This window comes from Gadus chalcogrammus, chromosome 21 (assembly GCF_026213295.1).
Source record: "Gadus chalcogrammus isolate NIFS_2021 chromosome 21, NIFS_Gcha_1.0, whole genome shotgun sequence".
Taxonomy (NCBI): domain Eukaryota; kingdom Metazoa; phylum Chordata; class Actinopteri; order Gadiformes; family Gadidae; genus Gadus; species Gadus chalcogrammus.
The window spans coordinates 19825022-19882521 of record NC_079432.1 but is presented as its reverse complement, the minus strand read 5'-3'; the positions used below and the strand labels follow the sequence as shown (position 1 = coordinate 19882521).

The 57500-nt window shown below is 42.7% G+C and overlaps 2 protein-coding genes across 6 annotated transcripts; one reads left to right on the top strand and one right to left on the bottom strand.

The window, feature by feature from the left end:
• Positions 1 to 9631: 9631 nt before the first annotated feature.
• Positions 9632 to 25683, bottom strand: znf512 (zinc finger protein 512). Its single transcript, XM_056580909.1, has 16 exons — positions 25380 to 25683; positions 22602 to 22734; positions 21447 to 21511; positions 21205 to 21257; positions 19517 to 20097; positions 18825 to 18914; positions 18361 to 18483; positions 16253 to 16377; positions 15943 to 16029; positions 15732 to 15830; positions 15082 to 15249; positions 11792 to 11992; positions 11420 to 11521; positions 11245 to 11307; positions 10596 to 10694; positions 9632 to 10489 (listed from the first exon to the last, which is right to left on the bottom strand). The coding sequence occupies exons 2-16, from the start codon at positions 22699 to 22701 to the stop codon at positions 9632 to 9634; spliced, it is 2814 nt and encodes a 937-aa protein (XP_056436884.1). The 5' UTR covers positions 22702 to 22734; positions 25380 to 25683.
• Positions 25684 to 26539: 856 nt separating this feature from the next.
• Positions 26540 to 29013, top strand: LOC130374140 (uncharacterized). 5 transcript variants are annotated; one of them, XM_056580736.1, is made up of 5 exons: positions 26540 to 26645; positions 27001 to 27050; positions 27133 to 27333; positions 27477 to 27688; positions 27890 to 29013. In XM_056580736.1, exons 1-5 carry the CDS (start codon positions 26617 to 26619, stop codon positions 28001 to 28003), a joined length of 606 nt encoding a protein of 201 aa, XP_056436711.1. In that variant the 5' UTR covers positions 26540 to 26616; the 3' UTR covers positions 28004 to 29013. The 5 variants fall into 5 exon arrangements, 4 of the variants coding, with proteins under 4 accessions (XP_056436711.1, XP_056436713.1, XP_056436712.1 ...); XM_056580738.1 differs by having other exon boundaries at positions 26541 to 26645; positions 27001 to 27014; positions 27890 to 29009; XR_008893585.1 differs by having other exon boundaries at positions 26542 to 26645; positions 27001 to 27023; positions 27104 to 27333; positions 27890 to 29010.
• Positions 29014 to 57500: the final 28487 nt, after the last annotated feature.

The following is a 57500-nucleotide window of genomic DNA, read 5'->3' as shown; positions in this document are numbered from 1 at the left end:
ACAAGGCTGCTATAGCAGCCTTGTCGAGTGTTCTACATACAACGAAGGGAATCAGGTCGCAGACTGCCCCTATCGGCAGAGGGGAGCAATGCACACATGTGGATTGAGAGCAACATTGTGGCTACGGAATTGAAATTCTCATTCATATTCATAAGAGACATATTTAGTAAATTTCTAGTTTGCATATTTAGATGCAATTATTTTTATTGCATATGATTAATATTAAAATGGAAGATTATCATGGACCGATGAGGCTTCGGCAGAGCAATGACGTCCGAAGTACAGAAATCATGCACAGGGAAAATTATCTAGAAGCCTAGTAGGTAGCAGCTTTTACCCTTATTTCGATTTCATGACGTTGTTGGTATTGTTCCCTTTTTAAGTAAAAGATCAAACTTAGACTGGTGTAACAATACTATTTTCGAGCGGTTGTGAAGTTAGTTTTGAATCACTAGTCAAGTAAAAGATCAAACTAATTCAGGAGGAGACATGTCATTTTTGGAGTCAAGCTCATTGCTTAGGCTTACCGTGTGACATAGGCTAATTCACACATATACCAACAGGTCATATGTCCTTGGCGATTAGGGTGGGTTCCTGAGCCCAGGGAGGCGCCCAGGTATTCGAGAAACCAATTAGAGAGGCTTCTTTCTCAGCCTAAAGGCTGATTTATGCTCAGTTACGTAAGCGTAAGCGCAAGCGCAAGAGGCCCTTGCGCGCCCTTGCGCACCCCTTGCGCGACTTCTCACGTCTTGCGTGCGTCGGGCGATTTTTCTAGACTTGCGTCATTTTTTACGTAAGCTTTTACGCGAGCCGCCCAGCCTGCAAGGCTGTGATTGGTCTGCTGGTCTGGTTACTACTTCCTGTCTGGAGTATCACCCGGCAGGCTCATATACAAAATCATTAACGTGAAGTGAAGTTAACTTTGCTGCCAAGTGCCAACACATTATTTCGTTTTAAAATGTAGAGAGATATGCACATTTATACAACCCCAATGATCAACAACTTCTTCACCCCTGTTCCTCTGTTGCCATCATTCACTGTGTATGGGGAGAACACGATCTGGCACATAAACAAACCAACGACTCCCACAGACAAAGACGTCATTCTTGAGGTCGTCTTCAACGAAAAACTTTCCTCCACATATTACTCCACCGACTGTTCTGGCGGTAAATTGCTTGGCAACACGCGCAACACGCGCAACCTAAAAGGGAGCATGAATTGCTCCCTTTTAGGTTGCGCGTGTTGCCAAGCAATTTACCGCCAGAACAGTAGGTGGAGTAATATGTGGAGTAAAGTTTTTCGTTGAGAATGACGTCTTTGTCTGTGGGAGTCGTTGGTTTGTTTATGTGCCAGATCGTGTTCTCCCCATACACAGTGAATGATGGCAACAGACAGAGGAACAGGGGTGATGAAGTTGTTGATCATTGGGGTTGTATAAATGTGCATATCTCTCTAAATTTTTAAACGACATAATTGGTTGGCAGCAAAGTTAACTTCACTTCACGTTAATGCTTTTGTATATGAGCCTGCCGGGTCTTCCTTGCCTTCTGGCTTTTAAAAATGGCGGTATGAAAACAGGAAATGTGACACTCCAGACAGGAAGTAGTAACCAGACCAGCAGACCAATCACAGCCTTGCAGGCTGCGCGGCTCGCGTAAAAGCTTACGTAAAAAATGACGCAAGTCTAGAAAAATCGCCCGACGCACGCAAGACGTGAGAAGTCGCGCAAGGGGCGCGCAAGGGCCTCTTGCGCTTGCGCTTACGCTTACGTAACTGAGCATAAATCGGCCTTTAAGGAGGGATCCTGAGCCTATGGAGGCGTCCAGCTCATACAGAAAGCCATTCATCATGTGCCAATTCGAGCGGCCCAAGTATTCGAGAAACTCAGACGCTCAAGGCCACAAAAACAAGTGTAATTCTCGCACATATCCACAAGGGGTCAGCACCAAGCCACAAAGCAAGTTGCAATGCCAACACTATCCAGGAGGCGGGAGTTCAGCACCATGCTTAGCCAATCAGAGCACATAACTGAGTCCACGGCTGCCCAGGACTACATAGCCGAAGGGGCAGAACCATGGGGCAGAACGCTCCAGGTAACCCATCCATAAGATGCGGCCCCGTTTACACGAGGACGCTTGCGGGTAAAAATTACCAAATATTTGATCAGAAGTGCCTTTCGTTTAGACGGTGACGGCGTTTTTGGGGCTTGAAAACGCAAAAATCTGCGCGTTTACGTTACATACAGCGCCAGTACAGGGTAACAAACAAACATGTTGGATTATTTCCATGCGTCGGACCGTCAAGCTTCTCTGGCAGCTCTAATAAACTTACGGGAGTCTTTCCACGAAATGTACAGGATATGTACAGATATTATTACTGAACAGAGGAGGATCTTTTTGGTTTTCGCGGCGCGGATAAGAGAAGAAGGAAGATTACACGCATGCGCTCAGACATGGTGGTCATCATGTAAACGTAGTGTAGGCTATCTCCACGCGTGCATAATACAATTCCTCTCATTTTGCTTCATAGAGACAAGATTAAACCTTTACCAAATAAAGTGAGTTAAAAGCGATCCTGATTCGATTACCTTTTCTAAAGAACACGGCAACTGAGTGTTGTGAAGACATTTGGAAAGAGAACGCTACAATTTGCATAGAGGTTTTGATTAAAAGCCATTCTCCGTAACCATCCACGCGGTATTCTTAACACGAGCCAAGATACTGGGAAACGACGGTATATGCTGCTGTAGAAGCCAAAAGTTACAAGTTTTTAGAAAAACCCGTTTTATTCGCGGAGGCACTACACTACCCACAATCCTAAAGATGTCTTTGATTGGTGGAGCTCGCTGTTACCATGGAAACGTTTACCTGTCGCTAAGTCACGCCCCCCGTCGTTACCATGACGAACTCGGACAAACAAACCAGCCTTGCTAAGAAAAACATAAAAAAAATGACAGTCCATCAAAGCTGGTTTTGGAGACATTTGGTGCGAAAAAGGATTTAATTTCTTCAAGGATCAATCGAAAGGGACTACATTACGCTATGGAGGGGTATATTCAAAGACTTTTTCTTGTCCCTTTGTGGCGTGGAAAAAAGGGACAACATATTTTCATATTTAAAAGTTTCTCTATTTTCTAAGGAGGCTCCGCTCTTTTAACATCTGCCGGACTATGCTGAGGATGTTTTATGAGTCTGTGGTGGCCAGTGCTATTCTGTTTGCTGTTGTGTGCTGGGGCAGCAGACTGAGAGTAGCAGATGCCAACAGACTCAACAAGCTGATCAGGAAGGCCAGTGACGTTGTCAGACTGATGCTCAGCTAGAGGTCAGACTGATGTGGAGCTAGCGGCCCGACTGATGTGGAGCTAGCGGTCAGACTGATGTGGAGATAGCGGTCAGACTGATGCTCAGCTAGAGGTCAGACTGATGCTCAGTTAGAGGTCAGACTGATGCTCAGCTAGAGGTCAGACTGATGTGGAGCTAGAGGTCAGACTGATGCTCAGCTAGAGGTCAGACTGATACTCAGCTAGAGGTCAGACTGATGTGGAGCTAGCGGCCAGACTGATGTGGAGCTAGCGGTCAGACTGATGTGGAGCTAGCGGTCAGACTGATGCTCAGCTAGAGGTCAGACTGATGCTCAGCTAGAGGTCAGACTGATGTGGAGCTAGCGGTCAGACTGATGATGTGATTAGGATGTTCTCCAGGCATGCATTGTGTATGATTTGATCTTAAGGCAAACCCAGGATCTTCCAGCTAATGAGATCATCCATGATGAAACGGTATGAAAACAGGAACAGGAAAACAGTCGCCCTCTTGTTGTTGTGGCAACGACGCGGGGCGCTCCTCTGTTGAGCGACTCGTGATTGAAGGCTTTTTTAAACATTATATAGCGAATTTTTTTTCAAGTTTTTTCCAGTTAGACTGGTGCAATACGTGTGTGAAGTATGGATAGTGAGAGTTCTGCATCGTTTGATTTAAAACATCAATCCACGACGGAATATGAAGATAGTTTCTCAGCTGGGGTCACCGCGCATCAAATGGCATCGAGACGCACCTACACCAGAGCTGACCTTCTGGAGCTGCGATATGCTTGCAAAACAGTTGATTTGTCACCAGAACAGCTGGATCTCATACCAACACACCGGCTTATAAAGAAGAGAAGGAGGAAAAGAGGATCGAGAGGAGGGATCAGGAACAGGATCAGGAGACGGGGAAGTAAACTACCACTACCTGCTTTCACTCTGGCAAATGTGCGATCGCTACGTAATAAGATGGATGAACTTGCGGCACTTGTTAAACTTGATTCAGATTATCGGAGTACAAGTTTATTCTGTTTCACTGAAACGTGGTTAACTGAGGACATTACAGTGTGCTTGGATGGCTTTACATTCATACGCTTTGACCGGGACAAAGAAGTAACGGGGAAATCAGTCGGAGGTGGTCTTTGCATGGTTGTAAATGACAGATGGGCAACGAACTTCACAGTTCGTGAGATGCACTGCTCACGACACTACGAAATCTTGTCTGTGTCATTTCGTCCCCACTATCTTCCCCGTGAATTTCAATTAATAACAGTAATTCTTGTTTATGTCCCTGGCCCTGACAACGCGCTGGCAGCAGAGCGCATTTTAGAATGTTATGACAATGCCGTCTCCAGGTCATCTGACCAGCCCGTGTTTCTGATGGGAGATTTCAACACATGTGACGTCACCGCACTTCTCCCACAGTTAGAACAGTATGTAACAACGCCAACACGGCTGAATAGAACGCTAGATTTATGTTTTGGAAACATCCCGGATGCATATGTATCCAAACCCTGCCCTGCCCTTGGGTCCTCAGATCATAATGTAATACTACTACTGCCTAAGTACAGACAAAAATTGAAGACCCAAAAAGTACAGGCCCAAACCATCATGGCATGGGAGGTAGACTCCATTCAAAGACTGAAAGGATGTTTTGAGCTGACAGATTGGGAAGAATTCTTCAGGGAATGCAATGGTGACCTTAACCTGTTGTACGATACCATATGCTCTTACGTCACATTCTGTGCTGATAGTGTTATTCCTACCAAACAAATTAAGATCTTTGCAAACAATAAGCCATGGATAACCAAAGACCTTAAGAACTGTCTCAATTTAAAAAAGTTTGCATTCATCCAGGGTGACCAGCAGAGAGTTAAAGAGCTGAAAAAGGAGCTAAAGCAGAAGACCAAGCTGGCCAAGCTCAACTACAAAAACAAAATGGAGGAGAAGTTCATCAGTGGAGATATAAGGCATGCATGGAGGAGCCTAAACACCATGATGGGCAGGAATAAGAACACTGCTGCAGTACCATGCCCAGACCCTGCTGCCTTTGCTGAAGAACTCAACACCTTCTATGCCAGATTCAACAACACTGACTCTATGGAGGAAATGGTCACTCTCCTATACCCCCCAGAATCTATCTGCATAGAAGAGAAGCGGGTTATATCCATCTTTTCCCATCTCCATTCCTCCAAAGCTCCTGGACCAGATGGGCTGAAGGGCAGAATACTGAAGGAGTGTGCAAGTCAGCTGGGCGGTGTAATGACGGAAATGTTTCAGCTCTTCCTAGATGCCAGTTTTGTTCCCAGGGCGTGGAAGGAGACCACCATCATCCCTGTTCCCAAAAAGCCCCGGGCTAAAGCTCTGAACGACTTCAGACCAGTGGCACTCACCTCTATCCTGTGCAAATGCATGGAGAGAGTTGTTGCAGGAGAGCTCACCACCACCATCGGTGAGAATCTGGATCCACTGCAGTTTGCCTACAAGCCAAAACGAGGTGTGGAGGACGCTACATTACATCTACTGGATACCATCACAAAGCACCTGGACTTCCAGAACTCCTTGGTCAGGGTCTTATTCATGGACTTCTCGTCAGCATTTAATACAGTTAACATCAACACACTCCTGCATCGCCTTCAGCAGCTTCAGGTCAACCCAGCACTGACACTTTGGATCAAGGAGTTTTTAAAGGACAGACCCCAGCATGTAAAGGTCCAGGGTGTAACATCGTCCAACATCATCCTTAACACTGGAGTCCCACAGGGTTGTGTCTTGTCTCCCATCTTGTTCTCAATATACACCAATGAGATCACATGCAACATCAGTGGATTCAAGCTATTTAAATATGCAGATGATCTGGCCTTGGTGGCCAAACTGACAGATCAAAGCACCCTGTCCAAGTACACCCAATATATCACTGAAATGGCCCTGTGGTTCAAAGAAAGCTCACTGCAGTTGAACATCAGCAAAACCAAAGAACTGTGTTGCCATAGGAGGAGGGCATCCAACACCCCACATCCACTTTCCTCACCTTTGACCCTGGAAGGACAAGTGGTTGAACAGGTGGTGAAGTTCAAATACCTTGGCACAGAGATCGACCAACGTCTGTCCTTTAGCCAGCATGCAGATGGGGTTTACAAGAAGGGACAACAACGTATGTATCTCCTGAGGAAACTAGACACCTTCAATGTCAGCAAAGACATTTTGTCAACTGCCTACCAATCTCTGGTGGAATCCATCATCACTTGCAACATTACATCCTGGTACGGCTTCCTCACAAACGCAAGCAAAAGCAGACTTAATAGATTAACTAAGCAAGCAAGCAAGCTAATAGGAATACACCAGAAAGCGCTGGAGGATCTGTATATCCAAGCAGTGGGAAGGAAGACCAACTCCATCCTCTTAGATCCCTCCCACCCACTCCATCCTTGTTTTGATCTACTTCCTTCTGGCAGAAGATTCAGAATGCCTTTGGCCAGGAAAGCTATCTACAAAAAATCATTCATCCCCATAGCTATACACACACAGAACACTCATTCCTCAAAGAACTCACACACACACACACACACACACACACACACACACACACACACACACACACACACACACACACACACACACACACACACACACACACACACACACACCTCCAAGCCTTCAGTCAAAAGACAATTTTCTAGTATGGCAACATACTAGACAATAAAGCTTTTTGAATCTTGAATTTGAATCTTGAAAGTGTTATGCCATTTATATAAAATAAAAAAAATGGCCATTTAGCTATAACATTCCTCATCACTGCAATGATGCCTTTTTGTCACCCTCATAAGCAACCGTTCAACTCATGAATTGACTTATGCTAAAAACATTGAGGACAGTAAATGAAAAACCTATTCGATTAAATAAATAGACACTGACCGCAATTTGACCATGAATGGTAGTGCTTTATTTAGTATTAGCTGGTACTAAGAAATAGCAGCACATTACTTCTAGAAAAACAAGAAGGCCTAACAAGTAATGCGTTCAATATATAGGCTATTAACGCAGGCTGAGAGACGACGCCTTTTTCCACGGAATACAAACTATGCCCAACAAAATAGAGAACGTGGTGATACTAAAAATGTTAACTTTACAAATGTAGTTATTCACTTTACCTGGCCTAGACTTAACATGTACTTGAAGTCTAATCTTTTTTTAGACCTTAGAAATCAGAGGTATGGCTCTATTAGTGTGTGCTATGAGTTGGAATGGTACTACAGTACTTTTGAGACCTTAATATTTCAACACGTAACACCCTTTAGATAAGGGAGTAAAAGAGATACGAGATATCAGAGAATTACAGTAAGTAAAATATAGGACACACTTAAAATAATTTTCATATCGCCAATATATATTTAATTATCCTTCCCAGAATATTAGATTCCAACAAATGCCTTAAATATTTTTCATTTTTGCCTTGCAGTGGAAATAGAAAAAAAATCTGATTTTGAAGTTTGCCTCAAAGATGATCTCTTTTTGTCAAGAAGCAAGGGCTTTTCTTTGTGCCACTCAGTTGGAAGTGCATTTATGATGTTATCACTTTTGGTCTTAGCCTCAACAGATATTTTATCTTTTCAGTCAGTGGTTCTATGTATGGTAACTGGACAGTAGTCCAAGCTGAACTTGATACAGATGCCACATACGCCATCTGAGGGAAGGACTTTGAAATGCACTTGAACACAAACAGATTAGTACCTATTCTCTATATCATTAGAACTGATTTACAGGGATCATCATTTGATCAATGGGCTAATTAACATACAACTCAAAAAGTATATAAATGTCTCTAATATTTAGTCTAAAGATGATTACATGGAAGAGCACTAACAGGGATTATATCAACACGAGATAAAGAACAAAACATCAATAAATGAACTGAACAAACATGGTAACAAATTTAACAAAGGATAATTGCTTCTTCGTCCATCCGAACTGTACATAGAACACATTTTGAAAATAAAGCGGCACAAACATACAGCAGACAACCATCCAGGAGCGTACGCCACTATATCAAATATAGAAAATGCAGAGTACATAAAACATGACATGCTATTGGTTAAATACACGTGGAGTTTAGTCCAAGAGAGTCCTCCTGTCAGGACGGCACATATAGACAGGAGTCCCTTTCTCAACTGCTCCTTCTTTAATGCGTGTTGGCATGTCACTCATGTTTTCTTGAGGATAAACCTCAGTGCCAGGGTAGGAGACCTCTTCAAATCTTTGTGTGGGCAGAATAGAGTGAAGGTGCTGCATGCTGCCATGCATGGAACCCTTTTAACTCCTCCACAGGTCACCACTGGAGCAATGACAACATGAGGAGTAAGAAGTGATGACAACATAAGGAGTAAGAAGTGATGACAACATGAGGAGTAAGAAGTGATGACAACATGAGGAGTAAGAAGTGATGACAACATGAGGAGTAAGAAGTGATGACAACATGAGGAGTAAGAAATGATGACAACATGAGGAGTAAGAAGTGATGACAACATGAGGAGTAAGAAGTGATGACAACATGAGGAGTAAGAAGTGATGACAACATGAGGAGTAAGAAGTGATGACAACATGAGGAGTAAGAAGTGATGACAACATGAGGAGTAAGAAGTGATGATAACATGAGGAGTAAGAAGTGATGACAACATGAGGAGTAAGAAGTGATGACAACATGAGAGGAGTAAGAAGGAGGGGATTAGCTATAGAGGAGGACTATCGATATGTTTTACTCATTGTGATACTAGAGTATCTCAGGGTTAAATTATGATCTGGTATGAGTAAAAAAGTAAAAAGTCCAAGTTGTTTAGTTTCAAACGAAAGCTAAATATATAGCTGTTGGTGAAGTGCTCGGATCATACATGCATGACCGTGGCATTATTGGTCACTGTATCACCACAACAGGAAGGCAGTTGGCGCAGTCTGCTTTTTCGACCTACACAATTTCCGGTGGTGCGCGACGAATGGCCCATCTCTGAATGCCCTGTGCACAAGGCCATGATAACGGAATTTTTGGTTCATACCGACTTGTGCAATACACACACGGCGACATTCAATTAGGTTTAACCGTAAGCTACGGTACTTCCTGTAGATACTTTGCGGTGTCCAAAGCCCGGTCTCATGGCAAGCTACCCTCTTGTGTATGTCTCCTGTTGTTTTCAAATTAAAAAACAAAATTCCAAGATGAGAAACAGGTCATATATGAAATAGCTTGATCAGAGTTACAGTTGAAATAAGACAATGGCAAGACATTTCACAAATAAGTAAGACCATTATTTGACCTCTTGTTGTACAATAAGGTACAGTTCTTTAGGTGTTCCTCTGGCGTTTAGCAGCCTCGTGGTGGACCTCCATGTTCCCAGGCCTCTTCAGGTTCCACTGGTCGATCTGTCTCTGCCTCTCCTGCTGCTCCAGCTCTGATTCGCTGGACGAGCTGCCCGTATTGCTGCTGCTGCTGCTACTACTGCTGCTGCTCCCGCCCACAGCCACTCCACCCCCCCCCCCTCCTCCTCCTCCTCCGTAAGCGAAGCAATCCTTCCTCCTGCTCTCCGCCTTGCCCCGCTCCGCCTTCTCTCTCCGCTTGCACTCTGAGCCCCCGCTCCCCGCTCCTCCGTCCATCGGCCGGGTTTTGTCTACACTCACCATCTCCACCTGGGTCAGCTCTGCCCCCGGCCCGCCCCCGGCCACCACCTCCCTCCGCTCCACCTCCACCCACATGGAGCCCGCGGGCGGCTCCAGCGGGGTGTAGTGGAGGAGTGGTGGCGGTGGCTGCTGCTGCTGCTGCTGCTGCTGCTGCTGCTGCTGCTGCACCTCCTGGCTGAGCTGCGGCTCCATCTGGGGAACACTGTGGCTGTGGTGGTGGTGCTGCTGGTGCTCCAACGCGTGCAGGAGGTGGGCCTGGTGCTGCAGGTGATGCAGGGGCTGCAGAGGCTGCTGCAAGGGTTGGTGCTGGATCTGCTGGAGCTGCTGATCGTGCTGGTGGTGTTGATGGTGGTGCTGCTGCTGGTGGTGCTGCAGGTGGTGATGGTGGAGGTGGTGGTGGTTCATGTGATGCTGGTGGTACTGCTCGATGATGTGCTGGTCCACTCCATGCACCATCTCCTTGGGCCGACTCCGAAGGTACTTTTCAAACTTCTTTGATGCTTTCTTGTTCGTCACAAACCATTCCTGTTCGAGCAACAGCAGGGGAGTGACCAGTCAGACCAACGCAGTTAAGACCTAACCGTGTGTGCATGTTACATCTAGAGAAGAATAAGAGGACTGCCGTCTTTACCTGTGAATGAACAGAGTTGATGTGATACTTGACTCCACTCTCAGAATTGAACTCCTTGCCGCAGATCAAACAACGGTATTTCCCCGCCTCAAAGTCACCCTGTAGGAAGAGCAGAAGAGGAACCACTCAGCAGCCACTTGAGTAGAGACTCAGTTGCCCCCAGAGAAGAGACTCAGTTGTTTCAGAGTAGAGACTCTGTCAGTCGCCACCAGAGTAGACTCAGTAGCCCCAGAGTACAAACCTAGTAGCCACTAGAGTAGAGACTCTGTCACCCCAGTGTAGAGACTCAGTCTCCCCAGAGAAGAGAACAACTCAGTCGCCCCCAGAGTAGAAACTCAGTAGTCACCAGTAGACACAATAGTTGCCCCCTACTGAGTAGACTCAGTAGAGACTCAGTCGTCACCAGAGTAGAGACTCGATCGTCACCAGAGTAGGGACTCAGTACAAACACAGTAGTCTCTCTACAAAACCACAGCTTGCCTTTATTAAGGGCTGTTATAACTTGCCAGCTTAAATACATGTGAGAGGGAACATCTAACCATGGATTTTAAAACATATTATAGTTGTGTATATTCTATATATGCTGAGCAGAGAGAGTTTGTGCCCAGTTTTGTGTGGGCTCTTGTGTTGGAGATCAATGTGTTCCTACCTTAGTGCAGAGTCCCAGGTGGGCCTTCAGGCCAGAGACACTGGTGTAGGTGCAGCCACAGCCCTGCATGGGAAGAATCCAAGAGAATAACCTTTACAATATCATCTTCATAGAGCATCTGATCATGAACTGAAACATTTCCACATCATGTGACTGTGATATCAATAATGAGGACCTGGTTGGGGCACTGGACCTTCCTCTGCAGCTTCACCTCGTTCTTCCACTTCCTGAGGACCTCCTGGCTGAAGGCAGGCAGACCTGGACGGGCGTACTTCAGCTAGTCAGAGGAGAGACATAATGTAGAGATGATGTCATCAAGAGGTGTTCATCTTTTAGGTCTACTTGTAGAAAGAAGAAAAACTGATAGTGAGAGGGAATCTCTCTCTTTCTCAATGATCTATGATCAATAATGTCATCAACTTGCGTGTTATAGGGTTGGTTCTTGTCCTTGTCTGTTCTCTATGACCAAGTCTCTGTTACAGACCATGAAGAAAAGCTATGCTTCACCTACACTGAAGAAAATGTATAGAACAACAACATCTCTTGCCTTTTTGTCGTCTGGCACGAGGTCCGACTGGAACTTCCTCTTGGGCCAGTCTTTGGGCAGGTCGTTGTGGGCGATCTCGGCCAGGTGGAAGTTGGCCACCTGGGCCGAGGCCCGCTGCACCCGGCCGCTGGCCGTGAGCTCTGGGTCGGCCTCGCTCTGGGCTTTAAGGGCCTCCTCTTCCTCCTCCTGCTGCTGGGGCACCTAGGGAGGAGGACAGACCGTATTCATACTGCTGAGAGACCTGGTCCAGGGAGGGGGACAGACCGTATTCATACTGCTGAGAGACCTGGTCCAGGGAGGGGGACAGACCGTATTCATACTGCTGAGAGACCTGGTCCAGGGAGGGGGACAGACCGTATTTATACTAGTTCTGTTTGAGATCTAAAGGGGAATATCATTTTTTAACACTTCTGAGCAGATTTTCACACCTAACCAAATTTCTAGGTGCACCTGCAGTATTTAGATATTTAATCTGTATGACACACACATGACTGATATTGTTGTTCTAATCAACGTGTCGCCCTTTATTTTTCAATAAGCAATTGCATTATCTTAATATTTTTGTAGACCCATGCAGTTGAGTGAACTTGGGGATGCATATCAGCGCCTGACGTACCTGCAGACTATAACATTTTGATGGTTGTTAAGTGTCATATAACTAATAGCTAGCCAACCCTGTATGATCAATATTTATCCAGAATTGTTATTGATCATGGGATCGTTGTGCCCATAGCTTTGAGCTGGATTACAGAAGAGCTGGATCATTCAAAGGCTGATCATCGGGACCGTGTCGAGATGGGGGTATAATAACATTAGACGTTATTTCAAATTAAATAACTAATGTGAAAATGGAGGGCGACACATTAATGAGAAGGACAATATCATCACGAGAAGCAGGGATGTGTGTAAACATGAGTCTATCTATTGGGGGCATCTATTGGAGGGGGGGCGGTGCTCACACGGGTATCAAATATCTAACTGTTGAAGCAGGCCACCTAAAAACAGTTTGGGGTCCCCACAGACAGTGACCTTTAAGAGTGTGGCACTGTGGACGGACATGCATTTCATCCTCTTGGGGGAATGAACCACTGGATCAGTTTGACCTTAATAATAAAATATGGGCAGAATCACTGTCTTTGAGAGCGCAAGACTGCCAACCCCATATGGCAAAAACATAGCTTTGTAAACAGAAGCCGAAATCCAAAAACAGCCACTTTAGCGTTTTAAGTAATGCATTAGCTAAAATCAAGGTCTTCATTCATAAAGATGTCCTCATTGCTGTAAAATCACCTCTGCCAATAATCGGACTTGAACGGATAAGTCCTAAGGAGGCATCCATGTTATTCCGGACTATGAAAAACTATAAAGGTCGAGAGGGACATAAAGCACTAGGTGGTACTAACAGGCTAAACGCATTTTCGCTCAAAGAAAGTGTGACTGAAACGTAGAAGGAGCTCAGCAAGACACACTTGTCACTGCCACGGCAAACTTGAAAGCCTGCGCTGCACTTTCATTCATAATGCAAGATCATACTGATGCCACGCCACAGGAGAAGGAATCCTCGTTGCCAAAAAAGCGGAAAAGTTAAAAAGGTTTAAAGAGCTAATGAACTATTACGTTTTTCAAAGGGACGCTGAAGTTCTCGCGACAAGTAAATCAATGATACTGTCTGAATTACATGCATTTCTCATTGCTTGGTTGTGTAATTCATTATACAGGCAGCATAACGGTATAACATGTTAGAACAAGTTAAAGCCTAAACAGCCTCATTGGTGGATAGCAGCATAGGCTATGTTTGATTGAATAAGGGTTGCATTTCATACCTACTAGCTACTACCTCCAACCAATCCACTGCCTCTCTGTCCTCTTCCTCACCCTACCATTGAATCCCCTAATGGTGATGATCTCTGACAATGAATGTTTGACTACTAATTAATTACTATTAATCAATTAATTATTACACATAGTTCATGCGTTGAAGAACAATCTAAGCACTAGTAAAAAATGTGTGTTTGTTGTGTGTCAAGTTGTTAACTGATGCTATAGGTTAGACTACGACATAGTAAAGTTACCAATAAAGACAATATAAACATGGCAACACAATTCACTATCTTGCTCAAGGAGTAATAATTACTCATTACATGCTCACACTAATGATTCAATAGAGTTTGAAGTTTGTTTGAAATAACGTACCTCATCACCGAAAGAAAACTTGATGAGGTAGTATTGGATGCCATGTTGTCAAAGCTTCTTGGCATATACTGCCTACCGTAGTTGCAACCAGGTTGCGACTTCCATTTGTAAAAGCGAGCACTATTTGTTTGAATGCAATATATAATTTGACGACTAGATGGGAGTAATTCCTACACAGTGTCCCTTTAAGCGAGAAGACAAGTTACAATGTGATAGGGAAACATAAAAAAATATGTCTTTGTCACAAGGTAAATCTTTGATCAAGTATATCGTTAGTATTCTCTTTAGTTAATCATTTTCTCCACTTTCCTTTAACTATTAAATATCTGTTGTTAAAAAATGACGTATCAGTGCACTGTGTAAGGTGACAGGTCCTTTCAAAAAGCACATGTCCAACATAAGACGGGAACATGTCCATCATAAGACTGGTCCAACGTAAGACTTGTACATGTCCAAACTAAGGCTAGTACAACATAAGACTGGTACATGCCCAACATAAGACTGGTATATTTCCATCATAAGACTGTTTTGTGTCCATCATAAGACTGGTACAACATAAGACTGGTACATGTCCAACGTAAGACTGATGCAACAAAAGACTGGTAGTCAAACATCAGACTAGTACATGTCCAACATAAGACAGATATATGACCAAAATAAGACTGGTACATGTCCAACATTAGACTGGTCCAACATAAGACTTGTAAAACATATGACTGGTACATGTTAGGGCTGGGTGATTAATCGAATATTGATCGCGATTTTGATTTTAGCGTAAAACTATCACAAAATTATTTAAAAAAAAAAAAAATGTATGATGTTTCATACAAAGGGCAGAACAGCTGGATACATATCTCTATTATTTTAGATAGGAACATTTTCTATTTTACCATTTTGTGCATTTTTGTTAGGCGAAATTTCAAAGTTCTCTGTTCCAAAGTTTATTTTGGGAGAGACATGCTGAATTAATACAACATGTTTTCAAACTCAAAAATAATTGTTTGAATAATCGTGATTTCAATATTGACCAAAATAATCATGATTATGATTTTTCCCATTATCAAGCAGCCCTAGTACACGTCCAATGTGAGACTTACGGGGGCATGCTCTGACTTGAGGTGGTACTCCAGACCGGCCTTTGACTTGTAGGCCTTCCCACAGTGAGAGCAGTTGAGCAGCATCTTCTCCAGCTCAGACTCCTGCTTACCACACTTCTTCATGTGGTACACATAGCCCATGATGCTAGTGAAGCCTGAAGTGCAGCCCTATCAAAGAGAAGAGGAAAAGATACCAGACACCATTATACTCAAAAAATGGAACTGAAGAGTGATAACAAGGACTCAACAAAACAAATGTCACACGCGCTTATCTTAGTCACAGTCTGAAGTTACAGTTGGAAATTATCTTAGATTGCCATATCTTTTTTATCTTAATATTTAGATTTATACAAATGTGATCTCATAGACAAGTTGAAATACACAGAAATGCTTTTTTGTTGAAGTTAACTCTGAATGAATGTCTGCATCCTTAACGTATTAAATATTGTATTAAGTATTGAATATGGTTAAAAAAGTTGTATGCCATTGCATGTCTTGGTTGCGTTGATTTTGAACAGCCCTTTTCCCAGCCTATTTAACTGGTGGTGTGTGTGAGTTACCTGCAATACCAGTTAAACTTAATGCGGCATGACTTCATATTTTTCAAAAATCAAATGGCAAACTTGCTTGATGCACTGTCACAGCCTTACCTCGCGGGAACACTTTAACTTTCCAAGTCTCTTCAGAATTTTGCGCAGTTTCTCTTTGACAGCACGTTCGTCCAAGCCTTGGGAATCGTCCAGAGAGGGCTAAGAGAGGGAGAAAATGCAGCCCAAATTTTGCAACAAATAACTGACTTGACGAAATAAAACACAAATGAATAGTCTTACAAGTTGGTGAAACATGTGTGAATATTCTTACCAAGTTGCTATGGTCGGCCATGACGTGGTACTTCATCCCAGTTGAAGACTTGAGTTGTTTCCCACAGTGTGGACAGCTGAACGGTTGCTGCAGACGTCACACAAGAGTTTACTTCTTTACAACTAAATTGTCTTTATACCCAGTTGCTGAAAATCCCATAACCCGCCGATATGTTAATACTTAACTAGTAGAATGAGCAGTTAGGCTAACCTAAACTCCCACAGTCATTATACCTCCAAGGGACCCTCTCTTGGTGGTATACAAGCTTACATTCTATGGACAATATATTGGTGCTTTGACCAATACCCACCAGGCGGCAGTTCTCCATGTGTTTCTTCAAGCCCTCCACGGTCTTCCTGCTGACACTCTTGCACTTGGGACAGGTCACCCTTCCTTTGGCCACGATATGCAGCTGCCAGCGCTCCTCTTGGCTGCCTGTCCATCCAACAGACAATAGGATTCAGTAACTGGGATACTGTTAAGGGCCCTTATTCTACCACCAGGTGGGAGTGGGATACTGTTAAGGGCCCTTATTCTACCACCAGGTGGGAGTGGGATACTGTTAAGGGCCCTTATTCTACCACCAGGTGGGAGTGGGATACTGTTAAGGGCCCTTATTCTACCACCAGGTGGGAGTGGGATACTGTTAAGGGCCCTTATTCTACCACCAGGTGGGAGTGGGATACTGTTAAGGGCCCTTATTCTACCACCAGGTGGGAGTGGGATACTGTTAAGGGCCCTTATTCTACCACCAGGTGGGAGTGGGATACTGTTAAGGGCCCTTATTCTACCACCAGGTGTGAGGGGGATCCGTCATTGCAGCACGTTTCAAATCTGCCCTATCCTTAGACTTGGTGACATCGCAAGTGGGAGAGTCCGCCCAGTACCAAGCGATGGTCAACTACTCCCAGCGCTGAAGGCCCAGTCCCTGAACACAGACGGAACAGCTACCTCTGGGGCAGTGACTGTGCTACCGCTGGGAACAGCTACCTCTGGGGCAGGTGGCTGTGCTACCTCTGGGAACAGCTACCTCTGGGGCAGGTGGCTGTAATGGGCTGGGCTAAAATGTAGCAAATTACAGCAGTTTGATCTGAGAAATTGAATGAAACATAATCACTGTCAATGGTTGTCTAGTCCCAGCATTAGGGACGCTTTTGCTACCAACAGCAGTATTCTCACTGAATTCACCATTTCCTTCGTTTTCCAATTTTCTTCCATATTTGAGGGCTGTTCCAGAAATACCAATAGCAGACCGATGGATATTAAGACATTTTAGTTGATGGTATCACTAAGGTCAAGAAGAATGAGAATGTTAAGTGAACCAGAGTCAGCAGACACTAGGAGGTTGTTAACTACACGTAGAAGGGCAGTCTCTGTGCTGTGACAGGAGCAGAAGCCAGATTGAAAGGGCTCATGCAGATCGTGGTGGTTGTGAAAGGTGTACAGTTGTGAGGCCACCGCTCTTTCCAGTATCTTGGCCATGAAGGGGAGGTTGGAGATAGGGCGATAGTTTAGTAGAGATGTGGGGTCAGAACAATTTTCTTTGATAATGGGTGTAACTGCAGCAGTTTTATTGGCAGCAGGCACAACACTGAATTTGAGGCAGCTGTTTACAACCCATGTAATGGGTTGTAAACACATGGGTTTTACCATGAAAACATTTTACATGGTATGTAGTAATCTGATGTCCCAATAATTAAGTTTGTGCTTTCTTAGATAGTAAACTTTATATTTGCAGTCAGATCACTAATTAAACATGATTAATTCGAAATTGTTATCAGATAACTTATTGGTGTCTTACCCTGGTGCCATTGAAACGTATGGTGAGTTGCGAAACAAATATTTAGATCCTTCGTAACCAATCTGATAAATATTTCTCATTATGTGTATTAAACAATTGAAACGGGTCCATTCATACCACGGTGTAGGTCTGTCAGTGAATGCATGGCAGTGAGAGGACTGTTTTTGAAAAGCTTCAGTCAGGGAAGCCTTTATCAGGGAAGCTGACTGTCGAGCTATTCAAAGCAAAGCTGAAAACCTACCAACCTACCTAGTCTTTGGTTTGGAACACAGGGGTGCCAAACGATTGGTATGATATAATTCTGTAGCTATGAGAGGCAGTGCATCATAAGCAATCCATGAGGTTTTAGCTAGGTCCCATCAACAGCAGCATGTCCTCCTCCCCTGGCCTGTGTAAATGGACAGCATTTACACAGCGCTTTTCTAACCAGTGTCCACTCAAAGCAATTACAATATGCCTAACATTCACACAACGACGGAAGTGAAGTCAACAATATTAGGCGACAGCCAGTTAGGGTGAGGTGTCTTACTCAGAGACACCATGACACCGGGGATCGAACTAACAACCTAGCGGTTACCATGAGCCCGCTCTACCTCCTGAGCCACAGTGTCTTTCACCTGGAGGGTAGGAAGGGAGCTCCTTCCTGGAGGGGGGGAGCAGCGGTCTGGGCTCCTCGCTGGGCCGGGCCGCGTTGTGCTCTGCGTTGCTCTGGAGGTCTCTTACGTCCACCGAGTCTGAACCTACAGCACGTCACACAGGGAGACAAAAGGTTGACTTATAGTAGATTAGTGTTCCTGTTTTTACTAATACCCAGACCTGCACTACACTGAGCTATTCGGGTCCTGCTAGTGAAGAAGGATGCAGTCGATGCGTTGGTAAGGGGACCAGCGGTACTTTGGTTCATTTTAGAAGATATGTAAAACTCAATGCGCTCCATGTGGATGCATGCTGCAAACTGCGATACTTTGTGTACTTGTGTATGAATTTATTTATTCAGCTGCTTCCTTCAATGCAAGAGAACTTTGCATATTTTTAAGGAACTTGCTAGAAGTGTTTTTATACTATATAAAGTATTACTTACCAGAGGTTTTGTTTTCTGGGGCCTGTTGATAGGTGATTACCGGCTGATTCCTCTCAACTTCGACTCTCTGGCTCTTCTTTAAAGGCAAGTCTTGAAAAAGTACACAAAATGGTTGATTAATTGTATTTTTTCTGAGCGCACACTGCACACGTGTACTTGTGTATACAAGCACTAGTCAAGCAAATCATTAACAGTCGAAAAGCACTTTGAAGTAATTTTAACAACGTCTTAAAAATACTTTATGTTGATGTCGGCAAAGCTTTTGAGCAGGATATATCGTTAAATTGTCAAAAGCCTTCTCATTTACGCAGTCATGCATTGTTGAGAGGCTGTAACATGAACTAACATTAAAATCGTATCACAAAAAAACATTAAAAGCGTATCACATTAGCTCTACAACAGTAAAATAAGAAAGGAAAATAAACTGTTTCCAGCAGAGATGTGGGTGTAACACATGAACTGAATAAAATACTGGTTAAAGCTGACTTTCAATAAGTGTAAATTAGTGGAAACACACACACACACACACACACACACACACACACACACACACACACACACACACACACACACACACACACACACACACACACACACACACACACACACACACACACACACACACACACACACACACACACACACACACGTCTATATTTATTCAATTTCTAATAGACAATGTGTGTGCCTACCAGGTCTCCAGACTTGTGCTTCTCCTCGGTCCCTGGCGGCTGAGCCCCAGGCCTGGTCTTGGCTGCGCCCAGCACCCCAGCCCTGCCCGTTCCCAGAGAGGGGTCTGTCCCGTCCAGGCTCACGCCCCGGGTTCCAAGCCTGATCCTGGGCTCGGTCCCTCCCAGAGCTCCAGGCCTGTTCGGGGCCCCTCTCCCGCCCGCTGGCCCATGCCTGTTCGGTGTGGCCTCGCTCTCTTCCTGGGATCCAGCTCTGGTCTTGCCCCGGGTGTCCCGATCGGTCTCTGCTGGAACTCCAGAGCTGCTCCTGGGGCCGCTCTCGACCCGCAGCCCAGCTCTGGGCCTCAGAGAGCCTCTCCCGACTGGGGTTCCAGGGCTGGGCCTGAGGCTGGGGCCTCATCCTGCCCGACTCCGGGGCCGTAGGCCAGGCGTCCTTGGCTACCAGCCTTGGTGGCAGTCTGGCAGCGGGCTGGGCTACAGAGCCCATGTCCGAGCCGTTGGCCAGGGGGCCTGAAGACATCACAGAGCAGCTGGTGGTGGGGTACTCCAGCGGGCCCCCCGGGACGCCCTGGGGGTCCTCAAACCTGGACGGTGGAGAGAAACATGGAGGGGTGGCCCTTTACACTGTCCTTGGAACAGCTCCAGTCAGCGTGAAATAAGTAATGCAACAGCCTGTAACATAATGTACTCATCATGTAAGAACATTACAGAACAGCCTGTAACTATCCATGTAAAAAGCAACGTAACAACCGTTAACATCATGTACGTATGTAATGCCATCTGTAACAGCCTTTCACTACAGTGTGGTTAGTGAGCGAGCAAGGTTAAGGTAAGGTTAAGGACCGGTCATTAAAGTGGGGTTAGTGAGTTTAGGTAAGGTTAAGGACCTGCCTGTCACTCCAGTGGGGTTAGTGAGTTAAGGTAAGAGAGCATTGTTTGCCAAGTCTTCCAATAAATCAAGATAAGCCATTGCACTACATTTCAAACAATTATTTTATACGGTTTGACACCAATTTGTCTGTTTAAAATTAGACTAAGGAGTAATTGAATATTTATTTCTAATTAAAGGAAACACGGGACATATGTGTATTTTGATTGCATAATGCATATGTTGGCACTCTTAATATTTTTCTTTTTGCTTGTAATATCGGCAGAGCTGCTGCTGTGCTTATAGAGCTGTGCTTATATTTTAAATACCTATGTATAAGTACATTTAGGTAAATTCCATACTTTGCGTGGCAATGTTCGTAAGCACTCCTTACGCACAAATCTGTAAAAAGTACGGTTGATAAATGAGGCCCAAGAACTGGATTGTTCCAAATGCTTATTGATCTTGTCAAACTGAGTAAAAGTTTAGTGGTGTTAACGGAAACCCAAAAGCCCAATGAATGCAGTTGAAGAGGTGTTCCCCGGTCCAGCTGTTAACACCGCTAGACCCACGCTAAGAAACTAACACTAGACCAAAGGTAAGACTGCCGACACTAACACTAGACCAAAAGGTAAGGCCGCAGACTCAATACTCTGGTAACTATAGCTCAGAGTGGTGAATCAGGTTAACATAACTAATCAGGTTATCATAACTGATCATTAGCATTACCAAATAATGCCTTGGTTTAAAGTGTATAAATCTGTGACATGTCCAGGAAATTACAACGATTTCAGCGAATAATGTGGTTAAATAAGTCACTCACCTCTTCCTACCATAAGTCCTTTTCATTTTATGAGCGTCTTGGGCCTCGTCACTCTAAAATGTTCAAGTACATAACCGTAGAGTAAAACCCAGCCACGTGCATGATGGTCACAGATTGGCAGTATTAGAAAAGGGACACAAACACCATCAACAAATGAGGTGTTTCTCATATGCATCGATACCATTGTTGTGAACAACTTATGTTTGCTATTAACAGGTCTGTATAGATGGCTTGATTCTTACCTTTGAATGTCCAAGGACGCTCAACTCAAAGGCTCTGTCTGGCAGTCGGTGAACCACTGTTACAACTAAATGAAAGGGTTTTGTTACACACAGTCTTGTACTTAAATAAATGAATGAACACACAACTACAACAAGGAGGGCAGAAGGTGTTGTCTGGTCGCATGTACATACGCTGGATGTACAGACACTGGATGTACAGACACTGGATGGACAGACACTTGATGTATAGACGCTGGATGGATAGAAACTAGATGGACAGACACTGGATGGACAGACACTGGATTGACAAACAATGGATGGACAGACATGGGATACAAGTAAAGATATGTTTCTTGGAGGTTGATGGTGTGTCCAAGAATGTTGGTGTAGGATACTATGCTATCTAGTAACAGGGATCATAATTCATAACCAACATCCAGAAAAGTGTGTCATAACAGGAACTCAAGTGGTTCGTGTTTCCAATGAGAGCGTTCCCGCCAGCGCTGCAAACAGCCGCTCAGCACTGCTCTAAACCTTCATGACCAACCGTTGTATTCACCTTAAAACAACGCCTACAGTCATTGGTTCATTGCATCCTAAGCGCAGGACTTGGAGGTAATTTACTTGAAAACTAAAACCACTCACCCTGGCGAAATCTGACGACAGCTGTCCGTTAGTTCTTTTGATCCCAATTTGTGAACCCAGCCTCAAACTAAAAACGTATGTGCCTCCAGGCAAACAATTTCAGTTTATCTCCATTATAGTACAAGGTTTGCAGTACAAGGAAACTTCCATCGTCTACTGACTATAGTGTGTAAATCGTTAATATCATTTGAACATTTATTATTTTTTAAACGATATGGATCGGTTCCAATATATTTATATATTTCCTTCTGGTATCTTTCTTGATTATTTGAACACTGTTTACCTAAAAAGAGTACTGCTGCTTGACGTTCTTCACTTCCTGCCTGCCATCTTAAGTTTGCCAACATGCCCGTCACGTGAATGCAAAGAACAGATTGACCCCCAGAAAAATAATAACTAATTTGCATTAAAACATTTAAGCCATATTTTAACAGATGTTTGAAAGATTTGTCAGAAGCACCAAAATGATATTTTGTACCATTTAGAATCAATAAATAGAACTAAGTTATGATCACATGCAGGGCTGTTTACCTGGACATGGCACACCGCCCTTGGGCTGAGCCTGGCCCGACTTCCTCTTCCTTGGCGCATACGGAGGGGACATGTCCCCACCGATGTGTGAGTGGTCCATTGTTGGAGCTTCGGTTCACCTCACAGATAAATGCTGGGAACACACACAAACACTCTGACAACTGACCACAGTAATATAACCATCCTTCCAGCCAACCACCAACTCATTATAATAACTCTGCTGGTATTTTGCCATATTCACAAATCTAAAACGTTTGTGGAGGTCTCCTTAATTTACATACATAAATACACAAGGTACACGTGAGACTTCTGTTGGGTTGGATCATCAGATTGGTTCTCACAATCAAATGATAACAGCATTAAACTCTATGACTCAATATTGCTCCATATAACTTTCTGACTATCAAATTCATCATCACAGTACCTCATAATATACCCACACTCCTACATCAGACAACCTGATAGTATACCCACTCCTACATCTGACCACCTCATAGTATACCCACTCCTACATCTGACCACCTCATAGTATACCCACTCCGACATCAGACCACCTCATAGTATACCCACTCCTACATCTGACCACCTCATAGTATACCCACTCCTACATCTGACCACCTCATAGTATACCCACTCCTACATCTGACCACCTCATAGTATACCCACTCCTACATCTGACCACCTCATAGTATACCCACTCCTACATCAGACCACCTCATAGTATACCCACTCCTACATCAGACCACCTCATAGTATACCCACTCCTACATCTGACCACCTCATAGTATACCCACTCCTACATCTGACCACCTCATAGTATACCCACTCCTACATCAGACCACCTCATAGTATACCCACTCCTACATCTGACCACCTCATAGTATACCCACTCCTACATCTGACCACCTCATAGTATACCCACTCCTACATCTGACCACCTCATAGTATACCCACTCCTACATCAGACCACCTGATAGTATAGACACACTCCTACATCAGACCACCTCATAGTATAGCCACACATGTTAGTTCATTCACCACAGCTGTGACTGATTGTTGAATGTTTAACAAGTTAATTTGGTTCTTCTTTACCAACAGTTACAAATTGTATACATGCGTTTTACGTTTTTTTGCAAAGATATAAACACAATATATCAATCGAGTTCTACCTGTTTTCCATGAATGTCAAATAAGAAATAATTGTCAGGGCATCTGAAACGTATTTGTGATTCAAATTGATATTGCGAATAATTTGTGGATCTTGCTCTGTCTCTTTAAGATATAATCAATAGTATGCTTCATGATCTTCTCATCATAGCAGGAAAAGTACCTTACATTATCAATTTATGACAGTACCAACCGTATCTTTCATGATAGTACTTATGGTGCTCTTTGTGATCAATTCATAGTACTCATTATGATAGTACTAAGAGTACTCAGTATGATAGTACTAATAGTACCCTTTCATGATAGTACTGGTACTCTTTGTGATCCATTCATGATAGTGTTAATAGTGCTAACATGATACATTCATGACGGTACTAATAGTACTCTTCATGATCCACTCAGTACAGTACTTATAGTACTCTTCATCATGCATTCATGATAGTGGACTACTAATAGTACTCTTCAATATACATACATAACAGTACTAATAGTACTCTTCATGATACATACATGGCAGTAGTAATAGTACACTTCATGATGCATGCTAGTGGACTACTAAAAGTACTCTTACATTCATGACAGTAGTAATAGTACTATTCATCTAACATTCATGATAGTAGTAATAGTACTCTTCATGATACATACATGACAGCCCTAATAGTACCCTTCATGATACATTCATGACAGTACTAAAGTACTCTTCATGATAGTACTAATAAGTAATCTTCGTGAACCATTTCTTGAACTTGATGCCATGCTCCCTGAAATGATGGCACAATCACAACCCGACGTTCCCTGATTTATTCAGGGAATCATTTCAGAGTGAGACGTTTAAGGATAATTGTTTGTTTGCCTTCCTAATATTTACCCTAATTAACAGCCTACTTAACTAATATAGCATTTCAGAAAAATACTATGGGATCTCGCTTTTAAAAAGAGGAGTCGCATTGTTTATTTTACAACATGCAAATAACAGTGCTTCGTAGTTTGTGTTTGAAATCGTTTAAATGCTAAGAAATAATATTTTATAATCTATCTGAGGACACATGATCATAGTCCTTGGTTCCCTCTCACCTCCCAGTAGGCCTGCAAAAGTCCTGCAAAAACTGAAATGGTCACACAAAGTTGCAACTGCACAAAACGCTATAAATAACAATATTATATAACGTACAAAATAACATTAGATATTCATAAGAGTAAAATGTGAATAATAATAATATACTATTATTAATAAATGCATAATAAATGTGTTTGTTTTATGAAGCGAAGATGGATTATAGATCCATGGGATTGAACCCCACCTGGTTGGTTACAGCCAGGGTTTAACATTATAGATATGGATAATAAGATAATAGATTTTAAAAGTAGAAAATAGCGGTGATCATGGATCAACAAATGAAATCCATAAGGCTGTGCATATCGCTTAAAAAGCAACCACCATCGTATCACTCTGCATAGCCGCACAAAAAAAAGAGTTGCTTTCCCCTTTCGACCGAGAACAGAGCACGGTGCTCTGCGGAGCCGAGCCCTGCAACCTGCAGCCTTCTCAGTCCTCTTTGTATTTGCGGACTGTTGATCTCAGATCTTTCTCCCAGACTGTAGCATACGTACCCTCCCTCTGCAGGGTTGGCCTCCATGTCTCCCCGAGCTAGTCCTCCTCCTCGGCCTGCACCCCGGCTCTGATCCGAGGCACGGTGGGGGAACGCGGGCCTACTCGAGGAAAACCCGCCGCAGAAAGAGTAATCTTGGTCAGAATCTGTAAATGACGAAACGCAGACAAACGCCACAATAAGTCCTCTACAGATCACTCAGAACGGCCATTCGCGACATCCCTCGGTTGGTTGAAACGCCCTCCGTGTGCGGAGCGCAAATAAGGATGTGGGACCCGCGGCTCCGGGGGCGGGGCCTGGTATGGACCGGGAGGGCGGGGCCTTGTCTCGACCGGGTGGGCGGGTCCTGGTGGTCTGGACCATGGGGCGGGGCCTGTGCTGCTCTGGACCGGGTCAGGTCTCGCCGGGGCCTGTGCTGCTCTGGACCAGGGCTCCAGGGGATGGGGCCTGCTCTGGACTGGGACTCCAGGGGGCGGGGCCTGTGCGGGTCGTGACCGGATCTGGACTTGGTCTGGACCGGTGCCTGTGCTGGTCTGGACCGGGTCTGGACCGGGTCTGGATCGGGTCTGGACCGGCTCTGTGCTTGACTGGGTCTGGACCAGGTCTGATCTTGGATCCTGCATCAGAGGCCGTTTCTGGACCGCACTTCTCGGACCGCAGTTTCAGTGACAGGGTTGAATCTCCCTGTAGGATCCTCTCCCTGGGAGAGGGGGGCGGTATGGGGGCAGTGTGGTACTCTCCGTAGGGGGCGCTGTGGTACTGACCGTAGGGGGGCGCTGTGGTACTGTCCTTAGGGGGGCGCTGTGGTACTGACCATAGGGGGCGCTGTGGTATTGACCGTAGGGGGCTCTGTGGTTCTGACCGTAGGGGGCGCTGTGGAACTGACCATAGGTCACACACACACACGCACACACACACACACACACACACACACACACACACACACACACACACACACACACACACACACACACACGCACACACGCACGCACGCACGCACGCACGCACGCACGCACGCACGCACGCACACGCACGCACGCACGCACGCACGCACGCACGCACACACACACACACACACACACACACACACACACACACACACACACACACACACACACACACACACACACACACACACACACACACACACACACACACACACACACACACACGCGATCAAAAGCGAAACCTAAAGCATATTAAGCTAAAGCAAAGCGAAAGTTTGACAGAGCAGTATCATGGCAGAGAGATGGTATGAAACTATCGGGTAAGTGGCTCAATGTTTAGGACTGTTTTGTCCGTATTAATGTTTTCATTAATGTAGGCCTGCTTAAAACATTTTAAAGGGAGTGCCAAGGACCGCAAACGATTTCCTCCGCCTTTGTCTGGTTGTTATCACAAACACACTGAAACGCAGATTAATGCTTCGTGTGCTAAAAAAGAAGGCGAGGTTTTTATTGTTATATTTAATTATATATTGTAGGCCTAATAGCCTTATGTAGAAGGGAGATAAACTCATGTATCCATAATAACGTGCGTCCATATCCCTACATGTCACAACATTGTTGCCACGTAGAATTATGTTCTCTTCCATTAATACTTCTCTTTTCTCTTCGTTTAAGAACGGCTCCACGAGGTATGACTGGTAAGGAAGTGACCAGTAAAACTGCAGGTAGTAATTTGTGTGATAGTGAAACCAATATTGAAGATATGTATGCCTCCTAGTCTTTCTTTGCTGTCATTTCTGACCATAGATAACATCTCTAGCGGCGGAACCATGAGAAAGTTTTACACTGTCAATGGGGACACTGCTGTGACCAATGAATTTACAACCAAACTCAAGAAGGAAGGCAAGACTGAAGTGTCAAAGGAGAAACGTGAGTTCACCCTGGCCTTCTGTCGGATCAGCACCAGGCCTGGCATCGACATCCAAGAGACTCAAGACAAATGTCCAGGTTTGAACACATCCATCAAACCGAAACAGGATCTATCCATGCTTAAATCAAACAAATCAAGCTCCATTATGTTAACATCTTTCAACATTGTACAACAATTGGCAGTAATTCCTTGGCCTTCAACAAATGACCTTTTGATTTAGAACCTGCAGATGGTAAGCCAGTTATCCTGGTGCTGCTGCATCACACCTTTGATCCTAAATATTGTGACTACCGTGGCCCGGGAATAAAGAACGATGCCTCCACCATTCTCTCTGTGGACCTCCTGTACTACGAAGACCGCCTGCTCAAATGTCCTCACAATAAAAGAGGACTCAAACAGGTCCTGGATGTGGTTGGACGACCGTCCTGGAAGGTAAACGATTATGATACATTAGTCATACACTTCAATCATGCTGATTGGCACCCTTGTAAATCATTCCAACCATTAGAAACTTTTGCAAATTAATTTATGAATTAATTTACTTATTTAACAGTAATGTGTACATTAAGATATCAAACATTGAATTCATGGATTTCATTATTCAACATTAACGATGTCTTTTTTATTTCCCAGGAGAAAAGCTGTAAGTACACAATACTTCCAAGATATATCTGGTCTTACAGCAATTACATTACCGATGAAAATATTATGTTATTGTATGTTATTTCATCTAAATGTGATTCGTAGGATGTATGAATAGATCCATGAATAATACATATTGAACTGTGGGTAATGGTTGATTCAGAATGATAAAATGTTAGCAATGCTTTGAAGTTTAGGAAGCAGTCGAAACACAAGATGTTATACTTAATTTCAGTATAAATGCTGAATGGCGTACATCCTGTCTTCTACTCCACAGGGATCCGTCCCTTCTGTTGTTGCTCGTCATGCAACAACCCTGAATAACCGTCGTAACAATGGAATCACTAATCTATATAAATATTTAAAAAAAATTCTGTATCATTGTAATAATTGTCCACTACATATAAGAAAATAATGATATACAATAAGTTAAACAAGCTCATATATATATATATTCATGTGTGTGTGTTTGTGTGCATGTGTTATACGTCATATATCATAACCGGGATGCATTTCGTGTTGCTCTGTATTCCAATGATTAAAGCTGTTTAAATGAAACTTGTTGTTAATGGCTTGCTTTGTTTCCCTAGACTAGAGGCCTAACTGAGTATTGTCTGACCAGCAACATGTTTTAGTGTTGTAAACAAAGCTAAATGCCACAGGAGTTGTGTTTTGGTGGTACGGTCCGCATGTGAAGCCGAGGCTCTGAACTGGAAAGAGACCAGCCGGCTCCAAGAGGGCCATGTGGTGTTCCTCTGCACCATGGCCCACGCTGCTGGAGGTCCTGCAGCCAACACCAGTCGGCCGCCCACATCTGGCTAAAGGGCCTGCCTTTTTTTTTAAACTTGCCATAATCTGCTCCTCCCTTGCGGATGTCTTGACCAGTGCGGCCAGATAACCTTGGAGATTAGAGGGAAGTTGGGGGTGTGCACGCAGCACCTTTTTCCGGGGCCTATTCAGGGTCACATATTCATCTCTGCAATTGAAGGAAAGAAACAGACTATTTACAGCCATTTTCCAAGTTTCAAACTTGTAATGCTATCCCAAACCACAAAATAATAACACAGAAAACAAAAAATGGCCACCATTTGATGGTCGGTCATTGACCTGATCAATGATAACGACTGACCAACAGGTCTTGGACTTTTGACCTCGACCTGGTGCCTAAACAGACCGTGGTCCGTCTCCCACATCAAATAACCTTTTAATCACTGCACGACATCCAAACAAAGCTTCAGTCATGCATTTGATGATTGTCAAAAACAAGGCCAAATATTGTTCATTGATTTATAATTTGTATCCTAGAGCCCTAACAGATATCCCAGAGTCAAGGGCCCCGTCCACAGGAGCGAAGATGATCTTTTCCCCTCCGTTTTCCTTGGCAGTGTTTCATGAATTTCTCTGTAAAGATGGACTCATTGCAAAAAAAGATCTAGATGTAGAAACGCTGTAGTACATTCAAGGCAACTCTGGCACTGGTTGACCACCAAAAAAAAGGAGATGAGGTGGAGAATGCCGCATCGAGCCTAGCATAGGTATACCAGGGACATATTATAAAATGGACAACGGATTCCAAAATGGCGCCCGTTCATTCCTATGTACTAGTGTTGACTCGTTCGCGAACAAACCGGTTCGAATGAACGAGTCTTTAGGACGAACGAACCTAACCGGTTCGAAACTAACCGAACCGGTTCCTTTCTCTCGTTCGTCTTGTTCACCATTCGATTCACCAGAAACTCGACTGAACGAACGAACAAGTCTCCGGTAGCACTGACTCCACTGAGTCTGACAAACTCAGCTGAGAACCGCGCAATGGCGTGCATTCCATGATGCAGCGATTTACCGCTACCGGAAACCAGGCTGAACTAACAAACGATTTGCAAACGACTCCTCCTAGTTCAGTCGAGTTTCCGGCAGCACTGAGTCTGACTGACTCAGCTGAGAACCGTGCAATGGCGTGCTGTCCATGAAGCGATACCGGAAACTGGACTGAACGAACGAACAAACAAACAAACAAACGATTCGCGAACGACTCCTCTTGGCGAACTGACTCACGCGAACTGGGTCACGGAAACAAATCATTAAATCCACCAAACTGCTCAATGGAGCAGGGCAACATCAAGGAGAGATATGCTTCCGCTTCATGGGTCCCTAGCCACGCCCTACTTCATGACGTACCGGATGCAGAAATATTCTTGTTTTTTAGCATTGTTAGCATTGTAGCATCATAATCGAGAGGTCTGAGCGATCGCAGTCGCATTGTTTACCGACCATGGAAGTACAGGTTACTAATCCCCTGATGATTCTCTATATGTCTAACAATTATTATTTTAGATAAGTTTGCCCCTTTTTGACTTTATAAGAAAAGCACCTTGTATATACCGTTTTGAATGTTAAAACAGAAATCATAATTACCACTCGTTTTTCAATATATTTGTTTCTGAAACGAGAATCAAATGCCCAATATATACACAGGCCCATCAGCTGGTGTACCCAGGGAACTCACAAGGTGTTAGGAAGCAAAGGAGTCTGAAATGACCTCATATGGTATCATTGACCTATTATGTGTGGGTGCAATAAATAAGACAGATATGATCACGTCAGGTTTCAAAAACAAGTAATACTGAAACGGAATCTCAAACTTGATCCTGAAATGTATTTAACATGAAATATTGTACAGGGAGAGGGCTGTGGCCGCAAACGATGGAGGAGGCAGTCAGGTGTGCAGGAAAACAACAACAGGAGTATGATGGACAGGGATCTGACATGGACAGGGACTTTTTTTAATTAAACATTCAGAGGAAATCAGGCCTACTGTAGGCCTATGTAAATACGATTAAAGGGACTCTTACCTTTGTTGCATTTTTACACTTTTTTTGGATAATGTTAAATTGGTATTAATAAGGTAATAACACTCTAATATGCAAGACAGACCCACCAGGAGTAAAAACAAACAATTATTTTACTCTCATAATATTTAGTGAAAACTTCAACCAATAAAATTCTTCGGACCGAATGACCTTATTGGCCGACAGACCTGTCTGTTTGCTGCATGGATATATAAGGTTTTCCGTCTGCTTCTTGTGGCGCATTCGGGCCCGCGTCATCAAGGCGCGTCCTCAACTAGAGGGTTTGTTTTGATTCCACGGCAGACAGTAGCGAGTAGCGACCGTAGCGACTGACGATGGCAGACCAAAGTGGTCCACGGCGTACTGAAACTGCACCATTCAGTCCGATTAGGGGACTCATCTCGGACTCAGACTCACAGAGTTACCCTCCTCTGGAGCCTCAGGAAGACCTCCAGACTGTTGGCCACCAACTGCACCATTCAGTCCGACAAGGGGACCCGATTCAGCCTCAGAAGCCAAGTGGTCCCGCTCCCCTGGATGATTCTCAGGACCTCCAGACCGTTGGCAACCAACCGCACCACTCAGTCCGATTAGGGGACCCGTTTCGGACTCAGACGCGACGTTGTCCCGCTACTCTGGAGCTACAGGAAGACCTCCAGACCGTTGGCACCCAACCGCACCACTCAGTCCGATTACGGGACCCATTTCGGACTCAGACGCGACGTTGTCCCGCTACTCTGGAGCTACAGGAAGACCACCAGAACGTGGGCACCCAACCGCACCACTCAGTCCGATTACGGGACCCATTTCGGACTCAGACGCGACGTTGTCCCGCTACTCTGGAGCTACAGGAAGACCTCCAGAACGTTGGCACCCAACCGCACCACTCAGTCCGATTACGGGACCCATTTCGGACTCAGACGCGACGTTGTCCCGCTACTCTGTTTGTAATGCTCATACACCTTTCTTATACTCAGTGGGACCACTGTCCTTCAACATGGGGCCTCAAAACGGTATCGCACGAAGCCCATAAAATTACAGTGAGCCACCTGCTAAATTTCTTGTTTACTAGACCCCTGGTAGATATTATGACCCCTGGGAGTCTAAACATAACCCATGGGAGTCTAAACGTAACCCATGGGAGTCTAGAACTTTTGTACTGTAGCGACCCTGGGACAGTTAAATAGTTTGTGTTATGTGTTACATTATATTTCGTTGTCCGCTATGCCAGTTGTTCTATGTGTATGTATTGTAATGTTCTTCTTGTCAATCAGCGTGGGGGCGAATCATTAGGTCAGCTGGGGGAGGGCCTTGGAAGAACAGGAGGGTGGGGGCCTGCACGCGAGTGAGACCGTGTTGGGGGTTGCCGGGGTAACCGGGGTTTGTTTTGTGTCGGTTTTCTGCCGTTGGTTACAATGTTACGGGTTTCAGTGACCTGGTTTTGGTTCATTAAAACTACCTTCAACTACTAATGACTCGACATCATTATGTCACCGGCGAGGTCGTTACAGTACTCTAAAAAATAACGCTTCGTTTTGTACGCTTAGGGGGTGGGGCATTGGAGGAAGGCGGGATGATTTGAATGTGCTGTAATTCTCAAATGCAACAAAGGTCAGAGTCCCTTTAAAGATGTCTAGGATAGTATAAATGATAACTGTAAATGGCCGGTGTACTTTGCTTTTGATGGAGCCATAATGTTATGTTAATAAAAATCATTTATTGATGGGCACCTTTCAGGCCACTTAAGCACACCTTACATGCATAATTAATAAAATATTAAAAACATTTGGGTGGAGCGTGTTTGTCACTTTTGTGAAAGAGCTGGAAAGAGCTGGAGTAACGGAATAAGATGCAGCTGGGCAGGGCGCTGAGAGGTGATGCATGAGGCATGATGGTGGCACGGCAGACAAGTATGGGGAGCATGATGGACTGGGATCTGATGAGGAAACAAAGATTTTCTAACTTAAGATAAAATATACTTTGAAGTTTCCAGTTTCTGCAAACAGAAGAGAAGGGGTTTAGTTAAGGCAATGTATCATTAATAAGATAGAATGTCACAATCAATAACTAACAAAAAAATAAAACTAAGTCTTAGTTTAAAGCCCACTCACCACGTCAAGGTGCAGGCCAAGAGTGGGAACATAGAACAAAGACTCACATCACAAACTCAGACAGTCACAACATGAAAAAAACACATAAATACATGAAACATGTAGGCCTACATAACTACGAGGCCATAAACCCAAATCACAAACTCAGTCAGTCACAACATGTAAAAAACATATAAATACATGAAACATTTACATAAATACAAGACCATAAGATATGTTTGGGTTTCTCTTGTTTTATCTTAAAAACGAAATACACATATCATTAAGAAAAGGGAAGAAAATAAAATTAATAATAGATAAAGCTAAACTCAGTTAGTGATGGGCATACATTTAAATTAGAGCTGTCAGTTAAACGCGTTATTAACGGCCTTAAAAAATTATCGCGCGATTAACGCAATTGTTTTATTTAAAAAATTAATATATATATTTTTTTTTTCTTTGGCTCAAAACATAGAAGCAGTAGCCTTACTGCTATGTTCAAATGACATTTGTTCAAAGCAGTCGTTTAATTGCACTATAGGCTCTTTTTTTGTATCGTCCTGTTTTGATCAGTATATGCCAATGTTGTTATCAATAAAAAATCATTTGCACAAGGCAAGCCGATGCACTTCACCATGCTGATAAGATAATTAAAATGAGAAGAATTCTGGGACAAAAAAATCAAGGGATATTTGGCATAGAAAAATAATTTGCGATTAAACGCGATTAATCGTGAGTTAACTATGACATTAATGCGATTAATCACGATTAAATATTTTAATCGCTTGACAGCTCTAATTTAAATGTACAAAAATTACAGAAAAAGAAATGCACTATTAAACTATGCCTTGTGCTCCGTTATGCAAGCTCCAAGTCTACAATTGAACAATGTGTTTTTGCAGTTTTGAGTGCCTTGTGACAACTTGTGCTCCGTCATGCAAGCTCCAAGTGTCACAAGAAACAGATTCCTTCCAACTAACTATTTACGAAAAATGCAATCAATAACTTGTGTACAAATAAATGGTTACATTTCAACCAGAAACGAAGTTGGAGTGGCCTACACACATAAATAATTGTAATACACCAACATTGTTAACTGTCATACATAGGTAGCTAGTACTACACAAGCTAATGAAAAATGTAATACCAACGCTGAAATGTTAGACTATTAACAATAATATAAAATGATACCGCAATGCACCCGTTCTTTGTCTTTGGATCTTTTGAATAAATGGATCAATATATGGTGATCACAATGATCTGTCACGGTTAGCAGGTGGCAGGCAGGCATGTAGGACAGTTCGGGTAAAATGATAATTTATTAAAGTTACCCACGGATGTGTTATGATGCCGCCTTCAAAACAGCTCGGAGGTTCGGAAGCTCTTACGTCTCGAACGTAATTTCCCTTCTTCCGAAATAATAGCGTTCAGGAAACGCACCTCAATTTGGCGTAGGTTATGACATAAAACCAGAAAAGCAGATCATTCGTGAGACTAGACTTCATAACAACTACAAGTATGGATGCCCGCAAGTATGGAAGCAGTTATTAGAACTGCTTCCGATGGTTGAACATGAATGGTAATTTATCAGGTGAAAACTCCGACCCAATAGAGCGTTCAAAGCACTTTACTCCGAGTTTAATGTCCGAACCTCCCGGAAACTCCAACCGTTTTGAAAGCGTCATAAGCGGTACCCGCCACGGAATCTACGTAAAGGATTCCGTGACGTCAAATTGAAAGTGAAAGTATGGTCATGGCCGGGCAAGTCTTTGGAGCAGAACGCAAGACAGCAGTAAATACGGTAAGAACACAACTATTCTTTAAGAATAGATCTACTTTCTTCGTATACAACACACCACTATGTATCAATGAGCTAAAGCTTCCTTAGTTTGGAGGAGTTGGGGGCTGTAGCTGGAGTTAGACTACTTGATGAGCAGGGCCGCACAATGGCTCAGCTGAGGAAGAGGGAAACCACATCATCCAAAAGAGGCTCAATTCAGCTTTTACACCTCAAACCATCTAAAGAGCCGCTGGACCCTGGTTCAGCTGGATTCACTGGACCACTGTGAGATTAAATAAAGCCCTTGGGCTGAGAGTTATAGGATAGAGGCGGGGTTATCACCATCGGGACGGACCACGGCAACCTTATGATACTTTGTTGGTACCGTCGTTGTTTCACTGTTATCACTTTCATAATGAGCGATACATACCTCCGAATCCGGACGAAATTCGTCCGTCCGTTCCAAACGTTGTCTCCGGGACGCGAGTTTATTTTTTGCAGGGTGGTAGCGGGAAGCTCGTGAATATTCATGAGGGAACTCATCCCTCATTGGCTGGGACTTGGCTCGCAGGGACTTAGTCAGAGGGCTTGTGAAAACAGAGGGCTTGTGAAAATCACGAACGCAAATAAATGAAACGTTGTTATAAATCAACACAAATCATTGTATCAATAGTGTGACACATGTTGTACAGTAGCCTAGTTGTTTTTAGACGAGTTAGCATTAAGAGCTAACGTTTGTTTTGGCACTTACAGAAAGGTAGCTATAGAGTTGCCGTGTAGCCTAGTAGGTGGATTGATAGGTGAAAATCAATATTAAAATTAATTTAGCCCTACGCGAAAATATTCTATGGATAGGCCTACAGATTTTATGGCCCTTCTTTCTATAATGTAATTGGCTGTGGGGTGTGGCAGAACCACTATCAGAAATCATACGGTTTATTCTTATGGGTCTGGCAAATGTTGCAAGCTTTAATAAATCCTGCCATTATGCTCACTACTTCTAGAAACAGAACAGAATGGAATCTTAATGGAAATATCAAGACGGATGGATGGACAACAATTAGAATAAAAAACTTGGAAACAATCACCAGCTGCCGAAAGCACTGCGATGCGCTATACATAACGTTATAATTCAATTCAATTTTAATTCAATTCAATTTTATTTGTATAGCCCTTAATCACCATTACAGTCTCAAAGGGCTTAACAGGCCAAATATTTGTGACACCCCCCTTTACCCATGCCCCCTCACGGGCAAGAGAACTCCCTTGAATCAGCAAGGAAGAAATCTTGAGAAGAAACGCAGTGTAGGGGATCCCTTCTTCCAGGGATGGTCAGGAGTGCAATGGGTGCCACAATTGACATACAGGTAAATACATGCACATCATATTAAAATGGTGATGGGGTTCTGGCCGGTTATCCATGAGGAGAGTCCAGGCATCCAGTCCAGTACCCGCAACACGCTAGAACAGACAGAATAGTGAATTAGAAAGGAATAGTACATAGTGGGAATGTATAATGTAATAAGAAAAGCACAAGCAAACAGAGTAGTCTTCACTCTCGCATCAGTTGTTTTCACACTCCAAATGCAAGATTGTAGAGGTGCGTTTTGAGCTTCCCTTTGAATAGCTCCACAGAGTCAGCTTCCCTGATCACTGATGGCAGCCTATTCCATAAAAAAGGGGCTCGATAGGCAAACGCTCTCTGTCCAGCCGATTTCTTTTTAACCTTCTGCAGTGAAAGAAGGCCAGCTCCCGAAGACCGGAGAGACCGAGAAGGACTATAAGGAATGATCAGGTCCTTCAGGTACGATGGAGATAATCCATGCAAGGCTTTATAGGTTAACAATAGCACCTTAAAGTCTGATCTGAAAGTTATTGGTAGCCAGTGTAGAGAGGCGAGAATAGGTGTAATATGATCAAACTTTCTCGTTCTGGTCAGCAGTCAAGCTGCCGCATTGTGTACCAGCTGTAGACTTTTTGTGGTAGAGTTCGGTAATCCCGAGAACAATGCATTGCAATAGTCCAGTCTTGACGAAACAAATGCATGAATCAGTGTCTCCGCATCCACTGCGGATAACATTGGTCTGATTCTTGCAATGTTTCTCAGATGGAAAAAGGCAATTCTAGTTATACTTCTTATATGTTGGTCAAAGCATAGGGTCAAACAGGACACCAAGATTTTTGACGGATGCACTCTGTGGGATGGCAAAGCCATCCAACCACATGAGACATCCTCAAACTTTTCCCGGTCCCGCTTCGAGCCGATAATCATCAGCTCTGTCTTCCCAGTATTAAGCTGTAGGAAGTTTTGTGACATCCAGCCCTTCACAGCAGCTAGACAGGACTCAACCCTTTGAATCTGGCCCAAGTCCCCGGAATCTACAGGAATGTAGAGCTGGGTGTCATCCGCATAGCAATGGAAACTAATTCCGAAGCCGCGGATAACGTCACCCAGGGGAAGCATATAAATTGCAAAAAGTAATGGACCAAGAACCGACCCTTGTGGTACGCCAAAGCGCAATTTACCGCGCTTTGATTCTGCACCCTCATGAAGCACAAATTGGGTTCTATCGGTGAGGTACGATTCAAGCCAACCAAGAGCCGTACCCCCAAAACCAACATAGAGTCCAAGCGCTCAGGTCCAACAGCACAAGCATTGTGCTTGTATTTTTATCCAAAGCTAAAAGGATGTCATTTACAACTCTTGTAATAGCATATAAAATATAATAAATAAAAAAATGATTTACTACAGTAGCCCAGGCTGTGACACATAACAGTTTCACAGGGGCTTTTAGACGAGTGAGCTAACGTTTGTACTTACAGAAAGGTAGCTATAGAGTTGCCGTATAGTAGGTGGGTATCATGTGTCACATTATTGCTAAAATGATTCGTGTTAATTTCTAACAACGTTTAATTCATTTGCCGATGCGCTATACATAACGTTATAAAATATAATAAATACAAAATGGATTTACTACAGTAGCCCCCGTGACACATAACAGTTTCACAGGGGCTTTTAGACGAGTGAGCTAACGTTTGTACTTACAGAAAGGTAGCTATAGAGTTGCCGTGTATTTGGTGGGTATCATGTGTCACATTATTCGTGTTGATTTCTAACAACGTTTACTTCATTTGCGTTCGTGATTTTCACACAAGCCCTCTGACAAAGTCCCAGCGAGCCAAGTCCCAGCCAACAAGTCCCAGCCAATCAGGGATGAGCTTCCCGCTACCACCCTGCAAAAAAAAAAAAAAAAAAAATTCGCCTCCGGGACTACCCTTCATACCTCCGTCCGGTTTCAGCGTTGTTATGGATGTTACGCAATACGTCCTCTAGAGGGCAGTGACTGTCCTGTCAAAAATTAACAGCATCGACGATCGCAAACATGGCATCTGTAGAGGAGATGTTTTTGCTTTGTGTCATCCGAAATCTGCAAAAAGAAATGTGCAAAAGGTGTAGGCCTAGGCGGCGGTGGAATGTGACACCCCTCACCAACCCGCAGATTATCTCCTCAAAATGTTGCGCCATTTTTAAATGACTAGTTACAATTCATTGCCACAGCAGGGGAACAATAAAATAAAAAGGTCAGGTATAATAATATAAGTATAAAACGTTTAATACAATATACATATCAGATATTATACTACTCTTATCTATTTTCACGAATGGTCTGACTTCTGACTCTATACTGCTGCCTTGATTTCCGGTGGTATTGCTCCGTTTCTCCCGGAGCCCTCCGGATAAGCTCAGAGGCGACTGACCCATTGACGGATGAAACACCTCCGGGACCGGACGAAACGGTCCGTATCCGTATTTACCGTAGGGTGTGAATGGGCCGGTGTGACACCGTAAAGTCTGGCCCCAGGGGGCGCTGCTGCACATTTCCTGCAACATGCACGATCTTAAAACGTCACCGTCGGGATCACTCGGGACAGTTGGTTGGTTTGGGGAAGTGTGTGGCTGAAGCTGAGCGGGTGATCTGATGATGATGATGAGGATGATGATGAATATGATGATGATGATGTGATGATGATGATGCTGATGGCTCTCCCTCACCTGATACAAACTGAGTGAATATAGAAAAGGTGTTGGTCGATTCTAATTCATCAAATACTGATTGTTGCTTCTTATTGAGGAAGAGGTGGTGGACCAAATATAACAAATATATTCATAATGCACATTTAATAACAAGGGGAGGTGGGGAGATCTTTCTTCGTTACGAGCCCCTCTCTAATTGCTCAAACTGTGGTTATGTTTTTGTTATAGCCTAATGCCCTCAGTTTTTGGATTATTGCAGTTTATGAATCAAATATGAACTCTCTGTTCCAAAGTCTGAGGGCCGTTAGCTTAGTTTGGCGTGGTGCTGGGAAGATCTGAAGCCCAGTGTCCCCTTGGGAACGAGAGCAACCGCTTAAAGGGATACTTCGCCCATTCGGAACCGGCGTTCTATCATTTGAAATCGCTATTGTAATATAAAACAAAAGTAACCCAGTCTTCCCTTGGCCCAGCTTTCTTGATCAAATTTTCTCCCGAGATAACGTCAAATGACGCGTTTGACGTCATCTTGTGTAACGGTGGACAAGAATTTACAGACAATGACATGCTTTTTATCTTCTTTATTTTTAAGGAAGGCCTGGAATCAGAAAACAACAGACAAAATGTCTTCATAAAGCGTGGTGGTCTTGATCTTTACAGGCTCTCTGTCTCATGGCAATACCGCTCTCTCTTATTATATCAAAATATTAATATTATTATAACAAATACAGACAGTAATCATAGTAAATAATAAACAACAGCATTAATATAAACTGAAATACAAGATTGCTATTTATATACTACACTTTGGAGCATACCTGGAAACAGAAGATAACAGACATAATGACTTCATAAAGCGTGGTGGTGTTGATCTTTACAGGCTCTGCATGTATGAAAACAAAATTAAATGCATTTACCTTCCTATGCAGTAACATTACTGTGATAGCATAACAAACGTTTAAGCTAGTTAGCATGCACATGGATGGTGAAAATAATAATAACAAAAATTTCATTAGTAACAATTTTTTTCCAAAATCATCAAAATGCATGCTAAAACAAATAATACACACACTGTATTAAGATATATAGCCTAAATTATCTCTTTCTCCTTAAACAAAATACAATACAGGGAGAACTGTTACTATGCATGGCATCACCTCTCTAAAGAGGTATGGCAACACGCAACAGAAAAAACACACCAGGGCCCAGTTTCCCGAAAGCATCCTTAGCCTAAGTGGATCGTGAAGTGCGTCGTGCGAGCATCGTACAGTTTTCACACCGTTTCCCGAAAGCATTGTTGGTAACGAACGTCGTGAAAACGCTCGTAGCTAACGAGGACTTCAGGAGTACTCGTAGGATGCTATGAGCATCGTTAGCCTACTATAGCCTCAGTGGCGTCACCAGCGGACATTCCTAGTATTGGATGCGTTTCATTAAAACACATCCAATACCATGGAATGCCCAGCTTGAGCAATTTCGCAAACAAAAACAGTGGTTTCATCCGATATATTACTCATAGACTACTGTTAGATTTATTTATTGCAGCAATTAAAAATTCCAAAAATACATGCGCAGCCGAAATGTACCGATCAAACGCCACGTCACAAGGCATATAATAAAATCAAATGTTTCCATTGCTCTTGTGTGGGAGGTCGCTTTCGAGCTGCACTTGCTGTCTCAACCATCGTGGTTAAAATGTTCTCATATTGATCAATGACAGAAGATATAGGCTACTGTAGACATAAATCCTTCTGAGACCAGCAGGTGTCGGAGAATTTCTGCAGGCGTTTTTGTTGCGATTGTTTGCATTAAGCACTGCAGGCGTTTAGATGAGGCTGTGATGAAGTTCACTATTTATTGGACGGTGTCTAGACAGTAACGAACATCCCTGACCATAGTTAATCGCGTTTGTAGTCTACACTCAGACGTGAACTCATTATTGCATTCAGGTGTCTTCATTCATAAAAAAATTAAAACATTTGGGGAGTATGCAATGATAAAAAATATTCTAAAGAGGTCTAGACTCCATGCGCAGCCCCACCTTTTCCAGTGAACCAAGAAAGCCTGTGCTGTGACGACCGGGGGTTGACCGCCTCAGTTTTACACAGGAAACTTGAGATAAGAAGGTGAAATCGCTGGGCGTGCAAAGCTGCGACCGAAGAACCGGCTTGGCAGCGTAAAAAGACCTATAGCCTACATCATCCTGCCCATTGCCCAACAATATGGGTAGGATCTAGACCAAGCCGTCCTAATCGGGTCAGCAATAGCCGTGTGTCAATGCCTAGCATCTGCGTTTGAATGATAATGAATGAATGTAACGTTGCATTTTTAATGTCTACAAATATTGTAGACTAGAGAATGCTTGCCAATCAATTAAACCTTATGCAGAATCAGATAAAGTCGGCCCTCTTTGTTGCGCAAAGCATGTTTCAGAAATCAGCACCTAATTCTCACACAAGCCAGTTTTGATTTGTAATATGGAAGGGGGGATAATGCCGTGAAAAATGTACGCAAAGTGCATTCAGGATTAGGACCGATACATATGTCGGCCTAGGCCTAATCAATTGTGTTTTAATATCGTTAGCATTCAAATTATTGCAATCTATTCTTTTCGTAGACTACTCGGCCTTGATGGGGAAATATTTTAACGCTTTTTAACCCCATTTTCCTGCGACATTCCTGCGTCTCCCTCAGTACGGAGCCCATTTCAGCACTGTGTCAGTAGACAGTTACAATCCTGGTCGTGAGTGCAGTGAACGCTCGTTCATGTTAGGAGGAGTTTCGAGAAACGCTCCAAAGAAATTCACTATGGTTTGCAGGATCCATCGTGAGAATGATCGTACGAATGAAGATCCTTCGTTATCCATCGCTAAATGTTCTTATCTATCGAAACGAGGCCCAGCACAAGATGGGCAGTATACCGTGGCTACCAGGAGACAGTAGATGCTCAAGATGAGCTGTGACAAACGCACACTACACGTTTTATTTTTGTAAATAGTTCATATATTTTCATGAATAAAACTTCAAATTCATGTTGTTCACCAGACAGAGCGCCCCACGGCCACATGCACACAGACACACGCACACACTCCAGGCAGAGCTCCTCACGGCCACACAAACTGTACCCGGTACCTCTTGGTCATGACGTTAGACTACCTTGGAAAAAGTAGTCTGACGTCACGAAAGAATGCCACCTTCGTTTTGATGGGTTGAAACTCCAGAGAAGCCGATTCATTCCTAATGACTGGTTCAATCTTCAGATTAAAGCAGTTAAATCTCCAGAATAAAGAACCACTTGACCAAACAACAAGCTCCTCAGAGCCGTATTCAAGTCACACCCACCCTGACCTTCCATCAAAAAGAACTAGAATTATACACAGTTTTGGTGATTTATAATTCATAATTATAATTCTTAATTTTTATTATGGGTTAGGATATTAACTAACCCTAACCCATAACAAAAAACAAGGCAGGGTATAAAGAGGAGAAAACAGACCTAATTCATGGACCTGAGGTTCGCTCCGTGGTGAACAAACAACCATCTCTGACCTAGACTGCCTCAACTTCACCATCTAATAGCCAAACTACAACATTTCTAACCTAATATGCTAACCTTCATTTGAAGTATCTTTCGATTATTTTTTTCAGATGGCCACTACCGCCAAGGGGAATTGGTTTAAAACACAAACGGAACGGTTCCTGTCTAGTAAGTCATCTAAGAAATGTTTTCTGATTCAGGGTTGTCTTTCCCCATGGCAGCCTTGATAATGGAATTCCTATATTTAGTGATACGAGGTGGAGTGAACATCATCATGTTGTCCCAATTCTAAAAACCTAACTGTTTCTATGTGTTGTCAGAGATTGAATCCTCCAAAGTTGAAAGACGACAAGGTGAGTGCATATTGGCTACTAAAAGTTGTTCCAAGCAATCATTTGTAGCACTTTTTACTGAAAGGAGCTTAAATAGACAGGACAATAATAATGTCCTCTTAATCATGACATTCAATGCTAACCTCATTGACCATGGTAAAGTAATTGTATGCTTCAGTATGTTGAAAGAGGGTTTAAATGTGGGGTGATTTCAAACTTTACACAGAGTACCTCACTCAAGGCACCTATAACACCTGTGATGTCATACATTTTGTCTTCATACTATAACCAGGTGGTAAATTGAGGCCTGGTTAAATAGACAATGCTACCTTGGGCCCCTCACCTAAGAATATATGTTTAACATTCCAGCACAGGGTCTCTACTAACAATAAAACACTTAAACAGAGAGCCACGTTGGGTTCGTTTTATAACAAAACAGATGGTTGCTTTTGCTCTTTAGCAGTTTATTTATCCAAGAATCACAGGGGATTTAGGTTGATGTGGATGTGCAAAGCAACAAAAGAACGCAAGCGAACATTCAAGCAAAGACCACACTGACGGTTATCGCTAGCTGCTCTTGCTAGAGGAGTTGGCTCAAGGAAGCAATAAAAAACGGTACTGTATTGCTAGAGACTGATGTTGAAGACGACATATGAATGGCTGTAGTTAGTGGTTAATTTCTAACCAGTAGTATGTTTGGACTCAAGAAAGTCTCAAATGTTTTGTAAACGGGTAACCAGATGTCGTGAAACCTGGCTAAATGCTCCCTCAATAGTGATGGGATTGATTATTATTGCCCAGACGTATGGCAAAAAGTGTATAAGTTATAACACTGGGGTCAAGCTAGCCGTCACTCGCAACTCCGTGCTCAGGCCAGCCGCCCCTAAACGTTGGGTGTAGGCGTATTCTATCCTTAGCAAATGCTTTGAAACGTCCAAGTGTGAGCTTACAGGGAGAGGTAGCGACCTTACAGATATGCAGAGATACCCGTTACTACGTCTGGTTATCAAAATAAGCTGTCATGACGGGATATACCAAAACTGCATTGCTTACAAACAAGTCCCACATTTTTACATTAAAATCACTGTCTGAAACTTTCTGTAAAAACATATTGCTCCGTTTTGACAATGGCTGATGTATTCGAGATCAGGACAACTCTGACTATAAACCTGCATTTCTATTTTCACAGACTACCATAAATGTAGGTTCACCACGGTGAATGGATTATATCTGAATGCTGACAATGAATTGTTTAAAAAACTGAAGAGCAAGGGTCATACTCAGGGGGAGTCGTCGGACCCACGTGACTACATCCTGGCCTTCTGTCCTATTAGCACACGGCCTGGGATTAATATCCAGGAGACTATGGAGATGTGTAAAGGTGAGGAACATTTTAAACTCCAATCAAACATGTCATTTTCCATGTGAGAACAATCAAACTGCTGTCAATGTTTTTTAAATAGAAAATAGAAAATCTTTGGAGCAAAGATAGATTAATCCATCCATTCACTTCCTAAACATTAAAGTCAAAAGACAAAATTCGATTTTAATTTGTCATTCATTTTAAGAAATTACTATTTGTTGTCCAAGCATGCAAATGAGTAGTACAATCGTCTACAATTTGGACAATTACCCATTGTAAATATCTTGCCCATCGAAACCGATGTTATTTCTCAGTTGAGTAGTTGTACTCAAAACATGTATGAATTATTTAATTGTGTAAGTTCATTAAATTGGCAATACGATGAATATCACCCAGCGAGATGGAGTCTGTAGGGTAGCACTTTACTTTGTTAAACTGTTACGCTATACATTAGTTTCCTTTTTTTGTATTGATAATTTTTTATTATATTGGCCTGTGTCACTTTACTGTTGTTGAAGACCGTAACTTTCTGTAGCTCTCCAATGCTCTTTTATTTTACATTTATCCAAACCTTATATTTGAATGATGGGGTGTTTGGGTTCGGTTTTTCTAAGGTAGCTACGAAGGTTGACCTATTTTGGGTGAAACTTATTGCAGTGGCTAATCTCGATGTTTTCGACTGTGTCCCATTGACACAGCTTTTGAGTTATTTCCACTTCGGATGTGTACCGGTATCTTGTTATCCGGCTCGAACACCAAGAGATGTTGATTGAATAGGGTTGATGATTTATTATGTTTAACAAATGAAATGGTAAAAAGTATGATAAACTGTGGTTCTATTGTATTGTTAGTGAGTTTTCGTTGGCGTCAATGATGGTATGCGCAAGCACCGGCACCCCTCCTTCTCCAGGTTTGGCATACCTTTATGCTGCTCTTGACCTATAGGGGGGCATACACACTCACGTGACCATATATTGTTCTAATTCAAAATAATTAATATTAATTAAATATCTAATACTTATATTGCTTCTAATATGTGAAACTAAACAATAGGAAATTTTAACCAAAATATATATGGCTCCTACACACCGGCCGCTAATAGTGTGCACAGGCATCTATTGCAAAATTCAAAACATAAAGGAGCCTAAATCTACTCTTAAGTTAGTGTAAATATGTATTCAACTTATAAACATCACATGTATGATTGGTACTCACCGTTTGCCGGCACCACTGGGCTTCACTTAATTCAGCTCTTCTGCCCGCTCCAGTAGCAGGCAGAGCTTGTTGACTGGCCTTTCAAAGACACCAGTCTTGGTCTTTATTTTCACTGTCAAGGCCTTTGGAATCTGGGAGGACAGGACATCTTTAATTCTTCCAAGAATCCAGGACCCTCGAGGGGCTGTATTGTCCAGAATGTTGAAATGTTGAGCTTGATGTCTAATTCGTTTCTGAGCATTTTATGTACTCTTAACAGCCAAGACAGCCGCCCCAAGTTCAAGGCGTGGTATTGTCGTCTGCTTTAATGGTGCTACTCTGGCCTTGCCCAGCATAAAGGCTACATGCACAGTGTGTTTTCCTGCTGTCAATTTCGGATAGCTCACTGTGCCATATGCATGTTCACTAGCGTCTGAGAAGTGCTGCAGTTCAGCCTGTGTGGATGCTCCTATTCCATCTGGTTTCACACAGCGCTCCACTGTGAACTTTTCCAGTGTGTCTAGGCTGGCCATCCATTTCCTCCACTTCGCTGATGCAGCCGGTGATACCACATGGTCCCAGCTGCACTAGTTTCTACAAAGATCCTGAAGAAGCAACTTAGCAGGCAGAGTTAGAGGTGACAGGAACCCAAGCGGGTCATAGATAGAACTGACCATTGACAGAATGTTCTGGTGTTTGGCTTATCTTTGATAGAGATGTTAAATCTGAATGTGTCACTCTCTACACACCATCATAGTCCTAGGGCCCTTTCTGTGGGGAGTTTATCCCTGTCTAAATCCAGTACTTTCATTTCAGTGGCTCTATCTTCATTTGGGATATGTGACAGTACAGCAAGACTGTTACTCACCCACTTAGTAAGGTGGAATCCACCCTTGTGGCGAACACAGGTATGGTCCTTCCACAGCGTTCTGTTCTGTTTCAAAAGACTTCAAACAGTTGTCAACATAAAAATTGTTTTCAATAGTGCTCATCACTTCTGGATTGAAACAGATGTTATTGTCTTTGGCAGTTTGTCTCAATGCAAAGTTTGCACAGCTCGGAGAAGAAGCCAATCCAAAGAGATGCACAGTCATGCGATGTTCAACAGGGGGTAGAGATACATAACCTGGCCACCACATGAAGCGTAAAAAGTCAACATCAGACTTTGTGACTCTGACTTGGTGAAACATTGACTTTATGTCGGCTATCAGAACTACTGGATGTTGTCTGTATCTAATGAGCACACCAAGGAGGGTGCTCATCAGGTCTGGACCTTGGAGTAGGTCAGCATTTAGGGATGTTCCTTTGAATGTTGCGCCACAATCAAAAACCACCCTAATGGTGCCTTTCTTTGGATGAAAAACGCTATGGTGTGGAATGTACCATACCCTGCCGTCTGTTCTTTGGAGTTCAGCTTGTGGCACTACTTCCGCATGCTTTTGCTTATGACTTCCTCGAGAAACTCTGTGTAATCACTCTTGAATTTCTCATTCCTTTTGAACTTCTTCTCAGGCCTATCAGGCATTGTTCTGCAACCTGATAGTTGTTGGGCATGACTGGGCTTTCAGTCCTGAAAGGTAAGTCTATGTTAAAATGTCCACCTTGCAGCTTGATGGACTGCTGACTAATGGGTTTTCTATCTTCCACTGACATTTCTTTGCCATCCAATGTTTCACTAAAATCATGATTGTACTGTTGTACTATCAAATCTTCTAGTTTTCCAACTGATATTCTATTAACAGAAACACTACATAGCCCATTGCTGTCTGTAATGACACTGCTTTCTAAAGGACTATTGATAACCCATCCAGATAGGGTTTTCCCAGCATACAGCCCATCTCCATGACTATTAATGACTCTCCACGGTTCTATTGCTTTAGGTACATTGTTTCCATTCAATAGCTCAACTTCAGCATTACGTTTCGGAATCTGAACCTCACTCAGGTAAGACCACTTAGAGAACTCTTCTGTCCTTGGGATGCTGTCAATATCCACAGGCATACTCTTTTAAGTGTAAAATTCAGGAAGTGCAATAAGTTGTGTTCATTCAATGCACCAACCTCCAATCCATTCACTGTGTAGGCATGCACATATTCCTCCAGCTTAATGGTTCTCTACAAGATGTTGGTCATCTTTCCTCTGATGTCAAGTTTGTTCAGGAGATTCAAAAAGTAGCAGAGCTGCCGGGATCTAAGAAGGCATAGGTGTTAATGATCTTACTACATTTTGTGCTTTTCAACTGAACAGGTACAATGGCTAATGTATCCTTATATCTCTGTGCGTTACCGGCCCCAGTATGTCTATCAGTTTTTACAGAAACCTGTATGCTACGCACTGATGCCTCTTTTGCTTTGATGTGAAAAACAAAAAAAAACTTCCTGTTTATTACATAAGGAACACTGGAGACGTTTGGCACAGTCCTTGCTGAGGTGTCCAGCCTTTCTCCAGGCATCCAAAGCAAACTCTTTTCTGCTTGAGGAATGTTCTCTTTTCATTATGTGGCTTCGACTGAAACAGAGAACATGCTATTAATTCATGCTTGCCAGTACAAAAAATACATACACTATCTGTTTTACCAGGGCTTATGGATTGTTCTGTTGTTTGTAGAGTCGGCCTCACATCAACATGTGTAGCAAAACTATCCTTAGAAATAGGCTTCATTGGTGCTTTGGATTTGCTGCTGCTTGGTGGATGATGAATGTCTTCATAAACCGGGTAATCTTAAGGGAATGGTGATTTCAATGAGAACTTGTAACCGAATAAACACACCTTTGATTAAGTGTAATTTAATCAAGAATTTACTATTGAACATGAGCAATACTGAAAATATGATGTGGCTCAAATGCTAAACACCTAGATAATTTAGTTCATATCAAAAGGATAGCAATATTGGGTTCGATAGATCAATCTATAATATTTTGTTTAGTTATGAGTACTCTAAATCAAGCATTAATACATGTCCTAATATTCTTCAACAAAGACAGATTTCAGGGTATAAAGAGCACTATCCAAAACATTTTATTTTTACCCAAGTAGGCCTACATCTTCTTTAAAAGTTGGGTATGGTATTTGCGAAATGCCAGCAAATTTTGAAAGTACACAACTCAAATGGTCCTACCCCCTCTCCTTCAACGCTGACTCTGACTCCACCCATTCCAAGTACATGGACACGCAATCATGCACGAGCGAACACAGATGCGCGAGAGCGAGTCATTTGCTAGTTAGCTAGCTCCAGTAGCTACCGCAGGATAACAACAAACAGAAGCTTGCTCTGGGTCACGAGGTTTGAGTACGTGCACGAAGGGGTCGCGCGCGGGGGAGGGGGAGTGCAGTACGACCGTTTGATTGACGTACTTACTGTCCAATGCAACTCGGTGGCTCTGGAAATCATTGGCTGGAGTTTTTCGAGCCCTGCCCGTTCCACAGATGATTGACTTGTTTACTTTTCATGTCAGTACTTCTAACTCAGTGGCTGTAAGTGGGTTATGATAAGGATTTCAAGTAATTTTGCAAAAATGGCCAAAAAAGCGAATTCCATACCCAACCTTTAACTAGATGTGAAAGAATAACGTAAATAACTCTTTTCCTGGGTCCTACATGATAAGACACACACACACACACACACACACACACACACACACACACACACACACACACACACACACACACACACACACACACACACACACACACACACACACACACACACTTGATTGTAACACTTACTTGATTTAACCATATAGTGATGACGTTACCCACTCAAGTCCGAAGTGGCTATCACAAAAGCTTTATATAAAAAAATATAAAATATTTTTCATGTCATTCTATCTACACAAACAATATACCATGTGAATGCTGAGACTCCACAGAGTCCAAAGGTACAAGCCATTTTGTGAGCTTATCTCGATTAACTAGATATAAGGAATAAGGTCAATAAGATAATCTTACAGGTTACTACCACGCACGCACGCACACACACACAAACTTTATCAGAACAGCTCAGCAACATTGTTTACACCATTTAGAATTTTTAACTCTGTTCAAATCTTTTCACTTGATTTAAGCCATTCAACCTTTCTTTACTTCCTAAGCTGCAAAAATATATTCAACCTCACACTACAGCATTTTCTGCAGGAAATGCATTTTGTAGTTACTTTTGTTGGGTGAATTCATACATGAGCTTGACATAAAGTTACAGTAAATAAAACATGTCCTATGCTACTCACTCGCCAGACACTTGGATATTGCATCATTCCTAATCAACAGTTTCAACAGTTGTTAATGGGAAAATGATCAAATCTATTTCTCAATCAGTTTAAAAATTGTTACTAACTGGCTACTCACTAGCCAAGGTACTGAGCCACCGACTTTCCCACCCTTTATTGCTATATAATATATCTAAAAACAATACATTGTCTTACAATCAGTGTTGGGTATCGTTACTTTTGAAAGTAATCAGTTAGGTTACTTTGTTACTATCAATTCAAAGTAATCCGTTACGTTACTACGTTACCTATAAATAAAAGAAACGCGTTAGAGTACTCGTGCGTTACCAACAATTAAAATGCGTTTGGGGTGCGTGCGTGTCCGCCTAGCGCAACAACAACACACATCCTCCTTTAGATGCACCAACAGTGCTGACTGTTTATGAATCAATCATGAACCTATAGCATAATGACAGGAAAGACAGTCATCATATTGCACGTTTTATTTAACAGGCATTCATCCTTTGATCATTTGAACAGCTTCCATGAATAACATACTCCGGTAACAGGCAGTTATTTTAACAGAATGTAGCTTACCGTATTGGCTGCGCACAAAAGAACAGTGCGTCACACATAGCTTATCCACTTTACAAGTGCAGGCGCCTAACAAAGTGCTTAACAGGTAGGCACGCAACCTTTTAGAATTGGAAATTTAACTCAATTTAACCGTATGCGTTGCACAAAAGAACAGTGCATGGCACTAAAAAAACATTGAAGAACTGAAAATGTTCGTGTGACCCTATAGCCCTACATTCATAACAATCACGTAGGCTACCTTTAGCCTATTTATCACCAAAGGGTTATGATAAAATAATGAGCGTACCTCCAGGAATCTAAGGCTATCTTCTCGTCCATCTTGCCGCGGTAACACACGTAGCTTATACACACAGGTGCGCGCGCACACACACACAGAGAGCGAGAGAGAGAGATGCAAGGAGCAGCATCTGACTAAATGCAGAAAACCCGGGACTTTACTTTCCTTATCGAGGGAAAATCTTAAAGTAACGGAGTAACGAGTGGTTATTTTGGAAATTAACGAGTTACTGATTACTGAATTCGCAAAACTAACGCGTTAGGTTACTCGTTACTGAAAAAAACGAATAAGAGTACTCTAACACGTTAGTTCTAACGCGTTACCCCCAACACTGCTTACAATGAACAACGTTAAACTATTTCTTATGTATTCTTCTCCTAATCCTCCCAGGTGATAAGCCAGTTATTCTGGTAGTGCTGCACCACACCCATGACCGTGAGAAGAACATCAGCCCTCATAGAGTGGATCCCTCACAGCCGTTCAAAGACAAGATCGTCCTGAGTGTGGCATGCCTGTTCTATGAGGGCAAGCTTCTCGAATGTAAACACAATAGGAAAGAAATCAAAAAGGTCATAGATCATTTGTCACCTCCTAACAAAGCCCGAAGTTAATTTTGTGATGTAAATAATTCTCTGCATTGGTGTTGCTAAATGACCAAATGAGGCGGATGATCTACGCGTCAATATACTAATGATAGAAGGCTTTGCAAGAAAACATGAATGTCTTAATATTGATATTTATTTGCTCATTGCTGTTGGCAAGTGATTTATGTTTTTTCCTGTTCGTTATAACTGATGAAAGATAATTAAACATTAAACTGAAATGTGTGTGCATATATTAGTGCTGTCAGTTAAACACGTTATTAACGGCGTTAACGCAAACCAATTTTAACGGCGTTAATTTTTTTTCTTTGGCTCAAAACAAAGAAGCAATAGCCTGACTTCTATGTTCAAGGCAGTATGTTTGTATGTTCATCGTTTAATTGCATTATAGGCTTTTTTTTGTATCGTCCTGTTTTGATCAGTATATGCCAATGTTATCAATAAAAAAACCTTTGCACAAGGCAAGCCGATGCACTTCTCCATGTTGATAAGAGCATTAAAATGAGAACAAGTAATGGGACAAAGAAATCTAGGGATATTTATCATAGAAAAAAGATTTGCGATTAATCGTGAGTTAACTATGAGATTAATCGCGATTCAATATTTAAATCGCTTGACAGCACTATATATGTGATTGTTGTGTAATAGCAATTATAGCAACAATATAAAGGAGAGGAGGCCTGGAGGTAAAGAGCAGAGGGAAGGAGTCATTCGTCCTGAGAAGGTCCATCTATTTTTGACACTCCGTCAACCAATTTGTTATGTCTGCTATGTTTTGAACTCAACTGATGTACAGACATGGCTTGTACATCAGTGGACATTATCATGATGCATCATTGGATTTTTTGTTGGCGATACTCGATACTAAATATAGGCCTACCATAACCTAGGCTAATCCAAACACTCGCATGAGAAACAATACTACCCACTATATGATACAAATTACCAATCAAATTACACTACAAGCAGTATCGGTCATCATCACTGAGGCAAATAAAAAATAATTGATGTCTTCATATATATATTTATTTCACGGCTCTTCTCAATGCTGTAGAATTCTCTGTTCAAGTCGTCCGGTAACTTATCAACCCCAGCGTATTCGGTTGCAAAGCGAGATCAACGTCTTTGGCAAACTATTTCTCAGCTGATCGACACTACGAATGATAGAGGTCCAGTTCGCTGAACACCTCCGCTTCGCATCGGTGTCCTGTTTGCCCTATCTGGGCTTATTTTCCCGATTATGACCGACGTTCTATACATTATCTCTTACATAATATTATGTGGCGATCACAGGCCTGTCGCCAAGTGCCGCAACGGATCCTGGGAGGGTCTGCGGCACTGCCACAGAGGCAGTCGTGGTTGTGTGTGATATGATGTGTGTGGTGTGTTTACATGAAGTCTCTCAGGGTCGTGCAGAGTATGGGCGACAAGAGTTTCAAACTCATGTAACTTGGGCACCAGTCTGGTCATTCCAGTGCTGCTCAACACATTATTATTGAAAAAATATTTTTTCCACAAATATTTGTCATATACGATATAGTATTTGGGAGGTGGGAATTTGATGGAGCTAGCCCCCACCTTCGCGCACATCAACCGTAGCAGCAGTAGGCTGCAAAAATACTACTATAGTAGTATTCTTGTGGTTGAAAATGCTCCTGTAGATTTCCTACAGCTGAACTGTATGCTCTCTTACCAAACTAGAGCCCATCAAGTGTATTAAAAATACAAGATAAATGAATTAAGTAGGCTAATCAACGTTACTTGACGTATTTGTGATAAAGGCATACTTGATAAAACTCATGAAGGTGTTTTATTCATACAACAGATCCAAAGATCCAAATGAAATGCAGTCCATCCTGTAGCCTCAAGTTCCAAGCATTCACTTATTCATAGTCACACCCAGCGCGCCAGAGAGAACAGCGCCTACCTGGGAAACACTGAGGTAGGCCTATGCTGAATCCTAAAAAATGTACGGAGGACACAACGATGTCTAACTATGTTGGAGGAGATGGTAATGGTAGATCAGGAGAGTCAGATCAGATAAGAGGGAAGAGATTAGAGGAGAGGACGGAGATAAGTGGAGAAGGAGATGAGGGAAGAGGAGAAGAGGCAGATGGAGGGAGGGGAGAGGTGGAAAGGAAAAGAAGAGGGGAAATAGGAGAAGGAGATAAGGGGAGATGTGAGGTATTGGGCACAATTCAATGTATGGAACAGTATATTAGTTTGTTTATTACAGTCCTGGCAACAGGCATGGCTCAATGTAGCTTCCGAGCAAGCTGATATTAGCCAAGAAAAACTCTCAAAAATTAAAGATATGGGTAGGCTGTGGATGGTAAGCTAACTAAAATACAGTAGGTAACTGGTTGAAGGTGAACTTCTGCAGGTGTTCGAACACGGCAGGTGTCTAGAACACGGCGGACGATACGTTTAAGGGGTTTATTTTCTCTCTGCCACCACAAACCAACGCACACACACACTGGATGGCAATCATTCTGGATGGCTCATTAAAATGGTTCGAGATATTGTAGCAGGATATTAGATGTGGGGTTTCCATACCAAGTTGAATAGAAAACCACACAACACAGAGCAGTTCACAGTCAACGGTGATTTATTTTGGGGGTAATTAAATCCAGGGGGGGAGGTGAACTACCTCAGTAAAAGCTCAAGCCTTAATCAGTCCTTTTGTCCAGTGACCAGGGGCCATGGCAAGAAGGGCATCCGGTACACTGCGGCCGGTACACCGCCGTCGGTACACCGCGGCCGGTACACCCTCTTACCCTCTCTCTCTCACTCAAACCTAATACTGACCAATAGGAGCATCTGACCATCGTGAGGAGAGGCAAATGTATACAAGTTTCATTAGCAGAAGGGGAAAACTGCGGTATTTTTGGTGCACCACCAACTATACATTAGGCATATAAGTGGATTATCGCCACTACATGAGTTGATTTAGGGAATGTTAACAGGCAACCGATTAGACTTGTTAGGCTGCTGTTTAAAGTTAGCAGCACGTTAACCACGACTGACCTATTAATTGTAAACTCTGCTTCTTGTTTATGTAAACTCTCTCTCTTAATGACTTTATATCCAACGTTGTGGAATTAGAGAAGACTGCTTCTATATTAGTTAAAAATGACACTGTGTAATTGTAGAGTGGTTGATGGAGTTAGTGAAATGAGAGTTATCACTAGTATAATACATGGTTCGCTACACAATAAGGTCGGAAGGGGGCTATTTAAATGATAAAAAACAACAACATTATTTAATTAAAAAAATATGTAAATTAGTTATGAAGAGGCCCACCATTGTCTGTTCTTAATTGTATAACCTATCACTCAATTTTGGCAAATTAGATGTTTTTACCTGATGTATAAAAAGGGGCTCCCCCCCCCGCGCTCGCGTAGGGCACCGAAACGGCCAGCAGCGGCACTTCTTCTTGTATCCGAACAGATCGGGGCACTGAGAACTATGTATTGGAGCAAATGCAACAGTTTCTAAGAGGTAGCCTCCCCACGATGATGCGTTTTCCGAAAGATGCTACATTACCGGTTCAAGTAACCATAATCAACCCTTTTTCAGGCGATGTCTTGGACAGAAATCTTATTCCGTTCACTTGAGGTAGGCAGGGTAGAGTAGGGGGAAACGCCCCCCCATTAGGAAAATGTGACATTACTGTGAAACAAAACATAAATGTGACTCGAATTGCCATCCCAGTATTGATTGAGTATGGCAGGAGTTATTCACCAAACATTAAAATTGTTTGGCCTTCATAATCAATAAGTAGGCCTATTTAGACTGGAAACATTTTTGTACAAATGGGGCGTTGTGTCCCATCAGGGGGGGTAAAACGACCCCCAAATTGGGGTAGAATGACCCCCAAGGTGGGGTAAAATGCCCCCTTTCTTACCAACCAGTTTGCTCCATATATAAATAGCAAAATGAACAGACTATAGTTTTTATCTCTAAAAGTAAAAGGCAAGTAATGTATTAACATATAAATATTTTTTTCAGGAATGTCCAAAATAGCCATTTTTTAACATTTATATTTATACTAGTGGTGGTCATAGATTTTTTTTTTAATCTAGATTAATTTTGGAATTAATCTAGATTAAAATGGCAAACGGCAAAAAAATCTTTTGTTTACCTTGACAACTGTCAATTATACTTGGCAACGGTGAATTATCAAATAGCCTATAATTCACAGCCGGAAGTTGTGAAGTGCCCATGCAAGTGAACGGAGCATAAACAAAAATGATTGACAGCTGAACGTTGGGAAGGCCCATGCAAGTGAATGGATCAGTCTACAGCATTGAGAAGAGCCGTGTAATAATCCATAATAATGTAAGGTTTAGAAGTTAAATATTAGAAAGTGGTAGAATAAATTAATATAATTTATATTGGAGTTAATTTGCTAGAAATGTACTTACAATGTTTAGTCAGTTAATCATTGACATATTTATGTTACACAATTATTACTTACATATTTACATGTTTACATATTTAACACAGTCAGGATATTCTGTTGAATCTGCCTCTCTGATTCCCTCACGTTTACCTCAGTCTAAATTCTAGCTTCTGATTGGTTAGTTCAGTCACGTGATGGGTCCGAACAAGGAAGTGTTTGAATCGCGCGATAAAAGTGTTTTATCGCGCGATAAAAGTTTCGCGTTAACGCAGCCGTTAACGCCGATAACGGCCCACCACTAATTTATACATGCATAACATATAACAACTAAGCCATGCAAACAAATATGTTGTCATTAATAAACAGACAAATAAATAAATAAACAAACAGACAAACATTCATACATAAGCCATTCACTGTTTAGCCATGCAAATTTCGCAGATGAATTCCCATCGAATCTCATTGGAACAATCGACTATGTGCCCACTTTTGGCACCCCTCACACCTTATCCAGTCCCCGCCCACTAATTAAAATAACTCCCCACAGTAGAGGCATTCTGTATCATCTTCTTTCTTCTTATTCTTGAAGTCAGCTGGGCTTTTGCGTTTAATTTTTTTTTGTGTGACTTTGTTTCGTACAGCTATCTTGTCCTCGAACATTTTTTTATATGGCGAGGAGGTCAGCGCAGCTGAAGATTCACATACCTTCTTTCGTGGGCTTTTTTTTTCTTGGCCTAGGGGACAGCTCTTCTAGAATTGAGGAGGGTGACTGACTCGGTCCTTTAAAAAGGAATAAAAATGCATTAGAATACAGAAACCAAAAACCTAGTTGAAAGAACACACACACACACACACACACACACACACACACACACACACACACACACACACACACACACACACACACACACACACACACACACACACACACACGTATACAAACACACAATGTAGTGATGAATAAGATGATGATAACAATGACAATGACAGTAGCCTAACAGTAATAGAGGTTGAAATACAAATTAAATGACCAGCTGTAGTGTGTCTTCAGCTGGCCTCTGGAGACTTGTCCCAGGTTGTGGTAGGGAGTGGGAGCTAGTGCTGGGGACCACGGATGATCCACTGGGGCCTGTCAGGAGAACACACCCACACATAATTTAGTGATGATATAGGCTACAGACCTTGGTCGGGTTTTCCCCCTGTGTTATAGTGTCGTGTCCTTTAGAAAAGGTACTCGAATCAGGCTCGCTTTTGATTCACTTTATTTGTTAAAGTTTCGGTATGGTTACTATGAAGCAATAGGAGGGGAATTGTATATGACGCGCGCGGAGATCCACCCAGCAGACCATTAGATGGGCCACCGTGTGTTTCTGCCCTCCCTGGGCCGCGCGCCTGCTCCAATACAGAGTAGGCGTGGCCTATATTACGTAATATATGCTCTGATTGGCTATGAACTGAGAGCCCGCCTCCGGCTTCCTCATATGATGCTGTCATCTTGTGGCCATGAACAGTTATTACAGCTTGTACGTTTGGTCCTTCTCCCCTTGTGGCTATGTGCAGTTATTACAGCTTATGTGCTTATTTTCGTCACAACAGCATAACATCTTTAATTCAAACCCTTGCAGGCTGTTCTAAATTGCGCCATGATGTCCTGCTGACCTTGGTTTCTAATGTTTAAGAGCTGAAAGTAAATGTGCGTTCAATATCTAAATGGATTAAAAAAAACTCTATTAACAGTTAAGTTTCAACTTATGTTTGCCTTGGATAACTGTGATCGGCTATTAGAGAGGGTTCTTGGTGAGATTGGGTCCTCTGCGTCGGAGCGCACTCGGAGAGTGCATCTCACTTCTCAGCTGACGCAATACAAGTTCTAGACCAGGGGTCTTCAATTAAAATTGAACAAGGTCCAGTTACTACAAATTCCTTCCAAGAAAGGTCTGAACCTACCACGTCATAATAGCCTTCTTTTGTCAAACACAATCAACACAGCATATTACCTTATAATTTCAGATGTATTTATTTTCAATTTCCAAATAGCTTATTTTTAACCATGAAAAACTAGCAAGACAAAGTAACGCATATTAACATTTAAAGTAAACAAAACAGGTACATTAGGCCTGCAATTCAAGTAAACATAAAAAGTGCATAAGGCCTACATGTGAAGTAAGCAGAACAGGAACACTAGGCCTACACTTCAAATAAACACAAAGTGCATTAGGCCTACATTTCAAGTAAGCAAAACAGGTACACCAGGCCTACATTTCAAATAAAAACAAAAAGAGCATTAGGCCTTCATTTCAAGTAAGCAAAACAGTGTCTCAAGTGGTGTTAGGCCCA

What these genes read in the sequence shown, in the direction of transcription:
- znf512 (XM_056580909.1), bottom strand. Translation starts at nt 22,701, where the DNA reads ATGGACCACTCACACATCGGTGGGGACATGTCCCCTCCGTATGCGCCA. An exon ending in AGCACAAGTCTGGAGACCTG is followed by an intron (nt 18,915 to 19,516) that starts GTAGGCACACAC and finishes TACTTTTTCAAG; the next exon opens with ACTTGCCTTTAAAGAAGAGC. An exon ending in AGGTCCAGTGCCCCAACCAG is followed by an intron (nt 11,308 to 11,419) that starts GTCCTCATTATT and finishes CTTCCCATGCAG; the next exon opens with GGCTGTGGCTGCACCTACAC.
- LOC130374140 (XM_056580736.1), top strand. Translation starts at nt 26,617, where the DNA reads ATGGCAGAGAGATGGTATGAAACTATCGG. An exon ending in AGATGGTATGAAACTATCGG is followed by an intron (nt 26,646 to 27,000) that starts GTAAGTGGCTCA and finishes TCTTCGTTTAAG; the next exon opens with AACGGCTCCACGAGGTATGA. An exon ending in GACTCAAGACAAATGTCCAG is followed by an intron (nt 27,334 to 27,476) that starts GTTTGAACACAT and finishes CTTTTGATTTAG; the next exon opens with AACCTGCAGATGGTAAGCCA.